General features: G+C 36.9%; 4 protein-coding genes and 1 non-coding gene across 5 annotated transcripts; 3 read left to right on the top strand and 2 right to left on the bottom strand.

Annotated features, from left to right (window-relative positions):
- The first annotated feature begins 6,328 nt into the window (after nucleotides 1–6,328).
- LOC130967515 (E3 ubiquitin-protein ligase RING1-like) lies at nucleotides 6,329–7,695 on the top strand. The gene has a single exon (XM_057892407.1). The coding sequence runs from the start codon at nucleotides 6,460–6,462 to the stop codon at nucleotides 7,576–7,578; it is 1,119 nt and encodes a 372-aa protein (XP_057748390.1). The 5' UTR covers nucleotides 6,329–6,459; the 3' UTR covers nucleotides 7,579–7,695.
- Nucleotides 7,696–8,229: 534 nt separating this feature from the next.
- On the top strand, nucleotides 8,230–8,301 carry TRNAQ-UUG (transfer RNA glutamine (anticodon UUG)). The gene has a single exon. It is a non-coding gene; the product is annotated as a tRNA-Gln (tRNA).
- A 258-nt stretch (nucleotides 8,302–8,559) lies between these two features.
- Nucleotides 8,560–12,151, bottom strand: LOC130969975 (uncharacterized). The gene is made up of 7 exons (XM_057895899.1): nucleotides 11,946–12,151; nucleotides 11,754–11,870; nucleotides 11,462–11,688; nucleotides 11,165–11,376; nucleotides 10,738–10,840; nucleotides 10,292–10,662; nucleotides 8,560–10,214 (listed from the first exon to the last, which is right to left on the bottom strand). The coding sequence occupies exons 1-7, from the start codon at nucleotides 12,097–12,099 to the stop codon at nucleotides 8,585–8,587; spliced, it is 2,814 nt and encodes a 937-aa protein (XP_057751882.1). The 5' UTR covers nucleotides 12,100–12,151; the 3' UTR covers nucleotides 8,560–8,584.
- Nucleotides 12,152–15,518: 3,367 nt separating this feature from the next.
- LOC130967232 (uncharacterized) lies at nucleotides 15,519–27,727 on the top strand. Its single transcript, XM_057892046.1, has 8 exons — nucleotides 15,519–15,740; nucleotides 15,935–16,076; nucleotides 24,758–25,005; nucleotides 25,084–25,230; nucleotides 26,438–26,530; nucleotides 26,612–26,719; nucleotides 26,805–27,215; nucleotides 27,710–27,727. Exons 1-8 carry the CDS (start codon nucleotides 15,519–15,521, stop codon nucleotides 27,725–27,727), a joined length of 1,389 nt encoding a protein of 462 aa, XP_057748029.1.
- A 4,465-nt stretch (nucleotides 27,728–32,192) lies between these two features.
- LOC130967231 (protein MIZU-KUSSEI 1-like) lies at nucleotides 32,193–32,906 on the bottom strand. The gene has a single exon (XM_057892044.1). It carries the CDS (start codon nucleotides 32,904–32,906, stop codon nucleotides 32,193–32,195), a length of 714 nt encoding a protein of 237 aa, XP_057748027.1.
- Nucleotides 32,907–60,948: the final 28,042 nt, after the last annotated feature.

Here is a 60,948-nt window from a genome sequence, read left to right as displayed (position 1 = left end):
TGAGTTGGATCTCGACGCCATGCATGCCCCCGAGTTTCCGGAATATGCAAACATAGGTACATGTTGACTAAATAAGAAGTTTTTGTTAGTTTATACTTTGGACTGTGCAATAAACGATGATGTCGGCTTTTTGTAGGAATTGCTGATCTTGAGGACGGAGAGTTCCGAATTGGAATGGAATACAGTTCTAGAAAGTCAGTCGTTGCAGCAATTAGAAGTTTCACTATATCTAGAGGAGTTGACTATGATGTGTATGAGTCTGAGCCACAGACATTCTATGCAAAATGCAAGATGTACGGGCGTGGATGTGACTGGCTTATCCGAGCCAGCTTGATACGGAAAAAAGGTTGTTGAAAGATACGTAGATACAATGGTAGGCACATGTGCACGATCAGAACGATTTCACAAGATCATTCCAAGTTGGACTCGGATACAGTTGTTGAGGCTATAAGGCCATTGGTCGAGACGGACCAGTCCATCAAGGTGAAATCTATAATTGCGAAAGTCCAGTCAAGGTTCAACTATAACATCAGTTACCGAAAGGCTTGGTTGGCAAAGCAGAAGTCCGTTGCCAAAGTTTTTGGTGGTTGGGAGGAATCTTACCAAGCATTGCCATGGTGGCTCTCAGTCATGGTGCAGAAGATTCCTGATTTAGTTGTCCAAATAGAAACACGACCACTATACAATGGGAATGAGGAGGCACAAGGTGTAAAAATACTTCATCGTGTATTTTGTAGTTTCAATCCATGCATTAGGGCATTCAGGCATTGCATGCCCCTGGTTCAGGTTGATGGCACACATCTATACAGAAATACAAAGGTACACTTCTAGTCGCTGTTGCACAAGATGGGAACCAAAACATTGTGCCTATCGCGTTTGCCTTGGTGGAAGGTGAGATAGCTAATGCGTGGCACTTCTTTCTCAGAAATCTGCGAACGTATGTTGTTAGAAAAGATGGTGTGGGTATGATCTCAGACCGGCATGAGTCAATACGGGCAGCAGTTAATCGTTCCGGTGGTGACTAGCAACCTCCAAGAGCATGGTGGATGTTTTGTATAAGACACATCGGCAATAACTTCTTAAGGGCATTCAAAGTCCCTCACTTGCAGAAGCTTGTTGTCAACATAAGGTATTCAAGAACGGTGGAGGAGTACAATATCAACTATAAGAGGTTGGAAGAGCGAGGCGAGGCATATACCAGGTGGTGCGATGCCATCAAACTCAGACATTGGGTATTGGCATTCTACGAGGGACATCGATGAGGCCATATGACAACGAACCTCGTCGAGTGCATTAACTAAGTGTCGAAGGGTGCCCGTAATCTACCTGTGTTGGCGCTGGTCTGAGCAATATATTATAGGTTAAATGAACTCTTTACGCGGAAGAGTGCCGAGACTCACAAACGCAAGCGTGCTGGATTTACGTACTCCGCATTTGCGCAATAGCGGATAGAAGCAAGTATGCAACAGGCTGGGAATATAGTTGTGCACCGCTTTGATAGACGAAATGAGGTGTTTGATGTGCGCGAAATGACTACCGGAAAGGTGTTAGTTGTTGATCTTGCACGACGGACGTGTGACTGTGGGCACTTTCAGGTTGAACGAATACCATGTCGCCATATTATTGCTTGCTGTGGTAACCAGCGTCTTGATTGGCAGTTGTATGTGCATGATGTGTACAAGATGACGGAAGTTTGTAAGGTATATAGATTTGAGTTCACACCATTAGGAGATCCCGAGACATGGCCTGCTTATGAGGGACCCACATTGGTCGCTAATCCTGCCCTGAGGTGAACGTCTAAAGGCAGGCCCAAACTGACCCAAAACTTGAATGAAATGGACTCACGTGACATGCGTGGTCCTCGGATATGCCGTCTCTGTGGTGCTCAGGGTCATAGTCGGAGTAGGTGTCCGTAGCGTGCTGGACCGAGTGGTGCTGGTTCATAGTTTAATATGGTCATGTTTGTACTTTTTAATTTGCATTTCGTCAGTTGATGCTTTTGAAATCAGACGTGTTTGTATTTTTCAAATGAAGTATATCCATTGATATTTTAATGTGTGCTTAATATTGTCATTAACTGATTTCCTTAAGTTAATATACAAAAAATAACTATGGGTTACATAAATTAACAAACCAAACATTAAACACGAATTACATTAACTTAACTCTAAAAATAAAATCTAGATAACCTAAACCGAATCTCACTTCTTTCCAGCTAAGTACTTCAGTCCCTTACCCATAATGCCTAGACTAAACCGCGATGGAGTATACCTATCAGTGGATTTCGCTCCTTCCGTAGGTCATATAGGTGACCTCGAACTGAGTCATCCACCCTCGGAGCTCTTGAACCACCTGCCTCTGTAGGAGCGGCCGACCCACCTGCATCTGTCGGAGCGGCCGACCCGCCTACCTCTGCTGGAGCGGATGATCCGGGGTTGAACGTGTCAAAAACTGTGTATGCCCGCTGACGCTGGATAAAATCACTATCACATGACGCACTCACTGACGTGTGGTCAGAAGTACGACCCCGCAAACCATGAGCCATATCTACTGATGCCCTATGTGGATCAGCTGACACTGACAGTGAACGGATACCACTAAAATCTGACCAGCCACCCAAACTAGCCTCTCTGCTGCTGGAGAAGTCAAACCAATCTGTACCGGAAGGAATGGTAAGTATGGGATCATGATGTTGGCTGGACTGACCGTGGTCACTATGCTGAGAATGGTGGCTGCTCTGAACGTGGTGGCTGTACTGAGAGTGCTGAGAATGGTGGCTGCTCTGAGCGTGGTGGCTGTGCTGAGATTGCTGAGAGTGATGGCTGCCCTGAGAGTGATGCCTACCATGACTGTAGGCCGGTGACTGTGGTATATAATAAGGAATCGGCTCAAACACTACATGCTGTGGGGCAGGTGGCTGTGGGGCAAGTGGATGTGGATGATGAGGAACGTGCTCCGTCAATATCAACAGATGTCTGTAGGAGCATACGTACCAATCCCGATACTCCACCGTCGGTAAAAAATCCCAGGTCGGAAGGGGGTGCTAATCCCACAATCGACTGTGTCGCCTGTTGGCCCACTCCTCTATCCATGGCCCATGCAAAACTATCCAGTCATGAAGCTGCACTCCGCGTAGAGTGATGCAATGATGATCAAGTGGAATATCCCTTGCTGCCCGCAGATGAGGTTGTGCATATCCAAACTGACGCAGCACTCGGTCCACAGGTTGCCACTCGACACACTCGAACGACAACAACGGAGCAACGATGTCACACACCTCAAGATGGGGATACAACTCGTCCGGAACGATCAATCCGTGGTACGGCCGCCACTCAAACTGCCACAGTATTATTGGCATATTAGAACCCTAACAATAATGGTTGGAAAAACAGAACAGAAAAACCATAACTATTTACCTCTTGCATGTAGTCTATATCATGCCTGAATGTCTCTACGGTCTTGGATAACCACGCTGTGGTCCGTTTCGAATGACTCCACCTGACACATTATTAATTGAAAAAATTTAAATAACTCACCATAAGTCAAACATGCATCATGAATATAACACACGACTAAAATAAGACTTATTACCTCCTGGCAACTGGTATCTCGGCCGGTGGAAGGGTTTGTCTCGGTACGGGAGCAAGACACGGCATTCGCTCCCATGCCCAAACAAACAACAGATTCAGAGGGCCATCCATCTCCTTTGTATCATATCGTGATGCACGACATAGTGCTCTATAAAGATGCGCAAGACATATTGACCCCCAACTATAAGTATGGATCTGGTCGAAATCGCGAAACAATGGTAGATATTTCGCATGGGCATATGCGGTCGACTTGTCCGTGAATAGGGTCGACCCTAACAAATAGAAGATATGACATCTGACGTATCTCCTGATGTACTCCTCAGTGTCCAACGGCTCTGCGTCTCTGATACGTCGAACCCAACCCAGCTTTATATAGGACTTTGCATTATGACTGACTGATGGCTCACGACTGAATATGCTATGCCCTTACTTTGAACGAAGTCGCTACTACTATCTGTCCATCCACTGACAGGCTCTCCATCAATGGGTAGGTCGAATATATGAGCGACATCCTCTAATGTCACTGTATCCTCACCGATCGGCAATACAAAGGTGTGGGTTTTAAGCCTCCACCTTTCAACCAGAGTAGCTAACATGGGGTGAAATCCTCTTATGACTCCAATTCTAGAGACGTGGTAGAATCCCGTGGCGCGTAAGTAGTTCTCCACTATCAGATTCCACGTCTGTGGCGGATCCAGTTTACGCACCGACAAATTTCTGTTAGACTACATCAACAAAGATATATGTTACATTAATTAAATAATAATCCTTATAAATATTATAATAAACATTCACATATTTATGCGATAACAATATTTAATAATATTTATCTATCACGTATTATTTAATAATCTTTATTTATCAATTTATTTATTTTTTCAATTTTTTAATAACAATATAATATAATATACTATTTTATATATTTTACATATTTAAGATATTATAATATTTACTTACTCATATATATACGCAACATACATTTTTACAAAGTCAAAATATTTTTTTATTCTTCAACATATTCATAATAACAAAAATTATAACAAATTATACATATCATTATTATTATTAACGTTTATTTTATAAAAACTATTGTTATATTCTTAAAATATTTATAAAATACACAAAATAATATTCTCATTACAAAATATACATGCATAAAAAAATTAAAATACATAAAAAATAAAATAAACTTTATTTTAAATACAGCAAAAAAAATTTGTCCACTTACATAAATAGAATGATCCAAATAGTTGATAATATGTTTTTCAGGCGCTAGATAATTAGGTACCATTTTTTTTAATCTTTTAAACTGATATTCTTTTTCTTTCGCCATATAAATTTAACTCACCACTATTCACTACTACTAACTACACTCTCTTCACAAATACTACCTACAGACAAACCCACTTCCTTCTTTCCTTCTCTCTTATATTTTTTGCTTCAGCTCAAATACCATAAATGGGAGAAGAAGAGAGCCCAATGCATGCATAAATATATCAAAGAGCATCACTGGCGCTGGTTTCCAGGGTGGGGGGCTGTTCCCTGCATGCAGGCATGCCTACAACACGTCCCTCGCGTGGTGCAGCAGCAGCAGCATTGGAACTCTGCGCAGCTCTGCTAAACTTCACGGGCCTCTATGTACCATATCCCCGCGTGGTGGGTCACCACACCCCCTGCTTGTTGCCACCTGGCTCTCCCGCTCAGCCACCACGCTCCCGACATGTTGAGGGTGAGCTCTATCCATCGACAATTTTTCTCCTTGGCCAATATCCGGCCAATACACCAACACTGCATCCATAAAGAAAATAATTTCTGTTGTCAAAGCATAACCATATATAGACGGAACCTATATACATATATATACGTGTGCATAATTTATGTATATATTATTTTATATATCTTTTATTTTTAATATTAAAAGTAATTAATAAAAAAATGTATTTTTGATATCATAAAAAATATACAAAAGGAATAAATACAGTTTCTTTTAATAAATCAAAAGTTTAATTATTCTGTTAGTGTTTTAAGAAATATTTAATTAGGTTTTTATATTATTTTTTTTAATTGGTTTCTGTACCAATTTTTTTTAATTAAGTCCCTTTTAGCGGTAATTGACTTAATTTTATAATGACCCAACTAAAAAAAATTGGTGTAGGAACACAAATAAAAAAAAAAGTATAAGGACCCAATTAAAAAAAATTATGGAACAAAGACTCAATTAAAAAGAAAATAAGTATAGAGACCCAATTAAAAAAAATTTGGTACAAAGACTCAATTAAAAGAAAAAAAAATATAAGGACCAAATTGAAATTTTCGTAAAACTATAGGAACCAATAGAGTAATTAAACCTAAAACAAATGAAATGTAAACAGACGTAATACTGGGTGATCACTACACTAGTGATATGTTTTAAAGGGATAATGCTAAAAAGACAAAAAAATACAGCCAGAACTTATTTTATTTAGTATTTATTAATTATCACAATAATTAATAAGACAAATTATAACTATTTTTGGCTAATTTTCTAAACATTTCCGATTTTAAAGCATGTTGTGTTGTACAGGGTCAACTAGTCAAACACACTATGGTAAGTAAAGAGTCGTGGAGTGTCCAATAAGGCAATAGCAGTTACTAGCATCACAATCACAAACACTAATGATATGATAGAATAGAATAGGAATCTCTTAACTGCCCACCATGATTTAAAGTTAAACGCGTAAACGCCCTATTGACTTTGGACGAAGAAGAAGATGAAGCTGTGTGGTGTATTTGTAAAGATGTTTTTACGCAAAAAGATAACTAAAATGTTAATAGTCATCCAATTCGCCAAAAAGGAAAGCCGCTAAATTCCAATTATGTTGGTCAGCTAATGAAGCCACACTTTATGCCTCAAACGTTATCCTCTCTTTCGCCGCTCATGGGTTTTCTTCCCAGAAAACTAGTGCTACTGCAACTGCAACATCAGAATGAGCATATGATTATGAACACAGTATCACATAGCCCTAGCCCAGGCCCAGGCCCAGGCCCAGCACCTTCTCCTTCCCCTCTTCAATCATCACTGTCACTCCCTATCCCCATCCCGCCCAAGTTCCCTTTCCCTTTAATCCCTATCCGTGATGCAGGGTTTCACGTGCATCTTCTTCAACTTGGCATGATTATCATGGCCGGCACCGTTGGAATCGCGATGCTTCTATGTGCCGTCTCCTTGATCCGAAGGATCTGTTGTTCCCGGAGGCATAACCGCACGGGAGGAAACACGCCCATACTGTTCCATGTTAATGGAGATTCTGCTGTTTCAGGTTCGGAGTTCGATGACGATGAGGGAGCCTTGGTTGATCACCCTATATGGTTCATCCGCACCGTGGGGTTGCAGCAATCGGTTATAGATTCCATCACAGTGTTTGTTTACAGAAAAGGCGAGAGGCTAATTGATGGTTCAGAGTGCTCTGTTTGCCTCGCTGAGTTTCAAGAAAACGACTCTCTCAGGCTGTTACCAAAGTGCAGTCACGCCTTTCACATCCCTTGCATTGACACGTGGCTTAGATCGCACAAGAATTGCCCTCTCTGCCGCGCACCCGTTCTTCATGATTCCGGTGCGGCAACTGCTATTAGTACGGAGGTGATAGTTCCCGAGGCTGATTCAAATGGTTCTGGTGAGAATCAAGAGAATGGTGAGAGTAGTTCAGTGAGGAATATTGGAGATGAGGATGATGGGGGTGAAGATGGAGAAACCCTAGAAAAGATGAATAGGCACAGAGATGCTTCGATTACACAACCAATGAGGAGGTCGGTTTCCATGGATTCATCATCCATGTTTCGTGATTTGAATTCTGATGATCAAGATGACAAAATCACCAATTCAAGTTCAAGAATATACAAACTGGCTTCAATAGCATTTCAGAAGAGGCCTAGAAGCCCTTTTTCACATAACAGGAAATGCTCCACTTCTACACACTCTAGGAGCCACAGTTCAACTCTCCCTTTGTAGAATCTCCTCAGCAATAGTTAGAATTAGGGTATCAGAGTTCATCCAAACCACTTATGATCTCTCTATATATGTGTCTATGTTTCAATACAATTAATTATACACACAAATTTTAGTGTTTGTGCTCAGATCCCTCTTTTTCCTTTTTTTTTTTTTGCTGGTGGATTCGTATTTCCTTTTTCTTTTTCCTATTAAAGAGAAAAGTTAAGAAAAAGTAGATTATTGTTTAAATTGCATCAGCAGGGAGTTCAATCCAGACATCTGAATTGGCCCAGAAACACATGTGGGTTATCTCTGTTTTCAATATATTTTGATAAAACAGAAATATAACTGTTCTGAACGATGCTTTTTTCCTTGTTACTTGATCATTGAATCTCTTTTTTATATAAAGTATAACCTCCATGTATACTCGTATAAGTAACTTTAATTTACAAGTAAAAAGCATTCTGATACCGTTTAAATTAAGTTGACTCGAACAAGTGAAAAACAAGGTCACTTTCAACCACATATTCCCCAGATCACTGACACCTTCTTTTAGTCATTTCTAATGCAACAAATTATACGAAGAAAAATTATAAGATATTAACGAAGAAAATCTTGTTCATTTTATTCTGACTATTATGAATATGGTTTAGAAGGCAGGTTCACACATCTGGTTCTATGGTGTAGTGGTTAGCACTCTGGACTTTGAATCCAGCGACCTGGGTTCGACTCCCGGTAGGACCTCTTCTTTATATGTTTGTTTGGCAATGTCATATTGTCATGAGTTTTTAAAATTTTGCTCGCTGTCATGCACTCATGCTTCATGCTCCTTTGAATCCCGGTGATTTTTAAACAGAGAAATAATACCTAAGTAAAAAATTTAAAATTCCAGAGCTTGTTAGCTTGAACCTTGGTTTTTGACTTTTAATCTAGACCTATATAGGGATGTATAAGTTGCAGTAGCAGGGTACTAGTGGAAGAATGTATGTGGAATGCTAAGTGTATAGATATTCTATCTTAATATTATTCAAAGCCATCTCTTATAAAGCAATATGTAAAGTCTCTTAACGAGCTGGCCAAGTACAAAGTATCCAAGAAAAAGAATGAGCAAAAATCCGAAATAGGAGAAGGGTAGAAGCGTGAATTCCATGATTCTCCCAATAGGTGTGAATGGAAGTGCAATTCCAATTGCAGATATGACAAGCGTGGAGCACATGACAGGCGAAGAAGCAATGTCCTGTATGAAAGGAATTTTGTCAGTTCTGATCAAGTGAATGATGAGAGTCTGCATGAGGAGGCCCTCAATGAACCATGCTGAATGGAAGAACTTCTCATCCAAATCAGCTCCGATATTGTAATAGAACCAAAGGAATAAGAGTGCTGCCACGTCACAGAGAGTGCAAACTGGCCCATTCCACAATATGAACATTGGCAACCCTTTCTCTGACCATTTCTGAGGACTCTTCACATACTCTCCGTCCATTTTGTCCCATGGGATGGCGATTTGTCCCACGCTGTAGAGCAAGTTCTGTGTGAGGAGCTGTTTAGAGGTTAAGGGCTCATACTTGAGGAACAAGATTGCTATGAGCAGTGAAATCACGCCTCCCAGGTTTGCAATAACTGACATTTTCACATACTTCATTGTGTTGCCAAAGGTGAGTCTACCGTGCTCTACTCCTGCAACCAGCACATTCAGATCCTTCTCAAGTAAGATGATATCTGCCATGTCTTTGGCTATGGCTACACCTGAGTCCACTGAAATGCTAACATTCGCAGCATCAAGGGCAAGAGAGTCATTCACACCATCTCCCAAGAATCCAACCACATGCTTTCCAACTGTCTGCAACGACTGAACCACTCTCAGTTTCTGAGTTGGCGTCAGGCGTGCTAGCACCGTGGCGCGTTGAACCGTCTCATGGAAACTTTCTTGGTCAAGTTGCTCTAGCTCTGGCCCTGTTATCACATCACAGGTTCTTATGCCAACTTCAGTGCATACTCTTGTTGCCAATGACAGTGAATCACCTGTTAAAACCTTTGCTTCAACTCCTTTTTCTGCCAAACGCCACAGTGCTTCTTTCGCCGACGCCTTTGGTGGGTCGAAAAATGTTATTAGGCCAAGGAATATCATGTCTCCCTCCTCACTTGTCTTTATTCCATTACTTGCTTCCTCTCCAAGTTTCTTTATAGCTACTGCTATAACCCTTAATCCCTCATTGCTTAGTTCTTCTGAAAGATTTAAGATTCTCTTATAGTCTTCTGAAGAGAAGATCGAGATTCCTTCTTTTTTGTCAGAATTCGCAATGTAAGAACAAACTCTCATGACTTCTAACAATGCTCCTTTTGTTACCATGAACCTGCCAGAGAACTGTGGCTGTCTCTCATTTGTTTCTAAGATTACAGATACTCTTCTTCTTATGAAGTCAAAAGGAATCTCATCTAGCTTTCTCCACTTGGATGGCTGAAACTTAAGTCCATTTGTATATACATATGCAAGAATTGCATCATCCAATGGATACTTCTGCTCAATCTTGAAGTAAGAATTGAGAAATGCAAAGCGTAGAACTTGTTCTTGGGGCATCCCTTTGCTGTCAACATGATTAACCATAATTGCACGATTCATTGTTAGTGTGCCTGTCTTGTCAATACATAGAATATCCCTGCAAAATATAAAGAGTGAGTACAAGACAAATGAGTGATATTTCTTTTTTGGTTGATAATGTGACTACATTCTTACATGGATCCCATCTCGCGAATCGCGGTCAAACTTTTAACTATACACTTGTCTTTAGCCATAGCAAGTGCTCCTTTGGCTAGACATGTATTCACAATGAGGGGAAGCATCTGAGGATTGAGGGCAGATGCAACAGAGATTGCAAAAAGAATGCTGTTGCTCAAATTAAGTGATGTAAGGTAATCTGTCAAGAACATAATTGTAACTAGCACTAGCATAACTGAAATAAGCAAGTAAAATATCCACTTGAGACCCTTTTCAAAGTCATCTGGTGGCTTCCTCTTCCCAACTTTTGAAAACATGGTGCTCATATAAGTATTGGATCCTGTCGATACAACCAATCCTGTTCCAGTACCTGAAACCACGCTCGTGCCCTGCAGTTAAGTTTACTATTGGTTTAGTATTGGTTTGGTTTGTAAATATAAAGTCTTTGGTTCATTTCAATTCACCATGAAGCAGATGTTCTTTAAATCTAATAAAGGAGTGCTTTGATCTTCTCTGATATCAGCAGTTTTCTCAGTTGTCCAAGATTCCCCAGTTAGTGAGGCCTGGCTGTTCAAAACGTCACAATGTAAAATTTAGTTAGCTTAATTCACGCGCAATTATGATACAAGCAATTCTACATGGCCCAGTAAATATTATTTTTGATCCGTAATAATTTGCACCCAAATTTACAAATGTTTTGTACACAAGAAGCATATAATTTGTACCTATATTTATACGCATAAATCAATATAGTTTACACTTTATATCCATGAATTGTACACATGAATTAATAAAATTTATTTATTAAAAATAATTTAGTGTTTGTGTTGATCAAACGATGGTAAAAAATACTAAAAGTTAAAAGGGTGGTAGATTTTGAAGTTGGCATACCTCACAACAAGATGCTTTGAAGATAACAACCTAACATCACCAGGAAAGAGATCACCAGGTTCAAAAATGACAATGTCGCCGGGAACTATATCCCTGTGATCAACTTGAACAATTAACTCTCTCTGCACAACTCTACCAGCGCATCTTTGCACTTTTACTGGGCACCTTACCAATTCAGAAAGTTTCATGGCTGCTTTTGAGCTGCTGTATTCCTAAGAGTCACATTTAGTTTAGTGAATGCATTTATGATTTATATATTCATTCTTGATCAACAAACAAGGTGAGAGGCAAGTATACCTGACAGAAACGAAGGGCAACACTAATGAAAACCAGTATAAGCATGATGCATCCATTTGCATCGTCACAAGCAATGAATGACATTGCAGATAAAACAATGAGGATCATGTTAAAAGGATGGAAAAGAGAATTCCACAAAAGATGCCACCACCTTGGAAAAGAATACTCAAGTGGAACATTTGGCCCATTTTCCTTTAGCCTCCTCTCTGCTTCAGTGAAACTTAGACCTGCAAACACTTTATTAAAAACATTTTCTAGGAGCAAATTCAATATGAAAATATTGTTGACTTGCCTCTTTCGGTGGAAGCAACATACTCGAAGGCAATGTATTTCTGAGAGTGAGCCAAAGTGTATAACCATGAGCACACTCTCTCTTCTTCCTTACTTTGTGAACCCCCATCAGCTTCCTCTACAATTCAACTCAACCATCATAATTAATAAAAGCATCATATTCTAAAAAGTTGTTGTTTTCTAAGGAGCTTACTTGAATGGATGAGGCGGCGCAGTAACAGTAGAAGCTTAGTTGGGAATGAACATTGGTGGGTGGTAGTACTAGGAGGATTCTGTACAAGAACTTGGTTTATGTTGTTGGAATCAGGTACCATGTACGAAATTTTGGATCTGCCCATAACAAACATTGAAATAGGAGGGTAGCAACCATTGAGATGGAAAAAAAAAAGAGTATCTTTGTTGAATGGTTCGAGTGAGAGGAAGATCAGAGGTTTGTCTTTTATTTATGAGTAGTTAGTTGTTCACTTACTACTTCTAATTCCGTATTGCATGCTTCTAACTACCATGCCACCAAAGAAAGTTAGGTGACTACTTGATTAATCAATTCATTTCCATTGTTAACTAACATTCTTACCTGGATAAAACAATAAAAGCAATTTCATACACTTTACTCGAAAATTCTCAACATACTTCTAAATTAAATCAAATACATTTTTTTTTTGTGAAAATCAAGAAAAAATTATTATTATATACATTAATCAAACTTGTTTAATTTGTCTCTAAACTTGGACATACATGTATACTTGTCTAAGCGGTATACATAGATTGTTTTTTAGTTCATTATAGAGAATATTATGAGCGGTCAATTATGCAATGGAATTCTAAGACTTTACGAAATTAGAGTTGATAATAAGGGTTGATTTAAAATTAATGTAAAAAAATAAACTATTATACATTTGACTATTAATACACATGTTAGTTTGGATAAGTGGATAACTGATTTTTTTGTGTATATATAATATAATTTAATTTAAAATTAATTCGTATTCTTTTTGTTAAAAAATTAAGATATCCAGATTTATTTTATAAAGTAATAATCATTTTGAAATAAAAAGAATACGTTTCTTTTTTTTGGACGTGAGAATACATTGTTTTTTTTGTCAGTGAATTGGACAACTCCCAATTCTAGGTACACAATGCACCTACACATTCCTCACATATTTAGGACAACTCCCAATTTTAGGTACACAATACACACTCCTCACATATTTATCACATTTTTTCCACAAATGCACCTTTTAGAATTTGAACTCTAGACCTTAGTAGTGAAGAGGAAATGGATCCTCTCTAGTTTTTTTAACAATTAAGAAAATGCAGTGTGATCTCTCACCATTAATTTAATAAGTGGGATCATAATTAAATATGAGAGAGAGATCAATAAAAAATAAGAGATCACAATTGACACCATCCAATTTTTTTTATCGGAGAAAATTCACTCCCTAGAGAGGAGGGGTGAAGTGCCACCTAAGCTAAGGCTGTTCGACGTGAGAATACATTGTTAAGTAGATGGAAAAATTTATTGAAGAGAAGGGTAGGTTATTTGGGCCGTTTGTCAAGCCTTCAATTGATAAGTTTTTAACAAAAATAGAGGATTGCATTAAAAAAAATTGTCAGTTGTTTTGCTTACTCGTCAATGATAGTCTTTGGTTAACGAAAAAATATTGATACTTTTTTAAGGTTTTTTTTTGGTTAACTTTTGCATTTTTTGTGTTTAGAATATTTTTTTAAAAAATTACAATAGTAATATTTCTACTTTCTATTTCAATTCTTTTATAAATAAAATTATGAAAATTCTTTTATAAATAAAATTATGAAGATAAAAGAAAAAGGTGAATGGTAATGCACTTGTTACGGTGGGTAACCGGAGATAAATGAGATGGATGGCGTTGAGTGGCCCAAATGTATGAAGGAGGAGGACTCCGGATGGGTCAGCAACTCGGGAGGCTCCGTCCGACTTGCGCGCGTGAATGAATGGGGGGTGGTACCTGCAAAGACACTCCGATGCCTAAGTTAGCAAGAGTGTGAGCAGGTCTAGAGAGTATTGGGCTTAGAAATACCTGATAGGTGTCAGTGTACTTATAGTGGTGAGCCAATAACCACCGCTGGTGTAGTGCCGTATCTTTAGGATATTAACCGTCCCATGATCTCAGGGAGGTTAAGATATGGCCTTAGGAAGCGGTTAGAGAGATTTTAGGGGTGGTTACTCATTCGAATGAGTGTTTATCTGCCAGCTAATCTCATATCCGACTTCTTTATACTAAGTCGTGGTTGACACCGACTTCTTAGGTGGAGGTCGGTGCTTTGCTAGGCTTAATCTATTGGATCAGGCCTTTTGGTTGGACCTGGGCCCTTAGCATTGGGCCAGGGTATGAACAGTGCCCCTACTTGAGCCCAAGATCCTTTTAAGGCTTGGGTTCAAGTATTCAACTCGGGTTCGTAGCCGACTTTCACGGGTTTTGAAACCGACGTGATTTTCGCGACCTTTTGTTTCTGACAGTTACGTCAATTCAAGCGTCGTGTCCGTTGAGGGATCATTTAGGGATTGAGGGCTTTGGTAACGGTGCAGTCTCATTAATGACTGCCTCGTTTTTACCATTATGCCCCTTAGCCTATTTATAAATACTTTTCCCTCTCTTTTCGTTTTTCCGTTTCTGCAATCTTTCGAACTTCTTATTCCTTGTTCGTGTTGTATTATTGTGCTTGAAGATTTCCGCTCTCTCCAACCTTCATTTCTTGGATAAAGGTTAGTTTTGTTTCTTCCATGTCATGCCTTATGTTTGCATGTTTTGTATTGTGAGTGGATAGGTTGGCCTGTAGATTCTAGCTTCGTATCTTTCCTCTTTAGGGGCCGTATTTTTATATTTTTCTTTTTCTTTTTCCCTTTTGTAGGTTTCTGCCACTTTTCTTTATATAAAAAATGGCTTCCGTAGATGTTCTTTCTCTGTGGGTTGATGACACTGTCCTTGGGGAGGAACCCCTGGTCGATGCTGAGTTTATCACTCATCTTCGTACTCATCACCGGCTCTGTACTTCGGAGGAGGACGAGCCAAAATACGAACTGATAATCCCGGGTCCGGAAGACCGGGTTTGTTTTGGGAGAGTTAATGAGGCGGCCCCTCATTTTTTCTTTATGTATGAATGTATGATCACCCGTTTGGGTGTTTTTCTTCCTTTCTCGGATTTCGAGATATCTGTTTTACACCATTGTAGAGTTGCCCCTACTCAACTTCACCCCAATTCTTGGGGTTTTTTGAAGATCTATCAGTTTATTAGCCATGCTTTGGACTTTTCGACCTCTTTGAGAATTTTCTTCTTTCTTTTCCATATGACTAAGCCCTTTAGTGGGCTAAACAACAAACAGCAGTGGGTATCCTTCCGGGCCATACAAGGTCGGAGGATTTTCACCCTTTTTGACGAGTCTTTTCATGACTTCAAAAACTATTTTTTCAAAGTACAAGCTGTAGAGGGTCACCACCCCTTTTTCCTTGATGAGCACTTTTCCCCTCGCTTTCCCCTTTATTGGTTGGCGGCCTCCCCTTGTGAAAAGTATGGTCCAGATGATCTTGACGAGGTGGAGGCGGCTATTGTGGGATTTTTCCGAGAAGCGTGGGGAAGGGCCCCATACTTGGATACTAGGAAAATCCTTCAAGGAACGCCGACTTTTGTTCAATCTCAATTAGGTAGTGCATGCATTCCTGATTTCCGAGTTGTTTCTACCGACTTGAATATTGCCGACTTATAACTGTTGGTTGTTTTTCTTGCAGATATGGCAAGGAAGAATGCTCAAGAGGCTTACCAAAGGGTCCAGGAGGCTAAGGCGAAGTCCCAAGCTAGGTCTGGTGGTGCCAGCGCGATCACCTCTCCTCCTTCTCCTCCTCCTCCTTCTAAAAATACTGGCACTCCCTCTCAACCCCTTGTCCTTTCTTCCTCAAGTTTGTCTCGACCACCCCCTTCTGCCCAAATTCTCTCTGACCAGAGAAGAAGAAGCGTAAGGCTGCAGAGTCTGGCTCTTCTTCTTTTGATGGTGGGGTTAAGGCGGATGCTCTGGCATTCGTCCGAAAGAACATCTATCCTTTTATAAGTATGGATGATGTTTCTGTTCGAAACCACCTCACCACCATGGCCGAGGAGAGTTTTAGGACAGCGGGTGTTTGTGGCAAACTTTTGGATCTTTTTGAGAAGACTCCCCTTAGCTCCTTGGGGGCCACCTCAAAAGTTGAGGAGTTGGAGGGAAGGCTTCTTATTTATGAAAAACATGAGAAGGAGTTGAAGGAGGAGAGAGATAAGTTGAAGAATGAGAGGGATCACCTTAAGGAGGAGGAGGGTAAGCTGCGGGCACAATGTACTTTGGAGGCGAATTTGAGGAAAACGGCACAAGACAGCTACCACAGTTTATTTCAGGATATTGTGGCCGTGAGGAAGGACTTACTAAATTCTCGGAACGCATACGCCGAGTTGGAGGACTCTATTGCCGAGGGCGCTGAGGAGTCTTGGAGAATTTTCCTGGAACAAGTCAGAGTTATCGCTCCCGACTTGGATCTTTCTCCTCTTCATCCTGACAAGGTGGTTATTGATGGCGCCATCGTTTATCCTCCTGTCCCCGAGGTTGTTTCCGAGTCAGATTTGAAGACTCGGGGGCAGAGGATTATTGAGTCTCCTCCTCATTCTCGAGATCCTCCGAGTTCGTCCTCCGTTCCTCCGACCTCCTCTTCAGCTCCTTCTCCTGGCCCTGGTGGTGGTGATTCCTCTACTCCTCTGAAAAGATAACTTTATTTTTTATGGCTATATGGGGGCTCGGCCTGTGAGTCCCCCCTTTTTTAAACTTGTTTATATGTTGTTGGTTGTGTGAACAATTTCCTTTTGGCCTTTTAAGGCCGTAAACAAAATATTCTGCTCTGTGCCCTTTTTTGGATAAGGGTTTTTAAATAAAAGTGAATGCCCCTTTTTTGGATAAGGGTTTTGAGTTACCTTGTGCGTTTTGAGTTACCTTGTGCGTGTATGCTTTTTGATATTTTGAAAATCCTTTTGATCTCTTTCTGAAAACCTTTTTATTTGTTTGTCTTTCGGACTTTTTCGTTTAAGGACTTTTTTGGGATGCCCTTTAAACTTCTTCTTAGGTTTTCATATCTCTTTTGTTGTTCCTCATACTCGTCTTTCGTTTTAGCGAGCTCTTATGACTTAGGTTATTTTTGCGATGCGTTTTTCTTCTACTCGGTTCTACGCTCCGATTTAAGGATCGGTGTATTTCCGAGCTTTCCTACTCGGAATGTTGTTCCGACTTATGAGTCGGATTCGTCTTCCGAGTTTTTACGATCGACTCATATAACCTCTTTACACCGACTTGTACCTCGTCGTTTTATCCTGACGACCATCTAGGTCGGTTCATGGGATTTTCACGTTTTGTCGAGTTTAAGTCGGCGCGTTTCGTAGAAGGACTTAGAAAAATAAAGGAGGATTTTTATAAGAGATATTATGAATGAAAAAGATCTTTATTAATTGGGGAGGTACCTTCTTTTGCTACTAAGGGTCTTGATAGCCTATTTTCCCCTTAGTCTCTACTATGATGCCTCGTTAAAAACCCTTCTCCAGAAAAAACCCTTTTTTGGGAAAAAATCATGAAGTTGGGAAAAGAGTACATCAGGGAGTAGAGTTCGCTTTTAACTGTAGTACCTTTTCATATTACAAGCATGCCACGACCTTGGTAACTCAGTTCCGCTTAGGTCGGTTACTTTATAATAACCTTTCCCTAATACTTCTTTGACTTTGTATGGTCCCTTCCAATTTGCGGCGAGCTTTCCTTCTCCCGATTTGTTGACTCCAATGTCGTTTCTGATTAGGACCAAGTCGTCTAGGGCAAATGTTCTTCGAATGACTTTTTTGTTGTACCTGGCAGTCATCCTTTGTTTCAATGCCGCTTCTTTTATTTGGGCATCTTCTCGGACTTCAGGGAGCAAGTCGAGCTCCTCTTTGTGCCCCTGTATGTTTCCGATCTCGTCATGGAGAATTACCCTTGAGCTTTGCTCATTGATTTCTATTGGAATCATGGCTTCTACGCCATAGACTAATCTGAAGGGTGTTTCTCCTGTGGTGGATTGGGGAGTTGTCCTATAAGCCCATAGCACCTGAGGGAGCTCTTCAGCCCAAGCTCCCTTTGCTTCCTGTAGTCTCCTCTTGAGTCCTGCCAGTATGACCTTGTTAGCTGCCTCGGCTTGCCCATTGGCTTGTGGGTGCTCCACCGAGGTGAATTGGTGCTTGATTTTCAGACTGGCTACTAGACTTCTGAAGGTGGCATCGGTAAATTGAGTTCCATTGTCTGTAGTGATGGAATAAGGTATCCCATACCTTGTGCTTCTATCCACTTTGTGAAGTAGTCTATTCCCACAATCAAGTATTTGACTTGTCCTGGTGCTTGGGGAAAAGGACCTAACAAATCCATTCCCCATTTTGCAAAGGGCCAGGGAGAGGTGATACTGATGAGCTCTTCTGGTGGAGCCACGTGGAAATTTGCATGCATCTGACATGGTTGGCACTTTTTCACAAAGTCTGTGGCATCTTTCTGCAAGGTCGGCCAGTAGAATCCTGCTCGGATTACTTTCCTGGCGAGTGACCTTGCTCCTAGATGGTTTCCGCAGATCCCACTATGTACCTCCTCCAACACCTCGGTAGTTCTTGAGGTCGGTACGCACTTTAGTAATGGTGTTGATATCCCTCTTCTGTAAAGGACATTTCTTACCAAAGTATAGTGTTGTGCTTCCCTTCGGATCTTTTTAGCTTCTTTTTCCTCTTTAGGGAGGATGTCGAATTTCAGGTATTCGACTAAGGGATTCATCCATCCGAGGTTTAAGCCGACTACCTCAAGTGTCTCTTGTTTATCTTCTGTTTTTGCTACCGAGGGTTCTTGAAGGGTTTCTTGAATCAGGCTTCTGTTGTTTCCTCCTGGTTTGGTACTTGCTAACTTGGATAGGGCATCCGCTCTGCTATTTAGATCCCGAGCTATGTGTTTGACCTCGGTTTCTGCAAAGCGTCCAAGATGCTTCAGGGTTTTTTCCAAGTACCTCTTCATATTAGGGTCTTTTGCCTGATATTCTCCGCCTATTTGGGAGGTCACCACCTGTGAGTCGCTGTAGATCGTCACCTTTGTAGCACCGACTTCCTCTGCTAACTTTAATCCGGCAATCAAGGCTTCATATTCTGCCTGATTGTTTGAAGCTGAAAATTCAAATTTTAAGGAGACCTCTATCTGGGTTCCTTTTTCATCTACCAATATTATGCCTGCGCCGCTCCCTGTTTTGTTGGAGGATCCGTCTACATAGAGTTCCCATGTAGTCGGCTTTTCCTCTTGTTCTCCTGCATATTCTGCAACGAAGTCGGCGAGGCACTGGGCTTTAATTGCTGTCCGAGTTTCATACCTCAAATCAAACTCGGAGAGCTCTATCGCCCACTGAACCATTCTTCCTGCAACATCCGTCTTTTGGAGGATTTGCTTCATGGGTTGGTTTGTGCGGACTCTTATTGTGTGAGCTTGAAAGTAAGGCCGTAGCCTTCGTGAGGCTATCACTAAGGAGTAGGCAAACTTTTCTAGTTTGTGGTACCTTAGTTCAGGGCCTTGTAGGACCTTACTGATGAAGTAGACCGGGTGTTGTCCGACCTCGTCTTCTCTTATCAGGGCTGACGAGACAGCCCTGTTTGCTACGGATAGGTATAGGACGAGGTCTTTTCCCGGTATTGGTCGGGTCAAGATAGGAGGTTGGCTTAAGAACTTTTTGAACTCTTGGAACGCCTCCTCGCATTCCGGAGTCCATTCAAATTGGCATCCCTTCCTTAATAAGGAAAATAGTGGAAGGGATTTTAGTGCCGAGCCTGCCAAAAATCTGGAGAGTGCTGCAAGTCGGCCATTGAGCTGTTGAACCTCTCTCAAACAAGTCAGGCTTTTCATTTCTAGGACGGCTCTGCATTTATCGGGATTGGCCTCAATCCCTCTCTGTGTTAGCATGAACCCTAGAAATTTCCCTGCCTCGACCGCGAAGGCGCACTTTGCAGGATTTAGCCTCATCCCATGCGACCTTATAGTGTCGAAGACCCGTGAGAGGTCGGTTAAGAGGTCAACTTCTTCCTTGGTTTTTACTAGCATGTCGTCGACATATACTTCCATCAAGCTCCCTAGGTGGGAAGAAAACACTTTATTCATCAATCTTTGATACGTGGCTCCTGCATTCTTTAGTCCGAATGGCATGACCACGTAGCAATAATTGGCTTTCGGCGTGATGAAAGATGTTTTCTCCTGGTCGGGTTCATACATCGGGATTTGGTTATATCCCGAGTAGGCGTCCATGAATGATAAGTACTGGTACCCCGAGCTGGAATCCACCAGGGTATCAATACTTGGTAGGGGATAAGGGTCTTTAGGACATGCCTTATTCAAGTCGGTATAGTCGACGCACATTCTCCATTTACCATTCTATTTTTTGACTAGCACTATATTGGCTAGCCATGTTGGGTATTTGACCTCTCTAATAAAGCCGGCTTCCAGGAGCGCCTGTACTTGCTCTTCTACTATTAGGGCTCGTTCCGGGCCGAGCTTGCGTCTTCTTTGTTGCACAGGTCGGGACCCTGGGTAAACCGAGAGTTTGTGGGACATGAGCTCGGGATCAATCCCGGGCATGTCGGAAGCCTTCCATGCGAAGAGGTCAGAATTAATTCTCAGGAGTTCCCCCAACCTTTGTTTTAGGGTTTCCCCTAGGTTGGCTCCTACATAAGTGTTTTTTCCTTCCTCCTCTCCGACTTGTATCTCCTCGGTTTTTCCTCCCGGTTGGGGTCGCAGCTTCTCTCTGGTCCTTGTGCCGCCTAACTCAATGGTGTGGACTTCTTTGCCCTTTCCTCTCAGATTTAGGCTTTCGTTATAGCACTTTCTTGCCAATTTTTGATCTCCCCTCACCGTTGCTATTCCTCCTGGGGTTGGGAATTTCATGCAAAGGTGGGGGGTAGATACCACTGCTCACTACAAGAAAAATACCCATTCAGCCACACTTTTTTTAGGCTACATTTGAAAAGCGTAGCCTATTCATAGAATAGGCTACGCTTTTCCCCGTGTTGCCTTTTTATAAGAGAAAAGGATACACAAATGCGGCATCATTTAAAAAGCGTAGCCTTAGGTATTATAGAAATCACTTATAAAGCGTAGCCGTAGGTTGATATCTATAGGTTCACTTTTCGTATCAAAGGAGACGCTTTTAAAGGGTAGCCTATTTTCTAAGTTTTGGGTGCACTTAAAAAGTGATGCCTAATGTCTCTAGAGCCAAAAACTTTAACACTTAGTAATTTTTTTCCTTGTTTTTCCTGAAAGACCTTATTAACCTTGTTTTTTTATGTTTATTATCTTTTTATTATAACTGAATTCTGATTTAATATTATCTCCATTTTAACATTTTAAAAATGTCTAATGCTTTATTTAATTGTTTTCTAAGAAATTGTTTTTTAAGTAACAATCAGCCAATAAAATAACAAATAATCAATTATTAAAAGTTTGTATTGTTAGTAAATTAAAACTAAGGAAATAACACTTAGTAAAAAGGATTTGATTTAACACTCAGTCATCACCTTCATCCTCGAGCCACAAACCCTCCATAGCACCCTCTCACTCTCGGTCTCGATAGGTAACCATCGTCGCCCCCCACTCTCGGTCTCGATAGCTCGCCATTGACCCTCTCACTCTCGGTCTCGCCATTCACCCTCTCAGTCTCGCCATTGACCGCCATTCACCCTCTCAGTCTCGGAAACCCTCTCACTGTCGCCGTTGAGAGTCATCGCCTCCCACTCACGACTCACCTGCTCTACTCTCCACAGTGACCGTCGTCATCTCCTCTTCGCCATCGCTTGCACTGATCGTCGCTGTGCGGCCCTCACCATCGTCCGTGTGCGACCGTCACCATCGTGGCTGCGCCGCTCTCACCATCATCATCTCCGTGCTTCTCATCATCGTCTTCGCTGTGCTCACATCATTGAATAGGTATGTAGTGATTTCTATTTGCTTCTGAAATTGATCAGTGGCTTAGGGTTCCTATTTTAGGGGTTTTAATTTGGGGCTTTTAATCTCTGAAATATGGGTCTATGAACTGTAATTTGATAACATGCATGCTGTTATTGATGAAGATGTGTGGTTTTTTAGGGTTTGTGAACTGTGATTCAATATACAGCTTGTCTATTTTCTCTGTATTTTTGTTTCTGAGACTGAATCCAAATGCAGCGTTAATAAGCTTTTGTTTCTGTGATTTCTCGATGAATAAGTTGGCTTTCGTTTCTCTCTTTTGAGCTTCCTGTTTTGAGCTTCCTGTTTTCAGCTTCCTGTTTCTAACATAGTTCTTACAGTTTGAACGGTTTCTTGGTTAGCTAGAAACAGAAATGGGGTGAAGAATGTAAAGAATGAAAAGAAGACAAGGAGTAGAGAAGAAGTAGAAGAGGAAGAAGAAAGGTGAGCTGAAAAGTAAGTTGAATTGAAAACTCACATATACATGCTTAGAAGAATTTCTTAATTCGTCAATTTCGTTGTCCTGCAAGGATCTGTTTTTGGATAAGGTATAAGTTGCAGGTTTTTCCTCAGAGTTCATGCTTTTATTAGTTATATGTCTAACAGGACTGATAAATAGTCTTTTGCAATCTCCTGGGTAATTCTGCTGCACAACATACCTTGTAGAAAACCTTTTAACTACTGAATTTATTGACTTTGTCTGCACATAACCATTAAAAGAGTTCAAAATACTTAGCTAATGTGGTCTAATCTGGAGAGAAAATAACTCAAGTTGTAGAGTACTTCAACTGTATCTATATTATCCAAAATTTGTGACAAAATTTTCTCCGCAAAGAAGGCTTGGTTTTGGAAAGAAATTAACCCCACTCAAACCCTCAACTTTTCACAAATTAACAGGCCATGAATATTGTTGCCAATAACTTTATAGTTAGAGAAAAAACGTCATTTATGCTTAGTCCTATTATAGTGTTATCTCTATATTACATATTAGATGCGTAAATCCCTTTTCCTAAATATAATCAATTTGTCACCCACCGGTCATTTTCAATATTTTTCCAAGACGATGCTAAAAAGAACCAGCAATATATTTTATAAGCTAAGCATTAATTTCTACTAAAGCTAGTTATAAACTAGGTCAATTGCCAACCTATATTCTCAGTTTTATAATGGGCAGCTTAATAAGTATTTCCCCAGAATAAGAATAAGACAAATAAAGCCAAGAGACTAATTTAAAGTAATGGACATAAGAGTTTTCTTACACTTTTAAATCCTTTATGCTTCCAAGAAATAGCCTAATATGACATCATTATTTTATGAAAGAAGACAAACCTTGTGTGTATTTGATAAGCTGCCAAAATGTTGCTTAAACATATCACTGTCTTCTTCACAATTTAAACTGCCAATGTTAGCTTCAAGAATCGGTTTTGACTCACTTACAGATTCATCTAAATTGAGCTACTCTACTTTTATATCAGAAATTTCTTCAGAAGACAAAGAAGAAATACAACTATTATTGAAGTCAACTTGCTATTCTGAAACAACACCCAACTCTTCTGAAACAGAAATGGTGTGAAGAATATAAAGAATGAAAAGAATTCAGAGTTATTTCACACGGTTCTTGGAGGCTTAGGACAATTTGGAGTTATAACAAGAGCAAGAATTTCTCTTCACCCAGCACCCACAAAGGTACGTTTTCATTTTAAAAAATATAAAAAAATCATTTATTTTTAATCTTATCTTTTTTAAATTAAGATTTAAAGCTTAAATTTAAAAATTTAAAATTTAAAGTTAAAAATAATTTCAAGAAAATAATTTATAATTAATTGACAGAAAAAAATTAACTATCTAATTGACAGAAATCTGATTGTTTGACATCTCCATTGTAGAAATCTAGGTAGTGATCTATAAAAATGGGGACATTGTAGTTACTTATACCCCTTTTGAGTAAAACTACAATTTTTCCCTCAGTTGCTGATTCTTATGGTAATATTCTTCTGAGACTGAAGTTGATTTCTTGAATAGGTGAATGATTTAATGTGTTATATGTTTAATATTGAAACACTTTTTGTTTTGAAAGTTTTTGTAGATAAATTTAACTTTGATGAATTTTTGAGTTTGTGCTATTAATGCTGCTGCATTCTTGTACCAGTTACATCAATTTCTGAATGTGATATATGCTGAATGTGTGAGTTTAAACTGTGATTGCTGCTGAAGCTTTATTCCTATTTGCACTTCATGGTTGGAGTCAGTTATGAGTAATTCATTGAATTAATGCTACTGCAAGCATAATAGTTGTTGTTTAGAAATGATCATTGCAGGTTGAATTCAATAAAGAAATATTGATTGAGTCCATTATTTTTATCCCTTTCTGCTATCGTAGTGCTGTATTTTTGCTCTTGCTAAATTTTAGCTCACTTTTTGAATTCCTATGAAGCTATGTATATGGTTTTTGTGAGTTTAAGTGTATATGGGTTCATAGGAAAGTTAATTTGTTTGACTGCGCTTGCTGCCCCTATTTGAATATGCATATCAGCTCATATGAAATTATAGTTGCTGCTTTGTCTGAAGTGTTTTGAACTCATATGAGCTGTATATTGCTGCTCTGCTACTCTAGCTTAATGTTATCTGAATCATATGAATTTACTGTTTGCTGTATCTGTTTGAAAGTACTTTATACTTATTTCTTCTATTATGACACAGAATAATAATCTATTATCCTACAGCTCCGTAATAACAATAATAATCATCTTTTGATGCGTATTTTAAAATTCAGTGAAGTCCATGATGTGGAATAAACTTAAAAGTTGTGTGCTAAATTCGATTTCTATAATAGCTAAAACTTGTCCACTTCATGGTATCAACTACAAAGGTCAGATTTATAATTTTTATAATTTTTATATTTCTGTACTTGTTTGCTTTATATTCTTGTTGAGCTCGAGTTAATTAACCATAATCTGATGTTGACCAATGAATGAAACTAGGAGAGCCAAAGAAGAAGAAAACCCGTGGAAAAACAACTTGCAAGGAGATTTATGCAAGGACTATGGAACAGCGAGAAGAAATCACTTTTGATCTTGGACAGCCCGTAGGACCAACCGACCAAAGTGTTTCTAATTTAACTAGTTTTGTTGGCACTATTGGTAGAAATAAAAGATTCGTTAGTCTTTTGTACACTAGTTGGCATGCTGTTCCTCCTAAAGCTAAGAAGTTCATGTGGGACTATGTTAACGTAAGACACTTGATAATTATTGATTCCAGTTTTTTCATTTAGCACAAGAGCAAATAACAATTACCTATAATCATGCAGACCAAGTTTCTCCTCCCAGACAGCGGAGAAAAGTGGGTAATACAAGCGATTCGAGATGCTTGGAAGCGGTTCAAAGGAAAGATCAAGCAAAAGCACTTCATTCCCTATGATAATATTGAAGATATGGTGAAGAATCGACCCCCACAAGTACCAGAAAGTGGTTTCATAAAATTGATCTATTATTGGAGTCATCCTCTAATCCAGGTAAAAGACTATATATGTCGACTTTTCATGTGATTATATGTGACTATTGAAAGAGCAATTTGGCAAATGAAGGATCTGAGTAGCTAGCTTTTTAGTTCTTACACATAATCTCTTATTGGAGAATAGCTTTTCCCCTTGAATTTACTTTTGTAATTTTTCTGCATCTGATGTCTTCTGATTTGGAAGTGGGGTTCTTTTCTGTTTCATACTTCATTTTTCAAGTTTGAGATTGATTTTTTTCCTCTTTCTTTCTTTCTTTCCCTTCCCACTGGAGTTATATATAAAATTTGAGTCTTTGTTACTTTAATATGTTAAGAAATTATGTATAAATTTTGTTCACTGTAGGCTAGGATTATGCAAGGAGGAAATTATGTATAAATTTTGTTCGCTGTATAAATTTTGTTCACTGAAGTTATATATAAAATTTGAGTCTTTGTTACTTTCTAAATTCATGGACCTTAGCTAAACTCGAATCGTCAAACTCAATCCTGATTCTTTAAGCTTTCAATCTGGAAACAGTTCTAAATTTGATACAGTTCTGCATAGGATGCAACTGATATAACACTAATTGTGGTGTGGACTACTTGAAAAAATTGAATAACCCATAGGTTTTGGTTGCTTATGTAAATAGTTGTGGTTGAAAACCTTTGTATAGTCATCTATCAAGTTTTATTTTTCAATGTGATATAACACTTTCTGCCAAGTTATTTTTTTAATTTAATTTGAACAATATATTTTCTCATGAAAATCACATCTGAATTTAGCTTTTACTGGATTGACTTATAGGTCACTGGAATTAATTGACTGAATGATGAGGGGTTTGGGTAAGCATATGTTACACGAGATGTCATTGCCTTTTGCAATTGGAATACTAAAATGGAAGTATAAAGCTAAGAAGGAAGTGGAAATCATGAAAAATGTGAATGGATTTTTTCGGTTATAAAATTTATTTGATCATGTGAAGTCTGAATTTTTACAGTTGTGAAAAAACTGAACAGGTGCTCCAATGTATTATAAATAGATCTTTTATGCTTGCTTTTGGGTGTTGTTCAGTGATTTAGCTTAATAATGCAGTTTTGCTAGTAGATTTTCCGAACTCATTATGGTGCACGTTTTAGTAACTTTATGCTAACTTTTTATTCACTTCCAGTCAATAAGTCAAAGGAACAAGCAACACAAGGAAAATGTGAAATTTCCACATCGCATGGGGCCTATCAATTTCGGAAGAGTACGAGTGGCTATGGTAAATAGTATATTTATATTTATTAGAATTTATATTTGCATAAATTGAAGGAAGATATCAAAGTATGATCTTATTTTGCAGCGAGCAACAAAGGAAACAAAGGAGGAACCAAAAAGGTTTGAGATGTTCATTGCTACCCGAACAAGTCGGAAGAGGAAAGAAGTGGATGAGGAAACACAAATGGCTGTTGTAAGAGTTCATTAAATCATTCATAATTACATTTCAAATTTAAGATACCGTAACTAACTCAATTTTAAATGTTTCTTCTATGCAGGAAGACTTCCAACACCGCCAAGCTGCTGGTGAAACAGAAGAGGAAGCATTTGAGGCCTTATTTGGGAAAGAACAACCAGGTCGGATAAGGTTGTATGGAAGATCCGTGACAAAGACTGATTTAAAAAAATATGTTGAAATTAATGAAATCAAGAATCAGCACAAAGAGGAAGTATCCAGTCTGAAGGATAAACTTGGACACATGGAGGCCCAACAGCAAAAACAAGAGGCCAAACAGCAAAAACAAGACGAAGAGATTCATGGGTTGCGAAATATGATCAAGTTATTACTGCAGCGATCGGAACCTGGAATGAGGCCAGAAGAACTAGAAGCTTTATTACAAGACGCCCAACAATCTCCTATTGATGCGAATAGCGGCCATGGATCAACACATTTTCCGAACTTAGATGTGGTATGTCCTTATCTATTCCTTATTCCATAGTTTTTACTTGCATTTACATTAATTGCTATGGCTGAAAATGTTTGTTGGCTTTATTAACACTAAAGTTGTATTGCTATGGCTGAAATTTGTTTGTGTAATTCTGGTGGTTGTATCATTGATTTTGTGCACTTGGTACATATGAATTTGTCCCTATATCTAATTTAAGTGTGAAAGTCTGGTTAATTAGTGCATGAAAAATGCTATAGGGACATATCAGGATTGTGTTCAAGGAAATGGAAGGAAGAAACACCAGTAGATTTTCATAGTTTGAATGAAACAAGATAATACATAATTTCTTGAATTCACCTCTTCATACATAATTTTTATATCAGGATTGTGACCATGTTATTTCTTTAGTATATATGCTTTCTTGGCTTACTATGACTACGTGTTCCATTTAATTTTTATAATTACGAATGTCATTATGAATATTTTTTTAACTACTTATCTATATAATTATGCAGGATAACAATGAAGATTAAGCAATGAAGAGTAAGCTGACTATTATTGTGGTTTTTTGGCTAAGATAGAGTGGTATTTAGGATCTTTACATGTATGGTTGACTAATGATTTTTATTAGAAGATACCTTTATTGGCCAAGTGATATTATGGTTTTGATATGGCTATGCTTACTTTAATTTGAGTTGTATGAATTTTTACAGTTAATTTCATTCTAGTACTTTTGGATCAATGTTATAAATATATTTTGGTTTGAGACAATTTTTATTATATAAAGAAATTATTTAGTATAATTATGTTTTTATTTTTATTTTGTAATATTCAATTCATTTATACATGTAATCATATTAACTATTATGTTGTATTAATAATTATTAGATAATTATATATATACAGAAGAAAAAAAAGACCAAAGGCTACACTTATATGTACAGTAGCTATAGTATAGGAAAAAAAATGAGACCTAAGGCTACGCTTATATACAGTAGCTATAGTATACAGAAAAAAAAAAAACGAGACCTAAGGCTACGCTTATATACAGTAGCTATAGTATACCAAAAAAAAAAAAGAGGGACCTAAGGCTACGCTTATAAAAAGTAGCTATGGTATACGATGGGGCTACGCTTTACAAGTGATGCAGTAGCATTGAAAAGCGTAGCCTATTCTGGAAGAATGAAAGCTGAAAAGCGTAGCCTATTCCCCTGAACAGCATCACTTGAAAAGCGTAGCCTATTCCCAAACGCCAAAAGCGTAGCCCTTGGTGTAGAAAAGCGTAGCCTTTGAGAATAGGCAACGGCCGAATAGGAATCACTCCAAAAAGCGTAGCCGTAGCCCAAAAAGCGTAGCCATAGCCTAAGGCATCATTTTTTTTCACTTTTGGCTACACTTTTCAAGTGTACTTGAATGGGTGTTTTTCTTGTAGTGGCTCCAAGGCAATTAAGGGTAGTTCTGCCGATTAAGGCGTTATATGCTGACCCTTCGTCAATGACTATGAAGTCTATGCTCAGAGTCCTTGATTTTTCCCCTCTTCCAAAAGTGGTGTGAAGGGGTAAGAATCCTAGTGGCTTTATCGGCGTATCCCCTAACCCATATAAGGTGTCGGGGTAGGCTCTCAACTCTTTTTCATCTAACCCTAGCTTGTCGAAGGCGGGTTTGAAAAGGATGTCCGCCGAGCTTCCTTGGTCTACTAGGGTTCTGTGGAGATGGGCATTGGCTAGGATCATAGTTATCACCATGGGATCGTCATGCCCGGGGATTATCCCTTGCCCATCTTCTTTTGTGAACGATATGGTGGGGAGGTCGGATGACTCCTCCCCAACTTGATAGACTCTTTTAAGATGTCTTTTGCGAGAGGATTTAGTGAGGCCCCCTCCCGCAAATCCTCCCGAGATCATATGAATATGTCTCTCTGGAGTCTGCGGTGGTGGATCTCTTCTATCCACATCATCTCGCTTTCTTTTCCCGTGAGTGTCCGACCTTTCCATGAGATATCTATCAAGCCGACCTTCTCTAGCCAGCTTTTCTATCACATTTTTGAGGTCGTAACAATCGTTGGTGGAGTGACCATATATTTTATGATACTCACAGTAGTCGCTGCGGCTTCCCCCTTTTTTGTTTTTAATAGGTCTAGGGGGTGGCAGCCTTTCAGTGTGGCAAATCTCTCTGTATACATCCACTATAGAAGTTTTGAGAGGAGTATAAGAGTGATATTTTCTGGGCCTCTCGAGACCGAGCTCTTCCTTTTTCTTGGCTTCCCTTTCCCTCTCTTTAGATGAGGGAGGGGGTCCAGGTCGCCAACTCAGGTCTCTTAGCTTTGCATTCTCTTCCATATTGATGTACTTTTCCGCCCTTTCTTGTACATCGCTTAGAGAGACGGGGTGCCTTTTAGATATGGACTGTGAGAAGGGACCTTCTCTAAGTCCATTGACTAACCCCATTATGACTGCCTCTGTGGGCAGGTCTTGGATCTCCAAACACGCCTTATTGAACCTTTCCATATAGGCTCGTAGAGACTCTCCAACCTCCTGTTTTATTCCCAGGAGGCTCGGTGCATGTTTTACTTTATCTTTCTGAATTGAGAACCTCATCAAGAACTTTCTTGAGAGGTCTTCGAAGCTAGTGATTGATCTCGGGGGGAGGCTATCGAACCACTTCATCGCTGCTTTCGATAAAGTGGTCGGAAAAGCTTTTCATCTCGTAGCGTCGGAGGCATCAGCTAGATACATCCGACTTTTGAAGTTGCTTAGGTGATGCTTCGGGTCTGTGGTTCCATCGTAGAGGTCCATATCAGGGCTTTTAAAGTTTCTCAGAACTTTTGCCCTCATTATGTCCTCGCTGAAAGGATCTTCTCCACCCGAGAGTTGGTCTTCCTGTTCGTCGCGGGAGTTGTGACTCTTGAGGGAGGATTCTAGCTATAAGAGTTTTCTTTCTAACTCTTTTCGCCGTTCCATCTCCTCTTTGAGGTACTTTTCAGTTTCCTTCTGCTTCTCCCGCTCTTGCTCCAATTGTTCCAAGCGGCTATGGACTAACCCCATCAATTCAGCTACGTGGGATGGTCCGCCTTTTTCTGATTCACGCCCGTCTGAGGAGTTTACCTTCGGATTCTTCACTCCGGAGGTACCCTCTCTATGTTGATTGTTATCTTCCTGGTGTAGGGCCAGGTCTTCATCGCTATTACCTATGCCTAGATTCTCTTGTTCAGAATCTGTCTCTGCATGGCCTTCTTCGTGGGATCTGTCCGCCATCAATGGATGATCTCTCGGGTCCCCGGCAACGGCGCCAATGTTACGGTGGGTAACCGGAGATAAATGAGATGGATGGCGTTGAGTGGCCCAAATGTATGAAGGAGGAGGACTCCGGATGGGTCAGCAACTCGGGAGGCTCCGTCCGACTTGCGCGCGTGAATGAATGGGGGGTGGTACCTGCAAAGACACTCCGATGCCTAAGTTAGCAAGAGTGTGAGCAGGTCTAGAGAATATTGGGCTTAGAAATACCTGATAGGTGTCAGTGTACTTATAGTGGTGAGCCAATAACCACCGCTGGTGTAGTGCCGTATCTTTAGGATATTAACCGTCCCATGATCTCAGGGAGGTTAAGATATGGCTTTAGGAAGCGGTTAGAGAGATTTTAGGGGTGGTTACTCATTCGAATGAGTGTTTATCTGCCAGCTAATCTCATATCCGACTTCTTTATACTAAGTCGTGGTTGACACCGACTTCTTAGGTGGAGGTCGGTGCTTTGCTAGGCTTAATCTATTGGATCAGGCCTTTTGGTTGGACCTGGGCCCTTAGCATTGGGTCAGGGTATGAACAGCACTAAAAAAAAGTAAAAGAGTGTATGACTCATTGAACTCTAAAATTTAAATCACCAACTTTAAATCATAAATTTTAAATAATAAATTTCAAATTTTAAAATCTAAAATTTAAATGAAGAGCTACAATTCACTTAATTAATGAAGAGTTGTGTAGCACAAATTAAAAAAAAAAAAGTAAACAAAAAAAATACTTAAATTGTTTTATAACTTTTACTTCATATATATATATATATATATATATTATTCATGCTCGAAGCGAATTTACAAACTGAGGAGGTAGAGATTGAAGATTCCAATTTTGTCATGCGTAGAATCAGGTTGGATGGACAACCTGCAAAACATTCTATATTAAAGATTTAATGCTCTAAATCCTAATATATTAGGTGGTGAAAACCTTTTTTTAACATTTGTCCTATGTAACTGCTGTTTTTTCGACATTTAGTGCTTATTACAATATATTATTATTGAGATTTGACGGCTACAGACTTTGATGGTATAGTCGTTGTGATAACCTCACCGTTATCCTGTGACGTCGATTATGGTCTAATTATTTTGTTATTTATGTTTTCTTTTTATCCAGAACAATGAGAACATATATATATATATATATATATATATATATATATATATATATATATATATATATATAAAAGAGATGGAAATTGTCATTTTTAAATTTACAATGACACTCTTAATTTAATAAAATTTTATTGTTGGTATGATTTGTTGTATATATTATATATTCTTTTATTTATTATCTGTAATATATTATTTAAAAAAATATTGTATTTTCTATTCTACCTGAATTGAAAAAATAAAAATAATATTATGAAACACCTGACATATTTACATACTAGACTTTTTTGCTAAGAGACAGAAGTATGGGATAAGGAGTTTTGGAATGTTTCTAGATAGATAAAGGAATACTAAAGGATCATTAAAACTAATTATTTTGTATTATTATTTAATTATTAATGTTTAGAGTGTGGAATTGTTTAAGAGTGTGGGATATAAAGTATGTTTCTGATACCCTATAACATTTTTGGTGTAAGTATACAAAGGCATGCGCATGGTAATTAATGCTGAGGTAGACCACACCTTGATTAGCACATACAGTTCAAAGGTGGAAAATCATTTCTAAAAGCTTTCACAAGATGATGTATGTGTCATCACCTTCACCTTGACCTGAAAAAGAAAATACTCAGCTCCTGATCCACATCTCCTTCTGGATCAATTAAATGGAAAGATTCGCAGTCCCTTGATCCACGCACCCTTCTAAATTCACCTTTAAGGTAAGTCACTTTGGCTTCTTCTTCTTCTTCTTTATTCATCAACTCCTTGATTGTCAACACACCAGTGCCTACACCAACCGAACCCATCATGTGCAGTGCTTGAAGATCGGTTTCCGAAGGCTTGCGTTTCACAGCATACCCTACCTTCTTTCCATTACAATACATTCTCCACAAAGGCGTCGAAAATAGTGATGATGACGACGATGACACCTTGCTCTCTAGCAAGATTCTGAGCCTTCCCCTTCTCATCTCCTTCGCTAACGTGCTTGCTGGAAGTGCTAGTTCTAATAGCAGAATTGGGTTTCTTGAATTCGAGTTGTTCTCGATGCACAAGCTAACCTTACCCTTATTATTGCTATATCCAAATATAGTGGCAGTGATGATGGTGCTGGATGGTGAGGAATAACAATAATAATGCTTCTGGTTTTTTATGCACTCCTTCTTTTGTGCTGTTTCTTCTTCTTCTTCTTCTTCTTTATCCTCTATGATGCAAGTGGTGCATGTGGGGATTATTAGGTGCATGAGAGAACGTAACAGACTCCATGATCGAACTTGTTTCTGGCAATCCACTGATGTGGTGACAGCTATTGCGTCCATTCTCTCTGTAATTATATTATATGCTGGTGTTCTTTTTCGTGTTGGATCTTATTGATGCAGCCTCTGGTCTATGCTACCCTATGCTTAAATACTCTTTATCATTGGATGAAAACGACAAAAAATCTTTTAATATTTGTCTTTTTGTTTAGTTTCAATAATCCATAGATATTTTCTATAAAAAATTATATATATATATATATATATATATATATATATATATATACCTAATAATCTCTGTTATTAAATCAACTATTATGTATTTATATATTTATAAATATACACATATACATATATAATTTAATTCCTTTTTAATATATTCTATGGATCTGAGTTACAAAATGAACATCCTCATACTATCTAGAATAACCATTCAAGTACTAAGGATAATAAACATCTTTCCAAAAACTTAAATTGTTTTGGATTCATTAAGAATCAAACTCTTGACCTTTCGGATCTAAGGTTCTAATACCATGCCATAATACCACTCATCCCAAAAGTTTCAGCTGATGAGAAAAGGTAACACTAATGGTTATATCTCTAATGCTCCATAAACCTCCATTGTGCACATTGTACAAATATTCAATTGGCTTCTCATACTTTTCCATATTTTATATTAATCGTAATTTATAATTAGCATTATTGTTGAATTTTTATTATTAAATTGCTATGTTTTTATCCTATTAAGTATATTATATGTATACTAAAAATTACCTGATAAATATGTTAAAAATAAATTTAATAATATATGTATATATATATATATATATATATATATATATATAATTATATATAACGACTTATTTAATGAGAGATCTTTTATATACAAATTGTATTTTATTGTTCTATTATTAAGAATTTGGCTAACTTGTCTTAACATTCCAACAAATTTCACATTGTTAACCACATACAGCATCATTATTTGTTGCTTTTTTCATGCATAACATAATTAATCAAGTGTTCTATAACAGTATTAAATTAAAAGTTTGATTATTGATGGACTAGTAATAATAAGCTAGCTAAGGAATAAAGGTTGAGGAATAAAGTTTCATTTCTCTTACATATATACAATAACTGTTTGACTTCATCTACACTTATTCATCAAAAGAGATCCATAAATAAATAGTGAATTATAAATTAAAGGCATCATGATAATAGTAAGTTATTAGATAAATGTCGTATATAAATTGTTTGGAAAGAAAAAATTTCCAGTATCTTAATTTAAACGCTTTTTTATTATATGTTTTTTTTTTTTTTTGGTATAAGCTAAGCATGGTTTGAGTACATAAAATAAGTAAATACATAATTGAGCATAATAATCTTTTAAGATTGTTCCGAGTACATAAAATTAAAATTTTGATATTATCTACACCCAAATTAATCTAGTAAATTGCTACATGGAGATTTTTTATTCCAAACAATTTATATGTATGTCATTTATCAAAGGATAATCAATACTTTTGTAATGCCAACTAAAAGGTTTAATGAATCTGATGCAACTGATGAGTCTCTAGATTCTAGCACAACTCACGCAGCACAGATCAGAGCAATAGTTTATTTTCCCTGCTTATTTGGATGCTTAACCTCTTTATTATTTATTCTCTTCAGGGATTCTTTTGGTTTGTGTGGACGTAAATTAAACAACTAAAGCATGGTGATGGAGAATTCATACAAGTAAAGAAAACAATTAGCGTGTTGTCTTCACATATAACGGTTTTGTTTTTAGCCAATTAAAAATATTAAAGTTTTGGATGGTGATTTCCGCTACCCGCCAAATCCCATATCATATGATGGATCATTATTATTTGAAACATCATATTTTTGGCCATAAAACTCCAATAATACAACTGTTCAACTTGACAACTATATATATTACAGTATACAAATAAGCATCTTTGTGCATATAACATATGCTAGAACGAGTGATCTACATCTTTTTTTCTTTAGCTTTTTTCTCAATTATCGAACCTACATCACGTAAATTAAAAGAGAAAAAAACAATATGTCGGACTTATATTATTACATGTAGCAGACCCACAAAGAAGCACTAATTAAATTTTATTTTATTAATTTTTTTATAGCATGTTGCACAAAACCATGTGAGATGAACTTTAGCTGCAAAGTTTTAAATGGAAATAAAAAGGTGTGGTTAGTTTTACACCGTACGAAATCACCTGACAAATGTCTTGTATTACCATATATAACAGTGGTACTAGTTCACACTAGTATATATAATCACTACTTAGTTTCATGACCAACTTAATTAGTCATCCATAATGAAGTTCCAAGCAAAATTTAGTGCCATCTCAGAATTATAATAAATCGTATGAAACAACGCTTAGATAATAATGTGGACAACAGATCATTCACGTTTTACACTTTTTGCTCAACCATTATTCAATGCCGACAGCATGTTTTTGGCTATACAAATCACATCACTGGATTTTGCAGCCTATTTATGGTATATGGACGAGAATCACCAGACACAAACAAGTCTGCAGATTTTAATTTGGATGCATTATATTCCGCGACGAGTGTTAGGGGTCAGTAACTTTTGTGATTTATAGCTATCAAATAGTTATAATGATGATTTTAATGGTGTGAAATTGATGTGAGACTTCATCCAATGACTCATTTTTCTTTGCTGTTACATGCTGACCAGAATTTAATAAAGTTGCTGGCCCTCTAGACTTTCCCATATTTCACTGTCAGTGTACGATACAATTTAGTTGCGTACTAATATTTTTTACCCTAATAATATTACGGAATTTTATGTTTTTTAAAATAAATTGTATCTTAATATTTTATTTTTATTATAAAATTTAAAAAATTAATAATTATACCCCAATTGTTTGCAAGTTTTAAATCATTATTTTTCATCAGACCTTCATACTATGAAGGTCGTTGATCCGATGCTTTTTGGTGATCTCAAATGTTCTGATGGTTATAATATAGATGAGAGTGTAGAATTGTGACTCGGATATAAATTTTATAATATAGTTGTACACCTAGCCATCAAGAATTATAGTGTGCGAAAAAATATTGAATATGGGTTATTGAGCCTGATCGGATTATGATAGATGCACCGGGTTTGATTTTAGCATTAGCCGGAAAGGAATCCTTGTGGGTCAGCCATGGACCTCCGATCCATCATTCCAGCACTATTTGCATCTAAATAATTGTTGTAAAATATACGACTACTCAATAACGTGAGTTCGAGGAGTAAATATTAATGTAAAATTGTACTGTAATATAATAATGGATCAAAAATAAAATCACGCTTATTATTTGGATTTTGCATCCCAGCAGGGGTGGCAAGCGGGGAAGCCTGTCTCGCCCCGCCCCGCCTAGTGAGGCGGTCTTAGAATTTTAGTCCATTCTGTCTAACTGCGGATCGGCGAGCTGGCAGGCTAAATCCGTCAAAGCTCCTTTTTTTTTTTTACTATTAACTACTAAGTAATATATATAATTTCACAACCATATTAATAAATTTATAATTTCTAATGGCATAAAAAATTATATTTTTTATATTTACAAACATTAAAGTCTTTGTAATTATAAATATCTAATAAATATAATTATAAACCAAATTTTCATTCAAAATATAAGTATAAATATTCTCTCTAAAGCAAAATAAACATAATCCAAAACATAATTATAAATATTGTCTCCAAAATAACATAAACGTAATTCAAAACACTCAATTTTTATCTCCATACTCTTGTAAGTTAGGTTGGAAAAAGTTAGGTTTTGACAAAAAATTACAAAAATACCCCTTCACTAAAAAAACCTTAGCCCAGCGGAGAAGCCCGTCCCACCCCGCCGAAACCCGCCAAAGCCCGCGGGTTAGACGGTGCGGGTTAGGCGAATTTTCGCTATTTGACGATCCCAATTTTTCAGCTCAGCCTGCCTTTTTTAGCGGGTTATGCGGGTTGGCCCAACGAATTTAGGCCCGTTTGCCACCCCTACATTCCAGGGATAGAAAAGATATATCTAACTTTAAGAATTTTAATTTAATATGTATAATAACAATTTTTTTTTCTTTTGGTGACATTATATTACATTAGTTTTGAAAAGGGCATTATCTTTCTTCTTTGTTTTTCTCATTATGTACTTGCACAAATCGTTATAACGATATTATGTTAGTTGTTAGTACGTAGGTGTATTAAATTTAATAAGTAGTATACGTACTATATTTTTTTTTAGACAATGGCCAAGCATATTGAACCGAGGAGTAATTGTAATGAGTGCATTACCCTAAATATGAAGTTTTTTTATTCAATATTTTTCTGAAGATTATTTAATTAATATTATAATTGTTTGGTCATTATCAGCTGCTGGATATGAAATTATGAAGAGGAAGTTGAAGCGAGTCGTTATAGCCACGAAGAAAATTAGAGGACGCTTTTTGAAAGGTATTTAATTCCTTACTTAGAATGTGTTCCAACTATATGATGATGATGTTATGGATAAAATTAAGGAAAAGTATAGGGGATTAATATATTATCTACCAATTTATAAAGATATTTTTATTATATTAGATATGATTATAAAAAAGATATTTTTATTAAATTCATATATTTATAAAGACACTTTTATTAAATACAATCATAAATAAAAGTTGACAGAAATTAATAAAATTCTTATTGATTATATAGCAAGATTGATTAATTAATCACTCATTAATACCGACTAAACGAGTATATAACGATATGAGCTCATAAAGCCTAACAAAAAGATAATCAAAAGCTGTATACAAGTAAGGCAACTACTTAAATAATGAAGATACTAAAAATATCTTTTTACAAAAAATTTTGTATTAAAAATGTATTTTGTTTATTTAGTTATTTTTTAAAAATAACATTTTTATAACATATTAAAATCAAATTTTATAATTTATCATCTAATAGTAAAAAAAAAAAACTCATCTTTATATGAAAATAATTATAAAATCTTCATGGTAGTATCCACCTAAAAGTAATAACTTAATGAAAAATATTATTTGTATACCAAAATCAGCCACTAAAATTAGCTATCAATATATTTGTGTATAAATATACGTGTGGTTTAATTTATTTTCAATGCGTATTTATATTCTAATATGTATTTTATGTTGTGGCTGATTTTGGTGACTGATTTTAGTGTATACGTAGCATAACCTTAACTTAATACGTTACTAAATTATGACATTAAAAACGAAAAAAGAGCCACTCAAATAAAAATACCTAAAACATTTTTTTTAGTAATTAAAATTCAATACATATAATTGATTAAATTGTGTTATTTTTGTCAAAATTAAATCAGACAAATTAATTTAGTCGAAAAATCGGTGAACCAAATCTTGAATCAGTCTAAATTAATATTATTTTTTATAAAAAATGACTATAATACTCCTATTATAGAAAATGACTAAAATACTATATAAATTTTGAAAATTCTAACCCTTCTCTTCTCTTTATATCATCGTAAAATTAAGATTAAGATTCTCAAAATTAATTATAAGAGTATTTTAGTTATTTTCTATAATAAAAATATTGTAATAATTTTTTTATAAAAAAAGTATTAATTTAGACAGATTTAAAATTTAGTTCATCAATTTTTTAAACAAATCGATTTATCCAATCTAATTTTGATCAAAATAACCTGATTTAATTGATTACATATTAACTTTTAATTATTAAAAAATATCTTTAAAATAAGACATTTTAGATGTCTTTACTTCCAAACAAAAAATATCTACATAACCGAATGTTATTAAAAAAAATTAAAAATACACAATTTTTTTATTACCACTCAATTACACTACTCACTTGAAGTATCAAAATGTTTTGTAGTTATCTTCCCCGTCTGATACTAACACAACTTGGATTAAGATTCCTGTAAACTCATAAGTTTGGAATCCCTACTTCAAGTAGGGGTGCACACGGCTCGACCCGGTCTGAAAATTCGGCCCGGACCCGAAGGATTTTGAACGATGAAGACCCGGACCCGAAGTGATCCGGGGTGAACCCAGGAAAAAAAAATAAAATCAGGAAAGAAGGTGAAGTCGGGACCGGGCCATGGCTCAGGTCACCCGGATCCGGGCCGATGGCCCGACCATATACACAAAACACAGTTACAGATTTCAAATTAGGGGCTAGGGCACAACACATTCAGTCCATTCTCCATTCACTGCCTCCCTCAGCAGCTCAGCCATTCAGGCTCACTCCCACACCCCCACTCCGGCACCGGCAGTCCCCACTCCTCACGACACAGGCTGATCCGGTGACCCTTGACCTCATCTTCTCTCCTCACGGCCCACTCCTAGTCTCGCAGCACGTACCACGCAGTCGCCCCCTCCTCTCGTTCTAGTCTCTTCTCAACCCTCCGTGTTTCACCTCAGTCACCGGCGAAGCTCTTTGTTTGACTGATGACGGTGACAACCTACGGTGCTGCCCTGCTTCTCGGTGACGTGACGCTTTTGTGCTTGACTCGGTCGTCCTCTTCTCTATTACTACCCCGCCGTTGCTCTGCTCTGCTAGTCCTACTCCTTCTGCTCCGCTCTCTTCTTCGGTCTTCTTCTCAGGTCTTATTCTCAGGTAAGTAATTAATTTTATTATTTCATTAATATTCTGATTAAGGATTAGGGATTTTGATTATCAGAATTTGTGAATTTAGGATATGAGTGTTGATTTTCATTATTAGAACTCTGATTAGGTGTCGGTGTTGATGTATGTTTAGCTAATTTTTGTTCTGAATTATTGTTGATTACTGATGTGTTTAGTGAATAGTGATTACTTGTTCTGTATTTACTGATTTTTCACTGATTAGGTGTGGGTGTTAATATGTATTAAATGATTTGTTTAGCTGACTTTTGTTTTGAGTTGTTCTTGATTACTGATGTATTTACTGAATATTTGTTCTGTATTTACTAATTTTTTACTAATTACTTGTTTTGTGTTATGATAATTAGTTACTGATTATTTGTTCTTGATCACTGTTTACTGTTTAGCTGATTTCTGTGTTTACTAATTTTTTACTGATTTCTAAATTATTACTTGTGTTTACTGTATGTTTACTGATTTATTTTTTCATATTTTATTATAAGATTTCTATCTTTCTGATTTGCTAATTATTGTTGAATTTGTTCTTGATTTTGCTTGTTTAGATAACGAACAATGGGAGGAGGAGATAATTGTATTTCTCCAGAAATTATCGAGGAGAATAAAACAATGGTAATTGAAGCTAAAAATGTTGTTGTTCCTGCTATTGATGCTGCCACAACTCCTGCTGAACCACAAATTAATGAAGAAAATAAGGATACAAATATTGAGAATCCAGAAGCTGCTCGTAGGGGAAAAGAAATTGTATGTTTGGCAGTATTTTACACAACTTTCGTTAACTGAGACAAAGGGACAGTACCAGGCTAAATGTAATCATTGCAAGAAAAAATACGATTGTCATCCTACTAAACATGGCACAAATTTTCTAAATAAGCATTTAAGGATTTCTCATAAGTGGATATTTACTAAAGCGGAGAAGAAGATGACACTTCATGGCTATATGCCCAAAATTGAGGAAGAAGAGGATCTATGCAACGCCTTTAAGGGTTATAACTTGGAAGATTGTAAGAAGTCTGTAGCTGAGTTTGTTGTACTTGATGAAATGTCGTTTAAAGTTGTTGAGGGGATTGGGTTTCGTAAGATGTTAAATCAATTTGAGCAAGGATTTACGGTACCATTTAGGATGTGATGAGCGGATAATTTATACACTTTTTGACATTGTTTTTAGTATATTTTTAGTGTATTTTAGTTAGTTTTTATTACATTTTCATTAGTTTTTAGTTAAAATTCACTTTTCTGGGCTTTACTATGAGTTTGTGTGTTTTTCTGTGATTTCAAGTATTTTCTGGCTGAAATTGAGGGACCTGAGCAAAAATCTGATTCAGAGGCTGAAAAGGACTGTAGATACTGTTGGATTCTGACCTTCCTGCACTCGAAGTGGATTTTCTGGAGCTATAGAAGTTCAATTGGCGCGCTCTCAATTGCGTTGGAAAGTAGACATCCTGGGCTTTCCAGCAATGTATAATAGTCCATACTTTGCCCGAGATTTGATGGCCCAAATCGGCGTTGCAAATCAGCTTCAGAAATCCCGGCGTTAAACGCCGGAACTGGCACAAAAATTGGAGTTAAACGCCCAAACTAGCATAAAAGCTGGCGTTTAACTCCAGAAAAAGTCTCTACACATGAAAGCTTCAATGCTCAGCCCAAGCACACACCAAGTGGACCCCGGAAGTGGATTTTTACGTCATTTACTCATTTCTGTATACCCTAGGTTACTAGTTCACTATTAATAGGACCTTTTGATATTGTATCTCGACCTCATGACACTTTACACGTTTATCATTGTATCTTCTACGGCATGAGTCTCTAAATCCCATGGTTGGGAGTGAGGAGCTCTGCTGTGTCTTGATAGATTAATGCAATTACTACTATTTTTCATTCAATCATGCTTACTTCCATTCTAAGATATCACTTGTTCCTAAACCTGATGAATGTGATGATCCGTGACACTCATCATCATTCTCAACTATGAACGTGTGCCTGACAACCACCTCCGTTCTACCTTAGATTGAGTAGATATCTCTTGGATTCCTTAATCAGAATCTTCGTGGTATAAGCTAGAATTGATGGCGGCATTCAAGAGAATCCGGAAGGTCTAAACCTTGTCTGTGGTATTCTGAGTAGGATTCAAGGATTGAATGACTGTGACGAGCTTCAAACTCCTGAGGGCTGGACGTTAGTGACAGACGCAAAAGAATCACTGGATTCTAGTCCAACCCAATTGAGAACCGACAGATGATTAGCCGTGCTGTGACAGAGCGCGTTGAACATTTTCACTGAGAGGATGGGAGGTAGCCATTAACAACGGTGAAACCCAACATACAGCTTGCCATGGAAGGAGCCTTGCGTGCTTGAAGAAGAAGACAGTAGGAAAGCAGAGGTTCAGAAGATAGAGCATCTCCAAAACCTCAACCTGTTCCCCATTACTGCAAAACAAGTACTTATTTCATGTTCTTTTGCTTTTTACAATCAACCCTGATAATTATTGATATCCTGACTAAGAGTTACAAGATAACCATAGCTTGCTTCAAGCCGACAATCTCCGTGGGATCGACCCTTACTCACGTAAGGTATTACTTGGACGACCCAGTGCACTTGCTGGTTAGTTGTGCGGGATTGCAAAAGTGTGATTGTAATTTCGTGCACCAAGTTTTTTGCGCCGTTGCCGGGGATTATTCGAGTTTGGACAACTGACGGTCTATCTTGTTGCTTAGATTAGGACTGTTTTATTTTTGTTGGTTTAGAGTCTTTTATTTGAGTTTAGTTTCATATTTTAAGTTTGGTGTCAATTGCATGCTTTTGTTTTCTTTTAATTTTTCGAATTTGCATGTTCTTAGTCCTTTCTTGTTCTTTAAAAATTCTAAGTTTGGTGTCTTCTTTGTGTTTTTCCTTTAAAATTTTCGAAAATTTGTGTTTGATTTTCTAAAAATTTTAAGTTTGGTGTCATTTTGTTGTTTTTCTCTTTCCTCATTTTAAAAAATCAAATCTTTTTCAAAATAATTTTCAATCATATATTTTCAATTGCTAATTCCAAAATCTTTTTAATTAACTAATTGATTTAGTTTTCAATTTGCTTTGATCTTATTTTCTTTTAGTTTTCGAAATTTGATTTTATTTTCCATTTGTTTTATTTTATTATTTTCGGTCAAATAAAAAAAATACTTTACTTGTGAATTCATATCATATTTCCTTTCTCCATCATGGACCTAAGTGGAATTGAACAGTCCAGAAGGACTCTGGGGTCATATGCTAACCCCATTACAGCTGCATATGGGAGTAGCATCTGTATACCTCCCATTAAAGCAAGCAGCTTTGAGCTAAATTCTCAACACATTATCATGGTGCAGCAAAATTGCCAGTATTCCGGTCTTCCACAGGAAGAACCTACTGAGTTTCTGGCACAATTCTTACAACTTGCTGACACAGTACGTGATAAAGAAGTGGATCAGGATGTCTACAGATTATTACTATTTTCATTTGCTGTAAAAGATCAAGCTAAGAGGTGGTTGAATAACCAACCTACAGCAAGCATAAAGACATGGAAACAGTTATCAGACAAATTCCTGAATCAATTTTACCCTCCAAAAAGGATGACACAGCTAAGGCTGGACATCCAAGGCTTTAAACAAGAGGATAATGAATCACTTTATAATGCCTGGGAGAGGTATAGAGGTATGCTAAGAAAATGCCCCTCTGAAATGTTTTCAGAGTGGGTACAGTTAGACATCTTCTACTATGGGCTTACAAAAAAAGCTCAGATGTCTCTAGACCACTCGGCTGGTGGATCTATACATATGAGGAAGACGATTGAAGAGGCTCAAGAGCTTATAGATACTGTTGCTAGAAATCAACATTTGTACTCTAGCAATGAGTCCTCTACAAAAGAAGAAGTTATGGCAGTAGCCACTGATCCTAATCCTCAAGAACAGATGGTTGAGCTTAATCAGCAACTACACCTGATGACAAAACAGTTAGCAGAATTTAAAGAGATGCTCCAAGAAACTAAAATTGCTAACAAGAACATAGAATCACAGTTGAATCAGACAAAACAGCAGTTATCTAGACAGATAACAGAAGAATGTCAAGCAGTTCAACTGAGGAGTGGAAAGACATTGAATAACACTGCTCAAAGTAGCAAAAAGCCAAGAAAGGAATAGTTGACAGAGGATAACCAAACCACTGCTCAAAATCCCTCTGAGGACAGTAAGAGCCCAGAGAGGAATACTCCTGGCGTTCAAACGCCAGAAAGGGGGAAAAGCTGGCGTTAAACGCCCATTCCCTGCCCAGTTCTGGCGTTCAAACGCCAGAAAAGGGGGAAAATTGGCGTTAAACGCCCATTCTTCACCCAATCCTGGCGTTCAAACGCCAATGAGGAATCAGACACTTGAGAGTGCTGATAGTAACCCCTCTAAAAAGGCTTCTCCAACCACTTCTGTTTGGAATAAACCTGCAGCAACTAAGGTTGAAGAATATAAAGCCAAGATGCCTTATCCTCAGAAACTCCGCCAAGCGGAACAGGATAAGCAATTTGCCCGCTTTGCAGACTATCTAAGGACTCTTGAAATAAAGATTCCGTTTGCAGAGGCACTTGAGCAAATACCCTCTTATGCTAAGTTCATGAAAGAGATCTTAAGTCATAAGAAGGATTGGAGAGAAACTGAAAAAGTATTTCTCACTGAAGAATGCAGTGCAGTCATTCTGAAAAGCTTACCAGAAAAGCTTCAAGATCCAGGAAGCTTTATGATACCATGCACATTAGAAGGTGCTTGCACCAAGACAGCCCTGTGTGACCTTGGAGCAAGTATCAATCTAATACCTGCATCCACTATCAGAAAGCTTGGGTTGACTGAAGAAGTCAAACCAACCCGGATATGTCTCCAACTTGCTGATGGCTCCATTAAATATCCATCAGGCATAATTGAGGACATGATTGTCAAGGTTGGGCCATTCGCCTTTCCAACTGACTTTGTAGTGCTGGAAATGGAGGAGCACAAGAGTGTAACTCTCATCCTAGGAAGACCTTTCCTAGCAACTGGACGAACTCTTATTGATATACAAAAAGGGGAAGTAACCCTGAGAGTCAATGAGGATGAGTTCAAGTTGAATGCTGTCAAAGTTATGCAGCATCCAGACACATCAAATGACTGCATGAGCACTGACATTATTGACTCTTTGGTGGAAGAGATCAATATGACTGAAAGTCTAGAATCAGAACTAGAGGACATCTTCAAGGATGTGCAGCCTGATTAGGAGGAACCAGAGGAAACAAAAGAATTTTTGAAAATTCCTCAGGAAGAGGATAAGCCTCCCAAACCTGAGCTCAAACCACTACCACCATCCCTGAAGTATGCATTTCTGGGAGAGGGTGACACTTTTCCAGTTATCATAAGCTCTGCTTTAAATCCACAGGAAGAGGAAGCACTGATTCAAGTGCTAAGGACACACAAGACAGCTCTTGGGTGGTCCATAAGTGATCTTAAGGGCATTAGCCCAGCAAGATGCATGCACAAGATCCTAGTGGAGGATAATGCCAAACCAGTGGTTCAACCACAAAGGCGGCTAAATCCAGTCATGAAGGAGGTGGTGCAGAAAGAGGTCACTAAATTACTAGAGGCTGGGATTATTTATCCTATTTCTGATAGCCCCTGGGTGAGCCCTATCCAAGTTGTCCCCAAGAAGGGAGGCATGACAGTAGTTCATAATGAAAAAAATGAACTGGTTCCTACAAGAACAGTCATAGGGTGGCGTATGTGTATTGACTACAGAAGGCTCAATACAGCCACCAGAAAGGATCATTTTCCTTTACCATTCATAGACCAAATGCTTGAAAGACTAGCTGGTCATGATTATTACTGCTTTTTGGATGGCTATTCAGGTTACAACCAAATTGCAGTAGATCCTCAGGACCAAGAGAAAACAGCATTCACTTGCCCTTCTGGCGTGTTTGCTTACAGGAGAATGCATTTTGGTCTGTGTAATGCTCCTGCAACCTTTCAGAGATGCATGCTATCCATCTTCTCTGATATGGTGGAGAAATTCCTGGAAGTCTTCATGGATGACTTCTCAGTATATGGAGACTCATTCAGCTCCTGTCTTAACCACCTAGCACTTGTCCTGAAAAGGTGCCAAGAGACTAACCTGGTTTTAAACTGGGAGAAATGTCACTTTATGGTGACTGAAGGAATTGTCCTTGGGCACAAAATTTCAAGCAAAGGAATAGAGATGGATAAGTTAAAGGTAGAGGTAATTGAAAAATTACCACCACCTGCCAATGTTAAGGCAATCAGAAGCTTTCTGGGGCATGTAGGATTCTACAGAAGGTTTATAAAGGATTTTCGAAAATTGCAAAACCTCTGAGCAACCTGCTAGCTACTGAAACACCATTTGTGTTTGACACACAGTGTCTGCAAGTATTTGAGACCCTGAAAGCCAAGCTGGTCACAGCACCAGTCATCTCTGCACCAGACTGGACATTACCATTTGAACTAATATGTGATGCCAGTGACCATGCCATTGGTGCAGTGTTGGGACAGAGGCATAACAAGCTTTTGCACGTCATTTATTATGCCAGCCGTGTTCTAAATGATGCACAGAAGAATTACACAACCACAGAAAAAGAGTTACTTGCAGTGGTCTATGCCATTGACAAGTTTAGATCCTATCTAGTAGGATCAAAGGTGATTGTGTACACTGACCATGCTGCTCTTAAGTACTTACTCACAAAGCAGGATTCAAAACCCAAGCTCATAAGATGGGTGTTGCTTCTGCAAGAGTTTGATATAGAAATAAGAGACAGAAAAGGGACAGAAAACTAAGTAGCAGATCATCTGTCCCGAATAGAACCAGTAGCTGGGGCGTCCCTCCCCTCTACTGAGATCTCTGAGAACTTCCCAGATGAACAACTTTTTGCCATTCAGGAAGCTCCATGGTTTGCAGATATTGCAAATTATAAAGCTGTGAGGTTTATACCCCAGGAGTACAGTAGGGTGGAAAGAAAGAAATTAATTTCAGATGCCAAGTACTACCTATGGGATGAGCCATATCTCTTTAAGAGATGTGCAGACGGAATGATCCGCAGATGTGTACCCAGAGAGGAAGCACAAAGGATCCGATGGCACTGCCATAGATCACAGTATGGGGGACATTTCGGAAGTGAGCGAACAGCCACTAAGGTCCTCCAATGTGGCTTCTACTGGCCTACTCTCTATAGAGATGCCCGAGAGTTTGTGCGTAACTGTGATAGTTGCCAAAGAGCTGGTAACTTGCCTCATGGATACGCCATGCCTCAACAAGGGATCTTAGAGATTGAATTATTTGATGTATGGGGTATTGACTTCATGGGTCCGTTCCCACCATCATACTCAAACACTTACATTCTGGTGGCAGTGGACTATGTATCTAAATGGGTAGAAGCAATTGCTACACCCACTAATGATACTAAGACCGTGCTGAAATTCCTCCAGAAATACATCTTCAGCAGGTTTGGTGTTTCCAGAGTACTAATCAGTGATGGGGCACTCATTTCTGCAATAAACAGCTGTATTCTGCTATGGTCTGATATGGAATTAGCCACAAAGTGGCAACCCCATATCATCCACAGACAAATGGGCAAGCTGAAGTCTCTAACAGAGAGCTAAAAAGAATCCTAGAACGGACTGTAATTGCCCGTAGAAAGGATTGGGCAAAGAGCTTGGATGATGCTCTGTGGGCATACAGAACAGCATTCAAGACTCCAATAGGAACCTCTCCATACCAACTTGTGTATGGCAAGGCCTGTCATCTGCCCGTGGAACTGGAACATAAAGCCTACTGGGCAACCAGATTCCTAAACCTGGATGCTAAGTTAGCCAGTGAAAAAAGATTACTCCAGCGAAATAAGCTAGATGAATTTAGACTCAGTGCCTTTGAAAATGCAAAAATTTATAAGGAAAAGGCAAAGAAGTGGCATGACAAGAAGTTGTCATCCAGAGTCTTTGAGCCAGGACAAAAAGTTCTGCTCTTCAACTCTAGGCTCAGACTGTTCCCGGGAAAACTTAAATCCCGGTGGAGGGGTCCGTATGTGATTACAGGAGTGTCACCATATGGATATGTTGAGCTTCAGGATACTGATTCTGACAAAAAGTTCATTGTTAATGGACAGAGGATCAAGCATTATCTTGAAAGCAATTTTGAGCAAGAATGCTCAAAACTGAGGCTTGAATGATTCTCAGTGAAGGTCCAGCTAAAGACAATAAAGAAGCGCTTGCTGGGAGGCAACCCAGTCATTAGCAGGTTATCTGTTTTGTTTAATCAAAGTTTGATACATATTCTCAAAGGGCAATTATCAAAATTGAAGGAATTCACAGAGTTACAGAAGGATTCAGTGCAAAAAGCAGAGAAAAGGAGCTTGCTGGCGAAAAAACGCCAGTAAGGGGTATTTTGGGCGTTAAACGCCAGAATGGGCACCATTCTGGGCGTTTAACGCCAGTAAAGGTGCCATTTTGGGCGTTAAACGCCAGAATGGGCACCATTCTGGGCGTTTAACGCCAGGTGTGCAGCATCCTGGGCGTTTAGCAAAACGCCCAGTGATGAAGGGGTTTCTGGCGTTTAACGCCAGCCAGGGTACTTGGCTGGGCGTTAAACACCCAAATTGGCCAACATTTGGGCGTTAAACGCCAGAATGGATACCATTCTGGGCGTTTAACGCCAGAAAGGTGGGAGACAGAGATTTTGATTTCCACTTCAAATTTTTTCAAACTTTCCTGTTTTGATCCATAATTTTCTACATAAATACATTTCAAACTTTCATCATTCACCTTCAAATTTTCAAAATTAAAATCATTCTTCAAATCTCTTTCAAATCCTTTCCAAATCTTCTTCAAAAAAAAAAACTCAAATATCTCTCAATTTCTTTCCATATCTTCTCAAATCTCCTTCAAAATTTTCGAACTCTCTCTCCCTTCCTTATAAATATATGTTCGGCCACACCCCCCTCCCCCACCATTCGAATTTGCTCTCCTCATCTCTCTCCTCTTTTCTTTCTTTTGCTTGAGGACAAGCAAACCTCTAAGTTTGGTGTGTTTTTCCGTGATCACTAAGTTAAGGCTCATCAAGATCATGGCCCCCAAAGGAAAACAAACCAATTCAAGAGGCAAGAAAGAGAATGCTCCAAAAGACCTTTGGAGTCAAGAGAAGTTCTTAACCAAAGAACATGCAGACCATTACCACAAAATAATGGGTCTAAGGTCAGTGATCCCGGAAGTTAAATTTGATCTGAAAGAAGATGAATATCCGGAGATCCAAGAGCAAATTCGAAACAGAGGATGGAAAGTTCTAACCAACCCTGAGACAAAGGTTGGGAGAAATATGGTTCAGGAATTCTACTCAAATCCATGGCTGACAGATAAGCAGAGAATGACTGGAACCGCTTTTCATACCTACAAAACCATGGTCAGAGGGAAAATTATTTACTTCCATCTGGACAAAATAAGAGAGGTCTTCAAATTACCTCAACTACAAGATGATCCTGAATCCTTTAATAGGAGAATGGTGAGAGTAGATAAGGGGTTGGATCAAGTTCTAGAGGACATATGTCTCCCTGGAACCAAGTGGATGACCAATTCAAAAGGTGTCCCAAACCAACTCAAGAGGGGAGATCTCAAACCAGTTGCAAGAGGCTGGTTGGACTTCATAGGGCGTTCTATCTTGCCCACTAGTAACCGTTTTGAAGTTACTATCAAGAGAGCAGTGATGATTCATTGTATTATGCTGGGAAAAGAAGTAGAGATTCATCATCTGATTGCTTGTGAGATCTACACAATTGCAAACAAGAACTCCACTGAAGCCAAACTGGCTTACCCAAGCTTAATCTCTTTGCTATGTAAAGATGCTGGGGTGAGGATGGGAGTAGATGAATTCATCCTAATTGAGCACCCAATCACCAAGAGGTCAATGGAAGGACAAATGCAAGATAACTCTATCAAAAGGAGGGCACAGGAGTTCCTCCCTGAACTTCCTGAAATTGACTACTGGACTCGTCTAGAAGCATCTGTTGCCAAGCTGCAAGAAGCTATGGAACAAATTAAGGAAGAACAACAGAATCAAAACTGCATGCTCTGCAAATTGCTGAAGGAACAAGAGAAGCAGGGGCGTGAGCTACAAGAGTTGAAGCGCCAAAAGCTCTCCCTTGAAGGGTCAAATACCCCACAAGTTGAGGGAGCATCCACTTCTCAAAATCAAGGTTGTTGAGTCCTAACTCTGTGATAACCTCTATCATTAGGAGTCTATTTAAATTTTTGTTTTCTATTACTATTAGTCTTATCTTATATCTATTTTTGAGTCTTGTTCTTAATTCGTGATTAATAAAAATTTAAGGTTCATGTCTTAAAGCTATGAATGTCCTATGAATCAATCACCTCTCTTAAATGAAAAATGCTTTAATCACAAAAGAACAAGAAGTACAGGATTTCGAAATCATCTTTGAAACTAGTTGAATTAGTTTGATGTGGTGACAATACTTTTTGTTTTCTGAATGAATGCTTGAACAGTGCATATGTCTTTTGAATTTGTTGTTTTAAGAATGTTAAAATTGTTGGATCTTGAAAGAATGATAGAAAAGGAGAAATGTTATTGAGGATCTGAAAAATCATCAAATTGATTCTTGAAACAAGAAAAAGCAGTGAATACAAAAAAAAACGAAAAAAAGAGAGAAGAGGAAAAAGAAAAAGAAAAAAATTATAAAGTTGTGATCCAAGGCAAAAAGAGTGTGCTTAAGAACCCTAGACACCTCTAATTGGGGACTTTAGCAAAGCTGAGTCACAATCTGAAAAGGTTCACCTAAGTATGTGTCTGTGGCATATATGTATCCGGTGGTAATATTGGAAGACAGAGTGCTTTGGGCCACAGCCAAGACTCATAAAGTAGCTATGTTCAAGAATCATCATACTTAACTAGGAGAATCAATAACACTATCTGAGCTCTGAGTTCCTATAGATGCCAATCATTTTAAACTTCAAGGGATAAAGTGAGATGCCAAAACTGTTCAAAAGCAAAAGGCTACTAGTCCCGCTCATCTAATTGGAGCTAAGTTTCTTTGATATTTTGGAGTCTATAGTATATTCTCTTCTTTTTATTCTATTTTGAGTTTCAGTTGCTTGGGGACAAGCAACAATTTAAGTTTGGTGTTGTGATGAGCGGATAATTTATACGCTTTTTGGCATTGTTTTTAGTATATTTTTAGTGTATTTTAGTTAGTTTTTATTACATTTTCATTAGTTTTTAGTTAAAATTCACTTTTTTGGGCTTTACTATGAGTTTGTGTGTTTTTTTGTGATTTCAGGTATTTTCTGGCTGAAATTGAGGGACCTGAGCAAAAATCTGATTCAGAGGCTGAAAAGGACTATAGATGCTGTTGGATTCTGACCTCCCTGCACTCGAAGTGGATTTTCTAGAGCTACAGAAGCCCAATTGGCGCGCTTTCAATTGCGTTGGAAAGTAGACATCATGGGCTTTCCAGCAATGTATAATAGTCCATACTTTGTCCGAGATTTGATGGCCCAAACCGGCGTTGCAAATCAGCTTCAGAAATCCCGGTGTTAAACGCCGGAACTGGCACAAAAATTGGAGTTAAACGCCCAAACTGGCATAAAAGCTGGCGTTTAACTCCAGAAAAAGTCTCTACACATGAAAGCTTCAATGCTCAGCCCAAGCACACACCAAGTGGACCCTGGAAGTGGATTTTTACGTCATTTACTTATTTCTGTATACCCTAGGTTACTATTTCACTATTAATAGGACCTTTTGATATTGTATCTCGACCTCATGACACTTTACACGTTTCTCATTGTATCTTCTACGGCATGAGTCTCTAAACCCCATGGTTGGGGGTGAGGAGCTCTGCTGTGTCTTGATGGATTAATGCAATTACTACTGTTTTTCATTCAATCATGCTTGCTTCCATTCTAAGATATCAGTTGTTCCTAAACCTGATGAATGTGATGATTCGTGACACTCATCATCATTCTCAACTATGAACGTGTGCCTGACAACCACCTCCGTTCTACCTTAGATTGAGTAGATATCTCTTGGATTCCTTAATCAGAATCTTCGTGGTATAAGCTAGAATTGATGGCGGCATTCAAGAGAATCCGGAAGGTCTAAACCTTGTCTGTGGTATTCTGAGTAGGATTCAAGGATTGAATGACTGTGACGAGCTTCAAACTCCTGAGGGCTGGGCGTTAGTGACAGACGCAAAAGAATCACTGGATTCTAGTCCAACCCGATTGAGAACCGACAGATGATTAGCCGTGCTGTGACAGAGCGCGTTGAACATTTTCACTGAGAGGATGGGAGGTAGCCATTGACAACAGTGAAACCCTACATACAGCTTGCCATGGAAGGAGCCTTGCGTGCTTGAAGAAGAAGACAGTAGGAAAGCAGAGGTTCAGAAGATAGAGCATCTCCAAAACCTCAACCTGTTCCCCATTACTGCAAAACAAGTACTTATTTCATGTTTTTTTGCTTTTTACAATCAATCCTGATAATTATTGATATCTTGACTAAGAGTTATAAGATAACCATAGCTTGCTTCAAGCCGATAATCTCCGTGGGATCGACCCTTACTCACGTAAGGTATTACTTGGACGACCCAGTGCACTTGCTGGTTAGTTGTGCGGGATTGCAAAAGTGTGATTGTAATTTCGTGCACCAGGATGACAGTCTTAAGAGATTGCTTTCAACTTTATTTAGATGAGAAGAAAAAGCTAAAAGAATGATTGGCAAAGTCATGTGCTCAGGTTTGTTTGACAACAGATTGTTGGACATCAAATTAAAATTATAATTATATAAGCTTGACTACACATTTCGTTGATGAAGAATATAACTTACAAAAGAGAATTATAAATTTTTGTCAAATTGAGAACCACAAGAGTGATACTGTAGGAAGAAAAATCGAGAAATGCTTGAGAGAGTGGGGAATTGAAAAGATTTTCACAATCACAGTAGATAATGCAAGTTCAAATGATGGAGCTATTACTTATCTTCAAAGAAATTTAAGTGCAAGATGTGGGTTGGTGTGTGGAGAAAAGTATATGCATGTGAGATGTTGTGCTCATGTTCTTAATTTGATAGTGAATGAAGGAATTAAAAAACAACAAATTTCAATTAAAAGCATTAAAATGATGTAAGATATGTTAGGTCCTCTCCTCAAAGGACTAAAAAATGTAAAAATTACATTGAGGCCGAATTAATTGAATCTAAAAGTCTTGTGTGCTTGGATGTTCCAACTAGGTGAAATTCTACCTATCTAATATTGGAACATGCCGAGAAATTTGAAAAAGCTTTTGATAGACTTTATGATCAAGAACCTGATTTTCTTAGATGGTTTAGAGAGGATAGTGGGAAAAAAAAAAAAGAAAATTGGTCCACCTAAACCCCTTGATTGGCAACATGCTAGATTATTCATGGATTTTTTGAGAATTTTCTATGAGATAACTTTGAGTTTCTCATCTTCCTTTCATGTTACATCTAATATATGTTTTCATGAAATTGCAATTGTTGCTTCTCAATTAACATCTTGGAGCCAAAATCATTTTAATTTGTTAGGAAGTATGCCATGCTCTATGAAACATAAATATGATAAATATTGGGGACCGGTTGACAAATTTAATCCATTATTACTTGTTGCTATTGTATTGGATCCTCGGTACAAACTAGATTATCTTTGTTGGTGTTTGGAGGATGTTTATGACAAGGAAGTATCTACTAGCATAACTGGTTTTGTTAAACTCACGTTAGATACATTGCATAAGTTTTATGAAAAAGAGGTTGTCGATGATAAAGGGAGGGATGATAGTGGAGATTCATCTAGTGTTGTATTGGATGACAATATTAAAATTTCACCTGGTGCCAAGGATGTTTTTAAAAATCGAGTGAATATGTGAAAAAAATAAAAAAGAGAGAAGACTAATGCAGACAGCACAGATGTGGAGAGATATTTGGCCGAAGATACTGTGGAAGATGAGAATTTTAATATATTGACTTGGTGCGTGGAAAGTGAATGCTTCAAAATACAGGATCCTTTCTCTCATAGCCCGTGACATCTTGGTATTCCGATTTCAACTATTGCTTCTGAATCATGCTTTAGCACCGGTGGACGTGTGCTTGATGTCTTCCGTAACTCTTTGTCACCATTAATGGCTGAAGTTTTGATATGCATTCAAAGTTGGTTGTGTCCTTCTAAACAAGACATTGGAGATCAAAAATTTGATCAATTTAATAACAGTTAGAAGATTGTTGAAGGTACATTTTTGATATCTTTATTATTTGTGACTTATTTATTTCAAGTAATAATCTTTTATATGAAAAATGAGTAATTTTATATGTTTTATAGGTTTTACTAATGCATCAACATTACAAGGAACAAGTTGACAATATTAATGGCTATTGATAGATGATGGTTATTCTTATGTATTATAAATCTTAATATTTTATGTTATTAGTCATTATAATTAAGACTATAAGTTAATGTTTTATGTTTAGAATGCATAAGATTTTAGATTAATGTATATTATTGTGTTATTTGTATTAACTTAAATATTTAGTGTTATTAGACAATATTAATATTGATTGTGGTTATACTTTAGTATTGATTGTGATTATGTTTTAATTTTGAAGAAGGGTTGGTTCTTATTATATTTTTTTAAGTGAATTTTACCATGTCAAATAATGGTTGAAATTTTAAAAATTTGGATATTTTTATATATTAGCTTATAAAAAAGTATAAATATAATGTATTGTTAATGACCTCATTTTTACTTGATTTTTATTCAATATAATTATGACTCAAAAGTATGTTGATTTTATCGGTCTATAGTCAAATTCAAGTCTAATAAATAAATCTAATATATATTTTGAATTAAATTGAATTACATTAAATTCGATTTCATCCGACTTATGTACATCCTATCGTCAAGTACGAACAGATTAATTATGGATGGTTCTGCGTCTCCTCCGCGTAGACAATTCTGCCATTTTGACTCGTATTAGAGAGTGGACTTCATTATGACTACTTTTCAAGCTTCCTTAATCTTCCTGTGAACTTCGTTCAGGGTGCTATGCGCGTTTTGCTGAATTTAAACTTCCCCTTTCCGTCTAGATTAGTGTTATCATTTTAATTTTTACTAACTATATATCCTCTTCATTATTAATTATATGAGTGTAAATAAATTATAGGTGCAGATTCTAATTGCAAAGTGGAATAATTCCACGCTGTTTCCCACGTGTTATCGGGTGTAATTATTCTGCCATTTGTATCATTATTGGAATTGGACCATATAATAAGAATATCAATATCAATATCAATATTAGTATTTACGAGAAAAGATATTTGCTAAGGAGTTATAATATAATAGATATAATTTTTTTATATTCATTTAAAAATCGTAAATTTAAATTTTATATTTAATTTTTATTTAAAAAAAAATTTGTGTATAACTAGCTTAGTGATGACACTGATCTTAAAGTGTGTTGGACAAATTTAGATCTATTCAGACTTGTTCGACACTAAATTTGTTATTTCTTTTTAAATTTAGACAAAATTATTTTGATAAGAGAGAGTGTGATGAGATTGTTGATAAAATAAATAGAGATTAATTATTCTTAAATTAAAATTGAAGTTTAATTTTGATACATGTATAATGTAAAATATATTTATATAATTGTATAATTATATTTATTTTTTAAATAATTATTTTTATAATTTATAAAAAATATTTTTATTAATGTATATTAAAATTAGATTTTTAAAATAATTTAATTCATATATAATAAGAATTATAAATTCAACAATGATTAATCAGTTATTTTATTATTTTATTAATTTTTTTACTTTAAAAATCTAAATTCACAATGAGCTGCTGACATGGTAAACAAATATAATTTCACTTATATTTATTTACACTAAGTTTCCGAGAAAATTAGCAGGTATGAAATTGGGAACCAAAGGTTACATTTTGAAAATTTTGACAGCGTTGGCCTTTAATTAATTATGTGTTGTTGCAGATGGACTAATTTAATTATTAATTAATTGTTCCCGTTGAAAGAGTAAATAAGAGAGCACTTATGCGTAGAAATTTATGCATTGACTCGGAGAGTGTGCTAAGTCATCTTAGTTTCTTTTAATTATGCGATATGATTTGGGAATGAGTAATACATGGGGGATACTATACTATTCACATAATATTATAATAAACTCGAGACCACTACAATGTATAACAAATTATATATGGACCCATTCAGCCATTACTTTCCGACCATGCTTACTTTTGCAGTGAAAATTCTTCATTTCTGTATTCTGGTCCTATATGTGCGTATAATTGTATATTTGTATTTGGACTGGGACATTCTCCGTAAATAATTTTAAATGGACTAGTTAAGTGTGGAGTGTCTTTGAAAAGCTTTTAAGGTGAAAATCAAATCAACATCAAACAAAATAGGTGAACACAAAATTATTAATCTTTTCTTTTTTATGAAAAAACCCTAGTGATAACTGGGGAGAGAAATCTGGAACAAAGAGGAGCAGCGTAATAACCTATTTATTAATTCATTTTTCATTTTATTATTTATCTTATGGTATCAAAATTATTTTTTTATGGACAATATATAATTATGTGTTGTACAGTTATATTTAATGATAAATTTTACCACATTTCCTATACCAACACGCTGGTAACGTGTTGCATGGAAGTAGAACACTTGTCCTTGTCTAACACGCATGTACCGTGATATATGCGATGAAAGTGTTTTTTTAATAGGAAAATTATATGTATATAATAAAAATATTAAATAATATGAATAATAAATATATTGGATATTTATTTTATTAGTTGTATAAATAGTTATTCTAATAATAAAATTTAGATAAATAATTTAAAAATATAGTATATTTTTATTATATTAATGATTATTTATTTTATTTAAAAAAATTATTAATTCCTAACATAATCCGTTTTTAATATGGTTGCTGCGTGTTGTACTAGCTTTCGATTCGTTTGCTTTTTTCCAAGAAATTGATAGCTTCTTAGAGATTTTTTTACCAACACATTACCTGCATGCTGCATGGTGCCCAAATGTTTGCATGCACGGAGTAGCTGCGGCTCCGAAAACACACGAAGACGTAGAGATTGGCCTTTAAAGCCTCCCATTCAGCTCCCTTCCTCACTCACTACTTAACACATTATGAAGAGAGGTGAGAAAGTGTTTAGTTCAATGAATATTAGAGTATGAGTGTTCTTTTGAGAGTATTTTAGTGTATTATATGTGAGATTTATACCTAATAAATTTTAAACGCGTATTTAGTAAAAATAGTACGTGATTATACGTCGACAGCAGAATATATTATCAACTATTTAAGATAATATAATAAAATAAATTTATTATTTTTACTAATTTAAAATTTATTATTTGATTAATATATTAAATGTAATTATTTTGGTTAACATTATTATTAACAATATTAGTACACTTAATCATTTGATTTATTTTTTTGTAGATTTCAGGTGATGATATTATTGTTATTTTTTTTTCAATTTTTTGTTATTACTTTTTATCGTGTTATTATTGAATTACTTATTAATAAATATATTTATTAGATATGTTATAATTTTTTCTGCTGGAATATAATATGTTATATTTCTTTTATTTATTAAAATTAATAAAAATATACATAAAAGGATTTCAGAATTCTGTATAGTAATTTTTTATTTTCTGTTATAATATTATTATATTATTTTAATTTTTAATTATTAAAATTAATAAATAATATAAATATTAATAAAAATATTCGAAATTTTTGTAAGTATTTTTTATTTTATTTTGTGTTATAATATTATTATTTATTCTAATTTGCATTGGTATTTACTAAACGTAATATATAATATAAATATAAAACATATGTTTTTTGAATTTATCATAATTATATTTTCTCTTCTGTTTTAATATTAACTTTATTTTCTTTTAATTTAAAATTATCAAAACAAACTAATATTTTCATAAATATTAATAAAAATTTTGAATTTTTCGTAGTTATATTTTATTATTATTTTAATATTAATATAAAAAATTAAATTTTATTCGAATTTTATATAATATTTTTATTTTCTGTTTTAATTTTATTAATTCATTTTATTTTGTAATTATTAAAAATAATATTTTTATAAATATTAATAAACAATTTCGAATTTTCGGCTATTATTTGTTATTTTATTTTCTGTTATAATTTTATTATTTTTGTTTTAATTGATATTTATTAAAATTAATAAATAATATAAATATACAAAATTAATTTTTTCGATTTTTTAATTATTTTTTGTCTGTTTCAATATTCTTAATTTATTCAATTTTGTTATTATTAAAATTAACATTTTTATAAATATTAATAAAAAGATACAAGTTTTCGGTAATTATTTTTTATTTTATTCTCCGTCATAATATTATTGTTTTTGTTGTAATTGGTATTTATTAAAATTATTAAATAATATAAATATAAAAAATTATTTTTTTTCAAATTTTATTTAATTATTTCTAATATTATGTTTTAATAGTATTAATTTATTTTATTTTGTAATTACTAATTTTAATAAATAATATAAAATTTAATATTACTTATTTTTTGTATTTTGGTGAATCAGGCTAATAGAAACATTTTGTCCCAGAAACTTAATCCACTGGAGAAGTAACATCTGGCGGTTGATCAAGCCTTACAAACAATCGGATTCTACCATGTATCAAGAGTTGGGGAGATCAGCGGGAATGGTGCGTTGCTATCTGCTCTTGTGGAAATGTAGAGGCTGGAGACTCACACCTTTACATTGCCAGTGGGTAAGGTTACAGTGACACTCGAAAACGTGGCACATACATATGGCCTGCCGGTTGATGGAGCGGTTGTGACTGGTTGGACCGATAACAGTCATAATTTTTTGGTCAACCACAGCCTAACGATTTTTGGCAACGAACACGTTGTGAGTAGTTTCTTCAAAAGTTACATAAAGTTGTCATGGATTCGCTATATCAGAGACACACAACCTTTAAACATTTAGGAGTCTGTTCAGTGATACGTTAGGTGTTACATCTTCGGTTTGCTGGGTATCATGCTCTTCGCGGATAAATTGTCACATCAAACCGGTGCACAAAGATGTTTCCTGCACGTTGCATATTTGCTTCTATCCGTTGAGTGGCAAATTTAGAGTAAATGAATCCAACATGCTTACGCTGGTGACCCTCAGTACTCTTTCGCGTAAATAGCTAGTTGAACCAATAATATGTTGCTCAGACGAGCGCCAACACAAGAAGATTTCGGGCACTCTTCAACACTGAATTGATGCACTCGACAAGGGTTGCCGTCATGTGACCCCATTGATGTCTCCATCAAATTTCAGTACCCACTGGGGAAGTTCAATATTGTCGCATCATTGAGCATATGTCTCACCTTGTTCTTGCAACTTCTTTTAGTTGATATTGTATTCCTCCATTGTTCTTGAATACCCTAAGTTGACAACAAGTTTTTGCAAGTGCGGGACGTTGAATTCCCTTAAGAAGTTACAATCGATGTGCCGAATACAAAACATCCACCATGTTCTTAGAGGTTTTCAATCACCTCCGCTACGATTTATTGCTGCCTAGATTGACTCATGACGATTAGAGATTATACCCACGCTGTCTCTTCTAATAACATGTCTTTATAAATTACTGAGAAAAAAGTGTCACGCATCAACAGTCTACCACTCTACGATGGCAAAAACAATCGACACAATGTTTTAGTTCCTATCTTGCGCGATTGCAACCAAAATGTAACCTTTATATTTTCCATAAAGGTGGGTGTCGCCAACTTGAACCAGCGGCTTGCAATATTTGAACGCTCTAATGCATGGATTGAAACTTTAGAATATCCGGTGAAGTATCCTAACATCGTCCATCTCTTGACTCTTGTTATACAGGGGTCATATTTCTATTTGGACTTGTAAACCTGGCATCTTCTGAACCATTGCTGAGAACCACAATGGCAAAACTTGGCAAGATTCTTTTTATCCACCGAAAATTTTGGCTATCGACTTCTGCTTTACCAATAAAGCCTTTTGGTAACTAATGGTGTAGTTGAACCTCACTTGGACTTTTGCAATTATAGATTTCACCTTTATGGATGGGTCGGATTCAACCAATGGCTTCATAGTCTCAGCAACCATGTCCGAGTCCAACTTGAAGTGATCCTGTAAAATCGTTCCCATGGAACATGTGTGCCTCCCATTATATTTCCGAATCTTTCAATAACATTTCTTCTATATCAATCTGGCTCGGATAAACCAATCACACTCACGTTCATAAGTTTGACATTTTGCATAGAACGTCTATAACTCATAGTCATAAACAACGTAATTGACTCTTATGGAAATAGTGTAACTCCAAATTGTTGTAATGACCGATTTTTTAGAACTGTATTCCATTTCGATCCTGAATTTCCGGTCCTCAAGATCAGCAACACCTATAAAAAAATAAATTATCACTCATACCTATATTCGCATATTCGGGAAACTCTAGTGCATGCATGACGTCAAGTTCCAGGCTATGCATAAAAGGTAAAACGTGCATGGATTGACTGACTGCGGGTGGAACCACTAAAGTTTTCACGACTATCTCACCTCTCCCATCGCCGTTCTCGTCCTCGTCACCGGCTTCGTATATAGCTTCGAACTCCTCTTCACTATCATTATTCATTCCTTCGTATGCTTCACCTTTGTCATCTTGCACGTCTGACTCATGTTGAATCTCATCTGCGTCTATTTGTTCAAATTCAACATATAACTCAATCATTGGATGTTGAACTTGAATTTGTTGGTGAATATGAAACATTCACCGAATACTTGTTTCGTTAACGATTGACATAATCTCAAACTGTATTAGGCCGCCAAATACGATAATTGGACTCTTGTAAAAAAATATTGCTAACCTTCTTTAAAATATCACTCTCTATGCTTTGACAGAGACTGTACTATAGTTCCACGAACGTCATAGGGTATGAAACCACAAACGAAAATAGATTCTCATACGCAAAGCTCACCCACTCATATGTATTTCATATAATCTCACAGTTGTGATAAACAACTATATTTGCATTGTCCTCCATAACACCAACAAAGCACTAAAAAGATAAATCTCGTAATGAAGTAAAATGATAACGAGTTTCGATTTTATAGGCAGATGACTCACCTTACAAATTACGTATTGAAATCACAACAAATCAGCAATTGACACGTGTACAACAAGCATGTAGTGTCTTTTTTTTTATGTCTGCCATGTGTCAAATATGCATGTATTGTGTTACCCGATGTCTGTCACGTGTCCAACAAGCATGTAGTGTGTTGCTCTTAATGTTGTCACGTGTCTAACACATTGCATGCGTGCTAAGTTAGCAC

Source organism: Arachis stenosperma, chromosome 3, assembly GCF_014773155.1.
Source record: "Arachis stenosperma cultivar V10309 chromosome 3, arast.V10309.gnm1.PFL2, whole genome shotgun sequence".
NCBI classification, from domain to species: Eukaryota; Viridiplantae; Streptophyta; class Magnoliopsida; order Fabales; family Fabaceae; genus Arachis; species Arachis stenosperma.
This window is presented reverse-complemented; position numbering and strand designations above follow the sequence as displayed.

Bases quoted from the DNA above. Each gene is read 5' to 3' on its own strand.
- LOC130967515 (XM_057892407.1), top strand. From the start codon at position 6,460: ATGAAGCCACACTTTATGCCTCAAACGTTATCCTCTCTTTCGCCGCTC.
- LOC130969975 (XM_057895899.1), bottom strand. From the start codon at position 12,099: ATGTTTGTTATGGGCAGATCCAAAATTTCGTACATGGTACCTGATTCC. The intron at 11,871-11,945 runs GTAAGCTCCTTA...GTTGAATTGTAG, and splicing joins GCGCCGCCTCATCCATTCAA to AGGAAGCTGATGGGGGTTCA. The intron at 10,841-11,164 runs GTATGCCAACTT...CGTTTTGAACAG, and splicing joins TCAAAGCATCTTGTTGTGAG to CCAGGCCTCACTAACTGGGG.
- LOC130967232 (XM_057892046.1), top strand. From the start codon at position 15,519: ATGGCAAGGAAGAATGCTCAAGAGGCTTACCAAAGGGTCCAGGAGGCT. The intron at 16,077-24,757 runs GTAAGCTGCGGG...GAATGAAACTAG, and splicing joins TCACCTTAAGGAGGAGGAGG to GAGAGCCAAAGAAGAAGAAA. The intron at 26,720-26,804 runs GTAAGAGTTCAT...TCTTCTATGCAG, and splicing joins AGGAAACACAAATGGCTGTT to GAAGACTTCCAACACCGCCA.
- LOC130967231 (XM_057892044.1), bottom strand. From the start codon at position 32,906: ATGGACGCAATAGCTGTCACCACATCAGTGGATTGCCAGAAACAAGTT.